The sequence below is a fragment of the Gopherus flavomarginatus genome, chromosome 2 (genome assembly GCF_025201925.1).
Source record: "Gopherus flavomarginatus isolate rGopFla2 chromosome 2, rGopFla2.mat.asm, whole genome shotgun sequence".
NCBI lineage: Eukaryota > Metazoa > Chordata > Testudines > Testudinidae > Gopherus > Gopherus flavomarginatus.
In genome coordinates, this window is record NC_066618.1 from 257487537 (window position 1) to 257557736 (window position 70200).

Consider the following 70200-nt stretch of genomic DNA (forward strand, 5'->3'; position numbering starts at 1 on the left):
AAGAGGCAACCAGCCTAGATAATGTTTTGTGAATGTGTGGACTGATCCCAAAGTAGCTGCTCTACAAATTTCGGTAATGGGAACACTTCTGAAAGAAGTTGCATGAGCTGCCTGAGTTTGAATGGAATGAGCCCTGACTCGACCTAGATGATCTAAAGTAGCTAACTGAGAGCATAGCTAAATGCAATCTCACTTAGATCAGGACTGGCTCCAGTGTTTTTGCCACCCCAAGCGGCCAAAAAAAAAAAGCCTCGATCGGCGGCAGCTCTATAGCCACTGCTTCATTCTTCAGCAGCAATTTGGTGGCTGCTGAAGAGCCAGATGTGCCATCACTTTCCGTTGGTCGCCTCAAGTACCTGCTTGCTGCGCTGGTGCCTGGAGCCAGCCCTGACTTAGATAGCCTTTGAGATTAAAAGGTCTGGGTTTTCATTCTTTTTGCTGAGGCAACAAACAATGTGAGAGTGATCCTAAGTTACTTTGTTCTATCTAGGTAAAATGAGTGGATCCTATGTACATCTAAAGAAAGCAGTTTCACCTGCCATTGGTTGGAAGGGGGTTTGAGAAAGAACATTGTTAGATGAATCATCTGATTTAGGTGAATGTCTGACACCAATTCAGGAATAAATTCTGGATGGGTTGGACATGGGGGTGGGGGTGGAGGTGGGGTGGCTCTAAAGGAACCTAATGTTTGTGATAAAGAGTGTATGGAGGACCTAGCATGAGTGCTTGCAATTTCCCAATGCTACTGGCTGAAGTAACCATGACTAAGCAGGTGGTCTTCATGGACAGATCTAGGAAAAACTTCCTAACTGTAAGAACAGTAGGACAATGAAACAGACTGCTTAGGGAGGTCATGGAAGCTTCTTCACTGGAGGTTTTCCAAAGGAGGCTGGATAGCCATCTGTCTTGGATGGTTTAGAGACAACAAATCCTGCATCTTGGCAGGGGATTAGACTAGATGATTCTTGCGGTCCCTTCTAACTTTATGGTTCTATGTTAGGTACAGTCTGCAATCATAGAGTCTGCCCTTGTGTACAACATAGGCCATAAGACTTTCCTGAATTAATTCCTGTTTGAACTGCAACATATCTCTTAGAAAAACATCCAATCTTGATTTTAGAAGTGCCAGGGATGGAGAATCTGCTACAATCCTTGGTCATATGCTTCATTGGTTAATTACTCTCACTTTTTAAAATGTGCACCTATTTCTGATACCAGCGACTCAAAAGGAGGATCCGTCAACCCAGGTAAAACCACCCTGAGATTCCAGGAGGAAAGGGGTTTCCACAATGATGAGAATAAATACACTAGGCCTTTAATGAATCTAGCCGCTATAGGATGTGAAAGCACTGTGTGATCCTCCACTAAAGTTGATGCACTGATATATAGCCACCAAGTGCACCCTTATTGAACTGATAATGTTCTGATCCTTTTAATAACACTAAGTAGTCCACAATATTTGGAATGTCCAATTCTGTTGAAGAAATATTGTGTTGGTGTGCCCAAACGGAGAACCTTTTCACATTGCTACGTAAGTGATACTTGTAGAGCCTTTCCTCTGTATATGAGAATGTTTTGGACATCCTTAGAACAAGTTATCTCCATGGAAGTCAGCCAGACAACATCTGTGCTGCGAGATGCAGAGAGGCTGCCTTCTGATGTAAGATGGTCCCATTGCCCAAAAACACTATGTCTGGACACATTGATAATGTTATTGAAGATTGAATTGAGCGTCTCATGAGGTGTAGATACCAGAATTGTTTGAACCAAGCTGGTGTTATCAGGATCATTATTTCAGACTCTTGTTTGAGGTATTTTTTTTAATACTCTCAGTAGAAAAGGTGTTACCAATTTGTTACCAAACAAGGGGTTTTACAAAGGTTTTAATTGATTTAGTAATTAAAGAAACCTCAGGATAAGTAAGCTTGATTGGGTTTATTAAGAATTATTAGACAGTATATAACAGAAAGAGACAATAATTACCACTATTTGTAAGTACCCATTCCTGTAGACTAGTCAGTTAACATTCACGATATGTCTAGTCCTGGTTTTGAGGTTACCTTACAGTTTGGTACAATTATAGCAGAGCTGCCTACAATTTTATATATATATGTGTGTGTGTGTGTGTGTGTGTGTGTATATATATATATATACACAAACAGACATTTTATTTTTACTCATAAATTTCCAGTATATTAATATCTGTTCTTTATCTGCTAGACTAAGTGTTTGTACTTGTACTCGCTAAAAATATTTATTCTTAAACTGATAATTTCCAGCAGGCTAGCATCTTCTCTTCTTAGCATTACTCCCAAAGCATCATGGGGAAGTCTGGCTCATAGACATGCTACATGCCTTACAAAAGTCTGCTTCATAGGTCAACAGGGTATCATGCATTAGACCTGAGGTCCAAGGAGTGAGGAGAGCATTTAGAGGTCCTGGACTCAGGCCTCCCCTGGAGCAAAAGATGGGACATTTGTTTATTTCCATATGAGAATGGCCCCACCTTTGAAAATCTCTCAGAATGATAGCGTCCTTTATAGTCCACTCCTGGTCATCTGAAAACTCCCTGCTCAAGTGATCTGCTAGAATGCTATGTAGTCCAAGTAAGTGCACATCTGTCAGGACAGTATGGTAATGGTTAGTCCAGTTCCACAGTCAGGCCGCTTCTTGACATAGAGGCGATGATCATGCTCTTCCTTGTCTCTTCATAAAGGACAACACAATGTCACCTGTGCTATCCTGGATTGAACCAAAGGTAGAAATGCTAAACAAGTGAAACAAATTGCCCTAAGATATTTATGTGAAGACAAATCTCCTCTTGAGACCACAGGCCGATGTTGGTCTAGATGTGCTCTCCCGCCAAGACTGTAGGAATTTGTAACTGTTGTCCTTGAGAGATGCAAAAGAGAAAATGATTGCACATTGCCTGATTGGGGCTTTTCCACCAATCTAGTGACTTCAGGACACCTGGTGGAATATGGACTGGCATATCTATGTGATGCCTGCTGGGATGGTGTATTGACTTCAGTCAACCTTGCATACAATGAGTGTGAAGTCTGGCTGTTTGAATTACAAATGTGCCCAAGGCCAGGTGACCTAACAACTTTACTGTTGTCTGAAGTTTTATCATACCTGCCATGGTTTTGAATCTGACCTGGGGTAGTAAATATGATCTTTCTATTTTGTACTTTATTTTCTGAGAAGGCACAGAGGATGGCTTCTCCACACTGATCTTAAGATTTAGAGTGGCAAAAAAGTTGTAGGATGTGTTGAACATTGTCTCATACTTGTTGAGGTGAACTGTCTCCAATAAGCCTGTTGTTGAAATAGAGGTAAACTTGTATTCCTTGCATCCTTAAATATGCTTAACTATAGTTCTAATACCACAAGGCATTTCATGGAAACCCTTTAAGCAGGTAGGACTCTGCATTTGAAATTAAATGTTCCTACTAGAAACCGTAGGTATTCCTTGTGGCTTGGGTGCCTGGAAATATGCATCTTGGAGGTCAGAGCTGCAAACTAATCCTGAGGATCTAGGAACAGGGTAATTGAGGTAAGGGTCATCACTTTGAACTCTATCAGCCAATAAGGCCGTTGAGTTCCCTTAAATCCAGAATAGGGCTCCATTCTCCTTTTTTCTTGGGAATTATAATGTAAAGGGAATAAAACCTTTCCCCTGTGTTGAAGAGGCACTTCTCCTATTGCAGGGAACAAGTTCAAATATACTGGGTATGGTTTCAAGCAGCTCTCTACTAAACTGTGAAACCAGCTGTTGAGGGTGACCATATTTCCCCCCCAGCTGTTTGCCTGAGCCCCAGCTCTTCCCCCTGCAGGGCTGGCCCCAGCTGCTCGCCCTTCCCTTCTCCACTGCTCAAGGTTGTTGCTGGTTGCTTGAACCCTGCCTGCACCCCTGCCCCCCACGCTGGAACTCTTCCTCCCTGCAACCCTGCTGGAGCCCAGTCTCTCCCCCTGCATGGGGCTGGCATCTCAACTTCTCCCCACCCCTGCACACTCCTCCACACTGCACCCTACTTTTTTGACAATTGTTGTCATTTGTCCCATTTGCTTTTGTCAACTGATCGAGTTGGCAAGAGCAAACAGCGAGCCCACTTTTGCCAAAAAAAATTGGGATAGCTGGGACAGGGCTTAAAAAAGGGACTGTACTGGCCAAAACGAGACATATGGTCACCCTAGACTGTCTGGATGTAAGTATTGATCTTGCTGTTGCTGAGAAAGGAAAAAGTCTTCTGTGGTATGGTTCTGAGACATGGACAATAGAAAAAGGCAGACAGAGACTGCATTGGATAGAGTTGTTTGTTCACCACCTTAGGAATCAATTTTGGAGGGGGCCCTAGGGTAACCTTATCTTTGTGGAAAGCAGTGTATGGAGGGTCACCCAGAGTGAAATGTTTCTATGGACAAACACTTGAAAAACTTCTGTTCTGCCTGACTCAATGCAAGAACAAGGAGACGTTAAATTGAATTAAAAGGTGGGAAATTCAAAAATGATAAGAGGAAATATCTTTTTCAGACAATGCATAATTAGATAATCGAACTCGCTGCTGTGACAAAGTGGGACTGTTCTTAATGTTTCCTCTGAATACTGTGTGGGTGCCTCAGTTTCTCCTATGCATTTCTTAAGTCTGTAGGTGGTGGGATAAAGGCCAGTGTGCATAAATCACCAACACTCTGTCTCCTAGCAACAAGTGGCTGGGGCCCTTCCCCCCCTGCAAGGGGATAGCTAAAGGTGAACAAAGAGATCAGGTGACCTCCTGGCCCAGGAAAGAGACAAAGGTCAGAAGGGAGGGGCTGGAGGGGGTTTCAGTTGGTATGGTTCTGACAGGAAGTGAGGGAAGACGGGGTTGTCTGGCTCACTGGGCCCCAGAATGGACTAGGGTGAGGGGTTCCGTTCTCTGTACTTACAAGCTGTTTTAGACTGTGTTCCTGTCATCTAATAAACCTCTGTTTTACTGGCTGGCTAAGAGTCATGTCTGACTGTGAAGTGGGGGTGCATGCAGGACCCTCTGGCTTCCCCAGGACCCCGTAAGCGCACGGAGGGGCAAAGGATGCTGGATGCTCCAAGGTCAGACCCAGGAAGGTGAAGCTATAATAACCTTAGTCCCAGATCTGGACCTTAGCGTCCAAAATATGGGGGTTAGCATGAAAACCTCCAAGCTTAGTTACCAGCTTGGACCTGGTACTTGCTGCCACCACCCAAAAAATTAGAGTGTTTTGGGGCACTCTGGTCCCTCTGAAAAACCTTCTCTGGGGACCCCAAGACCCAAATCCCTTGAGTCTCACAACAAAGGGAAATAATCCTTTTTCCCTTCCCCCCTCCAGGTGCTCCTGGAGAGATACACAGACACAAGCTCTGTGAATCCAAACAGAGGGACTCCCCCTCTCCGTTCCCAATCCTGGAAACCAAAGTACTTTCCTCTTCCCCCAGAGGGAATGCAAAAATCAGGCTAGCAATCCAACACACAGATCTCCCCGATTCCTTCCTCCCACCAATTCCCTGGTGAGTACAGACTCAATTTCCCTGAAGTAAAGAAAAACTCCAACAGGTCTTAAAAGAAAGCTTTATATAAAAAGAAAGAAAAATAAGTACAAATGTTCTCTCTGTATTAAGATGATACAACACAGGGTCAATTGCTTAAAAGAATATTGAATAAACAGCCTTATTCAAAAAGAATACAAATCAAAGCACTCCAGCACTTATATTCATGCAAATACCAAAGAAAAGAAACCATATAACTTACTATCTGATCTCTTTGTCCTTACACTTGGAAACAGAAGACTAGAAAATAGAAACTACTTCTCCAAAGCTCAGAGAAAGCAGGCAGCCAGAAAACAAAGACCCAGACACTCAAATCCCTCCACCCAAAGTTGAAAAATCCGGTTTCCTGATTGGTCCTCTGGTCAGGTGCTTCAGGTGAAAGAGACATTAACCCTTAGCTATCTGTTTATGACAGAAGCCATGTGAGCTTCTTGCCCTGAAGACAGTCTGCTCCAAGGGAGAGGAAGCTCCCCAAAGTCCTGACTGGTTTTGTGGGGAGCAGTTCCAGAGCATCACCCGGGGACTCCGAGACAGCTGCCATAGGAAGCTGTTGAGGCCAAGAACTCAAGTTTCATAAAGGCACTAGATAATTATATGAAGATTAAAAATATCCAGTTATTGTAATTAATGATTATTTTTTGGAACAGATATTAAACCTCATGCTTTAAGGTTTAGGCCAATTTCTAGCTGTTAGAGATCACTTTTATCTGGGGAACAGACTATCCAACATCTTCCTTCTGTAGGGCTCTTAAAGGTTCCTCTGAAGCTTCTGGTACTGGCCACTGTCTAGGTGGACCTTGGTTCTGATCCAGAATGGCAATAACTGTGTTTCTAAAGTTTTAATTAAATGGAGTTGTCTTCTCAGAATGGATCACCTTTAGTGTTAATCCATTAATCTTCCCTGCTTAGTTATACAAGAGCAACAGAATTGGAGCACAGTGTCACGGAGTGTGGGGGAGACAAAGCTCTGCACCTCGGCTTCCTGTGATTCACCATGACTGTCAGCCAGCCAGTAAAACAGAAGGTTTATTTAGATGAGAAGAACACAGTCCAAAACAAGTCTTGCCGGTACAGACAATACTTTAGTTAGGTCCATCTGCGGGCCCCAGGGAGGCCACAGCCCCGTTGGGAAGTCCAAGCCCCATGGAAGCACCCTTCTCCATTTCCCAGCCAGCTCCAAACTGAAAATCTCTCCAGTTGTCTCACTCAGTCTCCGCCCGTCTCCTCCCCTAGCCTGTGTGTCCTTTGTCCAGTTTCCCGGGCAGAGGTGATACCTGGCCTCCAAACCTCCTCCTGGGTTCTCATGTTACATGCTCAGCTATCTCATCAAAGAAAGTCTCCCTTCCCCAATGCAGACAGTCCCAGCAAAACTCCCCTGAAACATTCCCGGGTCAATACTCCCCACTCAGCATTCAAAGAACACATCAAGAACATTCCCAGTTCATCACACACTACTTATAAAGTTGAAATAGTCTCCTAAAATAATTTAACTTTTATTAATGAGTTTTAACATCTAGATTAAACCTCCAGAATTAAACTTCCCATAACAAAAATAAACTGTTTTATCCAGGAAATGCCAGTATTCTAGCTGATTGTGCATATTACATGTAGAACTGCAAACCAGTTTGTAATATAACCTCACCACAGACACATTTTCCTGTGTCCCACATTTTCAAACCATGCATCCTCTGGGCTGAAACCTTCTATGCTTTGTCTCTTGCAAACAGTGAACTTTTCTGTGTGGAAAATCTATAAAGAATCTCTGCAGCCATTTTTATGAAAGTGTGCTTGTGTCGGGGGGAGATTACCTTTCCCTTTGAAGAAAACTAATTGCAACCACAGATTTTTAAGAAACAATTCAAGAGTAAACAAGAGCTAAGATTTTAATTAATAGATATAAAGCCAGAAGGGACCATTATGATGGCCTAGAGACTGAACTCCCATAACAGGCCATAGAACTTCACCCAGTAATTCTTGGCATAGATACAGTCCTTACTGACGATGACGGTTTTTGCTTTGTTTAGGGGGAAAATAAAATTAAAATGTTATAAGTGGCTGAAATCTTATTTCCTAGCACACTGAGTGCATTTGCTAAACTTTTCAAAGAGCCAAATAAAGCCTCGTTCTTTGTAACATCACTGCCAGGAGCTGGCCTTGGGACAATATGCCCTGCATGCAAAAGTGCTGTTGCGCTGAGAAAACAAAATCTGTAAATAAAGTAACCTGCCTAACATGAATAAGATTAAAACGTTATAGTTGCTCCATAATTTTTGCTGCATAACAAAATATTTTGCATAGCTGTGAAATCTTTCATCCAAATATTTCAAAACACCTCACAAATATTCATCACAAGACCCTTGAAAGTATTATCATCTCCCCCATTTTAAACACAGGTAAAGGAGGCACGAAAACAGAACTGAAAACCGCTCTCTCCATCTGATGCTGTTAGCACTGAGCCGCATTCCACCCTAGATAGAACAATTGCTACGTAAAACAAGCCTTCCTTGTCCCAGGCCATGGCCTTATCAGAAAGGATATGGGAATTGTCTAGGAACCATCCACAGCTGAAAATAAGGAGGGAGATGCACTGTGGAAAGGAGTGTGAATTCAGGACAAGACTAGTGAGAGAAGCTGCCACAAGGAGCAGAGGGGAAGCTGTTAGGAAAGAAAGACTGTAACAGTGAGGTGAGCAGACAGCCGATGGTATATTTTCTTGTATCTGTGTACCAAGGATTTTAGACAAGGTATCAGATTAGAAGGGGATAATCATGCACACCCAAGCTATCTTAGATGTTTTTAAATGCCTACTATTAATAATACTTAGCTTTAACAGTAGAGGGGTTAAACACCTTTTTTATTATTTTACCCTTTTTGGAGAAAACAGCTGTACTATTTGTGTATGTATACATGCACACACCTTCCTCTGCAGTCATTTGGCTGACAATATGGGGAAAAAACCACTTATGTAAAGGTAAAAAGGCATGAGAATGTGAATTCAAGAAGGTCAAAGTTTGGGTTATTTTCTTTAATTTCAAATCCTTGCTTTTAGAGGTTTAATATTTTAAATTAGAACAATCACATTGATACAGGTAGAACAAGCATCTGCCTATAGCAGTAAAACGCTTAGCGCAGCAAAATATTTAGTATCAAGCCAGCCAGAATCCAGTTCCTATAATTAAAACATGTTTCTGCTGCTCTCTCTTTTTCTCTGAGTGCTCCCTCACTCAGGGGCGGCTCCAGGCCCCAGCAAGCCAAGCGCGTGCTTGGGGCAGCATGCCATGGGGGGTGCTTTGCCGGTCGCTGGTTGGTGGAGCCGCAGGACCAGCGAACCCTCAGCAGACATGCCTGCAGGAGGTCCACCGGAGCCACGGGACCCACGGCATGCCGCTGTGCTTGAGGCGGTGAAATGTTTAGAGCAGCCCCTGCCCTCACTACATAACACAGAATGTGCAATGAACGGCTTCTTTTCTTTTTAAGGTATTACTGCTGCTAAGAATAATCACACTGAGCTGTGACATGGCAGCCTTGCTGGATTGTTAAATCAATCAAAGGCCACCTGCTAACTGGCAACTGATGGAACAGCTTCAGAACACTGGGGGTGGGGCGAATAAAGTTTCTTTGAAGGCACTAAAGGTGAACCTTCAAGACTGTTTCTACAGAAAAACCTCTATCTGAGGCTGGAATTGAACATATTTCTAACCTTTATATACCTCAGGAAGCACCCTTGCTTTAGCATCTTTTAGTTACAGATTTGTCAGTTTTAATGACTACTCTGTGTATGGGGGCGGGGGAGGAGTTGTTTGTTTTTTCCACAATTGCTTTTGATCATTATACTCCTTGTGCAATCGTATTTGCCTTGCATTTTAAAGAATTTAATAGTACCCTTGGCTAAATGTAGCAGACCACCAGAATACCCCAGCAGAGCAGCTCATGTACAGAAATAATGCAATTTATATACAGATTATTCCATACAAAGAGTTGTTTTAGTTTCTTGTAACTGCAAATATATTTATTACTAACATTTAAATATCATAAAACTTTTCATGGTGCTTTACAGGGACTTTAATACATGGGGTGAAATCCCCACAGAAATCAATGGGAGTCTTGCTTTAGACTTAAGTGGGACCCAGATTTCACCTCTGGTTCCTGAGGCTCAATTTAAAGTTCCTTTCATTTCTGCTGAATTTAGAGAGGACAGAAGAATTAAAAATAAAACAATGTGAATCACATAGCAAGCAAATGAGATTTCTGATACCAAGCAGAGATGGCATAACTAGGTTGGTTCCAGAATGAGACAAGGTGAGTGAGAAAACATCTTCTATTAGTGGAAGAGACAGAGACCAGATTTTGTCAAGAAGTTGTTCCAATAAGAGATATTATCTCACCCACCTTGTCTCTGTCAAGCAAAGACTGAGCCAAAGCAAAACTGGAAGTCAACAAGGAAAAGCAAGGTAAAAAAATGAGGAGTCCTTGTGGCACCTTAGAGACTAACACATTAATTTGCACATAAGATTTCGTGGGCTAAAACTCAAATAAATGTGTTAGTCTCCAAGGTGCCACAAGGACTCCTCATTGTTTTTGCTGACAGAGACTAACACAGCTACCATTCTGAAACAAGGTAAAATAAGTGCACTCAAAGAGGGATTTGGGAGAACAAAGATGTTTAGAACTGAGGATAAGAGATGTCATTCATGTCATTGAGACCAGCATAACAGGCACACAACTGAGAGTTGGAGATGTTAACAAAGGAAGCCTCAAAATGATGTGTAGAGCAGAGAGCAATGGGGAGGACATGATACAGATGAGGTAGGAGACGGAATGAAGAATATGAGCTTCCTATGGAAACAGACCATATGGAAGCAGTGATGGTGTTTTGAATAGGATTCAAATTGTGCATTAACCAGCCCATGTTCTTCCTCTCCCTTCTATTGTTTGTCAGACACACTTAAGTCTTGTCATAACATGACACTGTAAGCACTCAGGACAGTGACCATATCTTTCTGTATACACCTACTATGCCTGGCACAACAGAGACCTACTCCTGATTGAAAGCTCCAGGCACTACTGCAAACTAATCTGAAGGAATGAGAAATGTGGCCAGAGTGGCAGGCAGGGAAGATTATTCCAGCTGCTGAATGGTACTGTCACCTTCTGTCAATCAAGGAGAAAGGTACAATAGAATAAGCAAGATAAAACAGTGGTGTGAAGCAGAGTTTTGTCCAGAGAGTCATGAAAACATTTCTCTGCTCCTACAGAGAATACAGGAGGTAAAAAAACATTGTTTATATTATTAATGTGCAACTTTGTGCCATACTAAGCCAACAACACTTAAGTGCACAATAAGGTAGAATAACTCCTTTTCATATTTTTACAAAAATTAAGATAAAGATTCACCAGAAATACAGAACCCCAGAAATGCATAAAAGATTGAACGAGCTCCAAAAAGTATTACTATAACAGTTATTAATTACAAATTTGTAGATCTTTAATTTGGACCCTGGGGATCATAACTCATTTGCAGAAAGAACCTGCTTTTCTACCCAGTTTTCCTGCTGATCTGACCAGGAAAAGGAGATGAACCCATTAAAATACATCAAAACACAGCAACTATGAAAATTGTAGATGCGCTAGTAGGACTTGTTGGGTACAGTAACAATTCAAAAACATCTAAAGTTGAGAGACAACTGATTTTATCTTTCAAAATTGAACAAGCTAAGTGTGCTGTGAAGGGCAAAGGCAGTATGGAATAAATCAAGTTAAATTTTGTTTAAAGTGTACCTTAGTTGAGCAAAGCGTATTTAAAGAAATGTAGGAAACAGTTTATTTCACTGTTTCTACTTTCACCTTTGCACTACTGAGTCATTACACTACTTGAATCTATTTCCTTATGATAACTATCCTTACACCTCTTGTCATCTGTAAGTGACCATCTTGATATCACTACAGAAGTTTTTTTCCTGCTGATAACAGGTCATCGTAATTAATTAGCCTCTTAGAGCTGGTATGGCATCTTCTCTGTATGTATATATATACTCTTCTTATATGTTCCAGTCTATGCATCTGATGAAGTGGGTGGTAGCCCACAAAACCTTATGGTCAAATAAATGTTAGTCTCTAAGGTGTCACAAGTACTCCTGTTCTTTTTAGCAGACAATGAAATTGTTCTTGAATAAATATTTATTAAAATAAACTAGGAAGAGTATAAAAATGTGTCAATTGGTCTTACACTACTTAAGTCTTGTTTTCCAGAACCAAAATGATAAACCTCAAATTTGGTCTATTTGTGAAAATCATGATGCAAGCTCTATTTTGAATAAGAATTTTCCTAAGACATGTATGGAGGGGAGTGCTAAAAGGTTATTGGCATGAGTTTATTAGGTTCATGTTACAAGTGGTAGAAGCATTGGAGAGTTTTGAAAATCCTCCAAAATGAATGCCAAGATCCCTTTACACAACACCATCACACACAGTGTACACAATGCTTAACTCACTGGAGCCCTTTCCTATCCACAGATCTCCCAGTCCTGCAGGAGGAAAGAGTAAAGGTTATTTGAAAAGCCATTTAGAAAGTTAAAAACCAGCTAGTCAATGAAATTGACTAGTGTCTTTTCTAGGACTCATTTCATTTGCAAGTTTATTGAAACATATTATTCTAGTAAAACCCTTAGAATGAATGTCTTATTTCTTTCACTGACTACAAAGACCACTTGTAAAGTTAACTGTTCTCATTAATATAGACAGATTTATATTTGGGTTTTGGAGGGGAAATGTAGAATCTCTGTGCATAAACTGAAGTAATGGAAAATCATAGGTAAAATCAGTATGGGAATATTTTAGTTGGCCTTCATTTTATACATACACATATTTAACCAACGTTGCATAAATACTGACACTACGTCAGCCAAGTTAGGTAGTGTAACAGAGTTACTAAATAGGCCCAGGTAATTAAACTGTTCATCCCAGGATTTAAGTTAACCATTGGCACAGTGGGTGCAACTCTGGTCCTGGAACTATTGGACAAAAATATGAAAATGAATAGATGTAAAGGCACAACGGCAGGTAGTTACATTTGAAACTCAGATTGTTTTACATCTTAGACTTTAGGGAGTTAAAGAATGAAAAAGAAACAATTTTAAAATAACTCTTCCGCAGTATTTATAACCTAAATATTGCAACATTCTGATAAAGCACAAGAACAAAGGTAATAGCAAGTCTGTTTATTCCTAGCTGTGTAAAATGTAAAAGAGTAAACAACATAAATTATGAAACTTTGGTTTTAAAATTGTTTCAGATATTTGGAATTAGATATCACAATGTTTTTGAAGTCTGCTCTTACCATGTTCCTTTAAGTTATGTGCTTTGTTATGAAAGATCACATTACATGTCCATAAGACTGCTTACAAATTAGAAAAAAAAAAGAAAAAGCTGGTGAAAAGCACAGTACGTACTGCTTATTTACTACCACCTTAGGGGGGAAAAAAACCAAAACCTGAAATCAATACTTCAACTGAACATTAAACACAATGACGTACTAAAGATTACGTATATCACTCAATGCTAGCACAAGAAAAATATGTCCTGACATAAGTAGTTTATGGATCAAATTTGACCTTCAAAAAGAGTGAACTGTTCAAGTAACTAACTGATCAGACACAGGTAAACATCTTCCATTTTCTTCCAAATGGGATCACACCGTCAAAGGGGCTGCTTTCACCCCAATGTGCGTAGGGGAGGGGGAAAAGGGGAAACTGTTTTCTAGTGTGTGTACAAACCTAATCTTAAAACTCATTGGTTGACTATTTTAAAATGGAATGAGATTACCTACTAACCTAAAACATTCAGAATGGTGTTTTAAAAACTTAATTAGCACCATCATTTTTGAATAAACGTGCATAAGTCTGTTCCTACTGAGATGTAGGAGCCTACTACACCCTTTCCCTCTCCATATCTCAGGTTAGTTGTATGTTCTCCTTCCCCAGGAAACAAAGAACATGAATAAATAACCAACTTCATCTTCTTTCCTCCCTCTAGTGTGATATACCAGATTGTTAATTTTGTTGTCAAATGTGATTTGATTTATGAATTCCTGTGGCAACGTTGAGTCTGCAGGAAAGGATGTCCCTTGGCTTAAGAAAGAATGCTGCTGGCAAACAAAGGGGCTCAACTGCATCTCAGTGCATTAATAACGGGTGTCCCACTGCATCAGACTATGCGGATTATTGTTTTGTCTGCAAAATGGAGATCTCTTAACTGAAAGGGAAATATGACAGGTTATGTATGTTTGTATGACTGTTGCCACTGATTAGTTCATATAAAGAGGTTTACTTTCCTCCATGTCAATAAGACACAGACCCAAGCTAAAAACAAGACTACATTTATTCAGTACAGACATGTTAATTAAGACAAGTCCTGTAAACCAGGAACACAATTCAAACACTCCGATACGAAGTGTATATATTTTAACAACAGCCAGCATCTTTTCAATCCAGCCATTGAGGTTTTGTTTTGTTTTTGGGGGGCGGAGGAAGTTGTTTAGCTACCATATGTGAACAATGTATCTCAGTCTTCATTCGCTCACACTTCACAATGATCAGTTCAGCGGCTTTCCAACTCTGAGATTCACGTTTAATAACGCTCTGTAGTCACAAAGGGAAAAGTGTAAAAAACAAACCCAGGAGGGGAAAGGAAACAGGCACCTCCCGAGAAGATACTTTAGACTTATTGCAAATGGCTCCTGTGAGACCACCAGAGACGGACAAATCTACTCTCTTGTACCGAGAAAGACCCCCAGCCTGGAGCACGCTGGCAGTGGGAATAGCAGGGCAGGGGTGTGAAGAGACAAACAGCCTTCTCTCTTGTCCATCCTCCTAGCAAGAGCCCCGAGCGCGGAGCAGTGGCAGCGGTATTAGCAGGAAGGGCGGGGGCTAGTGGGGTTCTTAGAGAGCTTGCTGTAACATGACCCTGTTTCTGAGAATCCCACTGGTAGGAGGAGCTCTTGGAAAGGGGGAGGGAGGGAAGCACAACAACTCGGATCGGGCAACGTGCACGTCCTCAGGAGACTCCCAGCGGTTGCAAAACACAGGGCTCGCCCACAGTACAGTCAAAACAAGCTAAGATAGGGTTACTATCTCCAACCGGCTGGTGAAAGCACCACCACCGTGCGTGCGCTGGGTGGATGCGCCTTTCGGGGACTGCAAGCGGTGACCTTGGAGCAGAAGAATAGGACCCAGGAAATTTTAAAGCCGCTCCACCCAAACCTACCTCCCCACCGCTCCACACGCGTACCCCTCCCCCTGCCGGGTGCCGCATCTGCCGCTCCCCTCCATAAGACTGGGGACCCCTTCCTCCAAACCAACGGCAGGTCTGAGGTCTGGACTGGCCCAGCGTGGTGGTCCCTTCCCCCGCCCCGACACACAGCAGCGAGTTGAGAGGGTCTGCACCTACGCAGAGCGGGGCAGGCTCCATTAAAGTGTGGGGGGGGCTCCCTGCTTCCCCCACCCCCATTAGCGACCAATACAGAGACTTACAGCGCCTCGGGACTAGCACCACGTTTTATACAGAATAGCCAGACCCCGGCCACGGGGTCTCATTGTCGATAAACAGTCTGTTTCAAGTACGGGAGATGCCCCCTAGATAGATCCGCCGATAGCTGGCCCCTCCCACATGCGATGTCCTGATCCCGGCGCGGAGGTCGGTGCCACTGGATCTCCGCAACCCGCGGGGCTATTGCAGAGGCTGCAGGGCTGCTGCTTCCCCCTCCCCGCTGCCGCCGGTGGTTGCTGTGGCCACAGCCGCCGCCGCCAGCTGCAGGCGCCTGACTGCCTCCTTGATGAGGTTCCCGGAGAGGATGAGCTGCTGCAGGAGCCGGTGCGGATCCTCCTCTTCACCAGGCGCTTCCCCGGGGTCCGGCCGCTTCCTCCTGTGGGCGGCGCTCCGCAGCCAGCCCCGGCCGCACAGCTGCTTAGCCGCTCGCTGGCTATTCTTGCCCGGCCGCTGGGGCTCCACGGGCTGATGCGGCTGCAGGGGGGCCGGGACCAGGAGGCCGCTGCCGCGGGGGGAATAGGGCGCGGCGCGGCCCCGGGCGGTGGTGGGCGGCGGATGCTTGGGGCCGCGGGGGGCCGGTGCCCGCTGGGCGCTTAGCTGCAGCACCTCGCCTAGCTTGGCCACCAGCGCGTCCACCTCCTTGGAGCCCGCCTGCCCCACGGCGACCGAGCGCTCCAGCAGCAGAAAGCGCTCCCCGGGCAGGCAGGGCATCTCGGCCGGCTCCACGCGCCGCGCCGGTGCACACCAGACTCGCAGCAGCCCGCTGCTGGGCTTGGTTTGTAAACAATGGGTGACGCGAACTCCCGGGCACGTCCCACTGCGCTGAGCGGGGGGAGCGGGCGAGACCACACCGGGACACAGGGGCGAGCGCGCGCTCACAGAGCCACCGCGGACGAGCCCCTGCGCCCTCTTTGGGGCCCCCCAGCAGTCGCCTGTCCAGAGGGTGGCCAGAGGGGGTGGGCGAGGGTGAGCGCGCCCTCCTCTCCCGGTCTGCCTCCCCCCGCTTCGCCGTACATGGGCTCGTCCGCTTTCAAACCCCGCACCCAGAGGGATGGGGACGAGCTCTCTGACCGGTAGGAGGAGCGCGATTGGAGGGGGAGGGGGCATGAAAGGGGAGCTGGGACGGCCTGGCTGAGCGGTGGGGGCAGAGCTGGCGAGGGTACCCCTGGCTAGGGGAAGGGCTGGCATAGCTGGCGCGAGACGCCCCTGGCTGTGGGGGTGGGGCAGAGCTTGCACGAGATGCCCTTGTCTGCGGAGCTGGCGCGGGATGCGGCGGGGGGCAGGGGGCAGAGCTGGCGCGGGGTTACCCCTGGCTGCGGGAGGGGGCAGAGCTGGAGCGAGGTACCGCTGGCTGCGGGGGGGGGGCAGAGCTGGCGCGGGATTACCCCTGGCTGCGGGGGGGGGGGGGCAGAGCTGGCGCGGAGTTACCCCTGGCTGCGGGGGGGGGGGGCAGAGCTGGCGCGGAGTTACCCCTGGCTGCGGGGGGGGGGGGGCAGAGCTGGCGCGGAGTTACCCCTGGCTGCGGGGGGGGGGGGGCAGAGCTGGCGCGGAGTTACCCCTGGCTGCGGGGGGGGGGGCAGAGCTGGCGCGGAGTTACCCCTGGCTGCGGGGGGGGGGGCAGAGCTGGCGCGGAGTTACCCCTGGCTGCGGGGGGGGGGGGCAGAGCTGGCGCGGAGTTACCCCTGGCTGCGGGGGGGGGGGCAGAGCTGGCGCGGAGTTACCCCTGGCTGCGGGGGGGGGGGCAGAGCTGGCGCGGAGTTACCCCTGGCTGCGGGGGGGGGGGGCAGAGCTGGCGCGGAGTTACCCCTGGCTGCGGGGTGAGGGCAGAGCTGGAGCGGGGTACCCCTGGCTGCGGGGTGAGGGCAGAGCTGGAGCGGGGTACCCCTGGCTGCGGGGTGGGGGCAGAGCTGGAGCGGGATACCCCTGGCTGCGGGGGGGAGCAGAGCTGCCGCGGAGTTATCCCTGGCTGTGGGGGGAGGCAGAGCTGGCGCGGGATTACCCCTGGCTGCGGGGGGGGGGGGGAGAGCTGGAGCGGGGTACCCCTGGCTGTGCGGGGAGGCAGAGCTGGCGCGGGATTACCCCTGGCTGCGGGGGGGGCAGAGCTGGAGCGGGGTACCCCTGGCTGTATTGGGGGGTTGCAGGGGTGCCCATGGCTGCGGGAGGGGGCGCAGCGCGGACGGGAACTGTTTCTTTAGGTATGTTTGCGTGGTGCCTGCTGGCGCAAGGTTTCAGTTGAGGTCTGTAGGCTTGTCGGTAATACAGCGTGTGTACAAGGAATGTAATTCTGGCCCCTGCTTTCATTGTAGCTGCTGGAGATTAGCAGTAATGGGGAGTGGTAGAAGAACAGGGTGCATGAAGGCATCTAGAAATTGAGATTATTTTTTTAATCGCCAGTCTCATTGAAACATGTGACTGGATTAAAAATAGTTATGCCTTGGAAATTTTAAACTCTATTACTTATGGTGCTGGGAGTGTTTTTAAACCCAATAACCTTGTACATTATTGTTGCCTTCCTTTCCTTTATCCAGTCTACACCAGGTAGAACTACATTAACCATGCTCATCTGACACGTTACAGCTAACACATATCAGCATATCCATACAGCAGTGTATTTTCTAGCATAATTATATCAGCCATGTTGGCTGTCCACACCAGTCACATTGACAACTGTGTTTGAATCAGTGCATTCTGGGGAAAGCTGGGCAGCTCTCCCTTAATGCCACAGCTACTAATGCCAAGGGAAAAAGAGATGATTTTCATTTAGTGCTGTGCACTTTAGGATCTCCAAAGACTTGGGAAAGGGGAAGCAGACAGTCCAGCTATGGTTAGATGGTACCACCTACCAACAAAATTATGTTAGAAGCTGGTTACAGATCATATTATGTTGCAGCCTTGCTGTGAGAGGTATTGAGAGCCATTTATGTAAACCTGATGTGTATAGACACAAACTATGTCTGTGGCTAAGAGTTTGTCTTTATCCAGATTTTTTTTACAGCTATACCTATATTGGCTTAAAACTAAAGCAATACAACTCCTAGTATTAGGGTTGACAGCTTTCTAATTGCAGAAAACTGAACACTCTTGCCTGCCCTTTCCCCAAGGCCCTGCCCCTGTCATTCCCTTTTTCTGAAGCCCCGCCCCCCACTCACTCCATCTCCCCCACCCTCATTCACTCATTTTCACTGGGCTAGGGGTGAGGGCTCTGGGGTGGGACTGGGGATGAAGGGTGTGGGATGCAAGAGGGGACTCCGGGCTTTGGGTGGGGCTGAGGGGTTTGGAGTGTGGTAGGAGCTCTGGGCTCAGGCAAGGGGTTGGGGTGTGGGAGGGGGTATGGTCTCTGGGCTGGGGGTTCAGGCTTCATGGTGGGGTCGTGGAGGAGGAATGTGAAGTGCAGGAGGGGGCTCTAGGCTGGGGCCGAGGGTTATGGAGTACAGGAGGGGCCTCAGGGCTGGAGCAGGGGTTTGGGGTGTGGGAGAGGGTGAGGGCTCCGGCTGGGGATGTGGGCTCTGGGGCGGGGCTAGGGATGAGGGGTTTAGGGCTTGGGGGCGGTGAGGTGGGCTCTGGGCTGGGGGATGGGGCCGAGGGGTTCGGAATATGGGAGAAGGCTGGGCTGAGGCAGACAGTCGGGGTACAGGAGGCGGTCAGGCTCTGGGAGGAAGATTGGGTGTGGGAGGGGGCTCAGAGCTGGGGCAGAGGGATGGGGTGCAGGAGAGGGTGATCCAGGCAGTGCTGATCTCAGGTGGCTCCTGGGAAGCAGCAATATGTCCCTCCGGCACCTAGGTGCTGCCCCTTGCCCACAGGTACCACCCTCGCAGCTCCCATTGGCTTCAGTTCCACCTCCACCCCATCTTATTCTGATCTTCTTTCTTCTATTGCATCTGTCACCGTCATATCTCAGCACCTATGAGGTTCTTGGGATCTACATTTAAAAATTTACTTTCTGGACTTCAAAAAAATTCATATTAGGGGCCTGATCTTGCATATGCTTACTTACATAAGTGACTTCATTTATGGTAGTAGTTCAGTTGAAGCCAATGGGGCTACTTGCACACAGGGGCGGCTCCAGACCCCAGCATGCAAGCACGTGCTTGGGGCGGCACGCCTGTGGGAGGTCCACCAGAGCCGTGGGACCGGCGACTGGCGGAGTGCCCCCTGTGGCATGCCGCCGTGCTTGGGGTGGTGAAATGTCTAGAGCCACCCCTGCTTGCACAAGTATAGTCACTTGCATAACTGTTGTTAGGATCTAGTCCTAGGTTAAAAGTAAATATCTGGGCATAAGGGAGAGAATATCCGTGAATGCTTATGAGCTACTTTCACTTACTTAAACTGAAAGTGTGCCTATGTGTCTCTCTCAAATGTGGAGTTTATGGCAGAGACATGATTTATATCAAGTTCTCAAATATAACTTTAACATTTAGAATTTTGTGAGGTGAATCTTAAATGCTTGTGAAAAATTCCACATTGACAGCCATTTATCCACAGAACACCAGCAAAATGCCTCACCAATGTGCCTCAACCTTTGCCTGGAGAAACTGTCTCCTCACCCCACCCCCGCAAGTTCAGTCTCCATGCCCATTCTAATCCTTTGCTTCTCTGCGCAGATTGGCAACAAAGAGTAGTCAGTCATGATGCTGTGTGTATGTGTGTCTGTGTGTGTGTGTGAGTGAGACAGAGAGAGAGAGAGAGAGAGATGTGGGTTGCTGTCATATGATAACTTCACTGAGCGATCCAAGTCATTTATCAAAAGCCATTGGCAAAAATATGTCTCTATTGAGCCAGGCTAGGTTAGGTGAACTAGAAGTGAAAGATACTGTATCTAGTTACACTATTTATTAATATATTATGTATTAATGCTTTATTATCACCACCACAGTAATATCTACAGGCTCCAATCAAGATGGGGACCTCAGTGTGCAAGGTATTGTACAAACATGTAAGGGACATGCTCTTCCCTGCCCCCAAAATCTGACAAACTAAAAAAGACTTCTAGTATTAATAATTATGCACCATTGTTTCAAATGAAAAGAGTGTAAGGCATCCATATATGCAGTACCTGATATTCTGGTTTAGGTCTCTAATAGGAACACTTTTCTCCTAGTATAGGCCCCTTAGCTCTGTAGCTATGCTGACAACCCACTTGTGTAGATGCAGCTAAGTTGACAGAAGAATTCTTCAGTCGACCTAGCTATCACTGCTCAGGGAGATTGATTACCTATAGTAGTGGAAAAACCTCTTCATTTGCTGTAGTAAGCATCTATGCTACAACTTTACCATGGCACGGCTGTAGCTCCATAATATAGACATGGCCTGAGTTTATGTTGTGTGCTAGTGAGGTCCATATACCTCATCCATTACCTTAGTATTCTGACCTCTGTCTTCACAAAAAAAAAAATAGCAAAAATTTAAAAAATGAAAGTCTTAGTTCTGGGATAGAGAGTTAAACCCATATCACATCTCCAGATGCACTCTGTGTCAGGGGTGGGCAAACTTATTGGCCGGAGGGCCACATCTGGGAATAGAAATTGTATGGTGGGCCATGAACGTTCACAAAATTGAGATTGGAGGGCAGGCTCCCAGGTTGGGCTGAGGATGAGGAGTTTGTGGTGTAGGAGGGTGCTCTGGCCTGGGACCAAGGGGTTCAGAGGGCAGGAGGGGGATCAGGGCTGGGGCAGGAGGTTTTGGTGCAGGAAGGGGTACAGGCTTCGGCTGGGGGTGTGGGCTCTGGGGTGGGGCTGGGGAGTTTGGGGTGCAGGAGCGTGTTCTGGATGGAGATTGAGGTGTTTGAAGGGTGGGAGGGAGATCTGGGCTGGGGCAAGGAGTTGGGGCATGGGGAGAGGCTCAGGGATGCAGGCTCTGGGCGGTGCTTATCTCAAGTGGTTCCCAGAAGCAGTGGCATGTACCTTCTCTGGCTCCTACGCGGAGGCACAGCCAAGTGCTTCTGCATGCTGCCCCGTCCGCAGTCACCGCCCCTGCAGCTCCCATTGGAGTGGGACCATTGGAGCATGTAGGAGGCAGAGGGGGGCCATGCGACTGCTTCCGGGAGCTGTGTGGAGTGGCCCTGATCCTGCTCCCTGGCTGGAGCACTGGACTGGGGCAAGCCCCAGATCCTGCTCCCCAGCGGGAGCTCAAGGACCAGCTTAAAACGGCTAGTTTGCCCAACCCAGCTCTATATCGTTACAATATGTGGATTTTCCATGCACATAGATTCTTATTGTTCTTGGTCATAAGGAAAAGTTTCATTATGTTTTAAATTTCACTTTGCTCATGCTGGCAGATTAGCTGTCTGTCACTTAGACCTTAGAATGCCAAGGAGAGCAATACCTAAATACCTTTAAAAATCTGTGGCTTTTATTCCAAATTAAAGTGGTCTTAATTTGGATTAGTTTAATTTACTTTGAAAGTGAATTGGCTAAATCAAATTAAGGATACTTCAGTTCTGAATGAGAGCATCTACAAGGGGGTTTAATGCAATTTAACTAATCCACTTCAAATTCACACCCAATTCGATTTAAACATTCCTGAGGGTCCCCATGAGGACACACTCTTAGTGACTTGCCCAACATCATGTAAAATATCTATACAGCACCTGGGTGCCTGCCTTCCAGCCCGGATCCACAGATTCATGTCAGTGGGGCTTGCAGTAGTGCTCTAAAAATAGCTGCATAGACTTGTGGCTCAGGCTCTGAAGCCTACTCCCACCCCCTAGGCTTCAGAGCCCAAGCTGCAACATCTGTACAGCTATTTTTAGATCACTAGTACAAGACCCATTAACACAAGTCTGTGGAGCCAGACTGGGAGGCTCACTCTCATATACAGTGTAGACCTACCCAGAGGAAGTCTGTAGCTCAGCTGGGAATTGAACCTACATTTCCAGAGGCCGAGAATAGTGTCTCAACCACAACACTGTCTCTCCCTGGCACAGATGAAGTACAGGTTTTTTTTAAACAAGGCCTGATTTTGGTAAGAACATCTGCACCCTGTGTACACTATAGCATCCACCATTGTCATCAGTGGAAATGAATTTTGAGACATTGTTTTCTCTTGTAGATAAGGCTTTATTGGGTTCCCATAATAATGTTAAGCAAATTAACATAAAGAATACGCAAGATGGGGGGAGTATCTTCCAAAAATAAACATAAGGGCTAAGGGTGAACAGAGAGCTATCAGTAACACAGCTGTGTGCACAAAATCTTTGACAAGTTACAACATGGTAGTTAAAAAGATTTTCCTAACAGGTAAGTTGACAGTGGACTTGGCTGATGGTTGGATGCTTTTTTTGCCCTGACACTGACAAATTTCTCTGTCCCAGTTCAGAGGTTATCAGAAATTACCACTACTAGTGGTCATCCAAGACATTCTATTAAAAAGATGCCTTAACTGCAAACAGCAGTTGCCTCATGGCTTTATATTTATTACTATTCCTAATCTCTTCTTTTTAGAACTGGACAGTTTATTTATGTATATCTGTTTAAATTTTGAAAGAACAGCTTTTTCTTATATTTTAATTTGTTTCTATTATTTAACTTAATTTCCAGAGCCCTCTGGTTGGGGATGAAGTATGAGTGTTTTATGTGTAAATAATAATTTTATTAATTATGTGGCAAGCTCTAAATTTTGCCTTTTAATCTATCATAATTATGTAGGATAATGATCTGTCAGTTCTCAGGGACACATGTCATGTCAGCGTATAAAGGCCAATCACATGTCTAAAGAAGCAAGCATAAGTTGTGATTTCTGAGCTTTACAACAAACAACAACAAGTGCAAACAACAAAAAGTAAAAGTCACTTTGAAGCCCTTGTAAACCTATGCAAACTCAGGTATACAAGTGGGAGCCCTTTTATCACACATGTGGACATACATGCTTGTGTGTACAAACACACAAAACTATCATGTGAAAATAATAACTCATCATAAGGAACTGAGTAATTATACTTGACATTTCCAATGCCATAGATCATCTAGTTACAATAATTGTACGCAGCTTTGAAAATGTAGAGAGCCATTTAATTTCTTAGTTGGATTAAAAATAAATTGACCCATCTTTTCATGACCATTTACTCATGTTTGAGAAGCTTTGTCATATGTACTGCACTTAGATATTATATATAATGCTCTTTTTTTTAACAATAGATGTCAAATAATCGTGCTTGTGTAAACTAAGCTCATCTCCTACACATGCTTTATGTTGTGCATTTCAGAATGGGTAGAGGCCGGAATGCCAGAACAAGAATAAGGTGCTTTTAGATTTTCTAACACTTACTTGTTTTACTAACCTGCACCTATAATAGAATTCTAAAAACAAAAATCTTTGCTTTAAAAAACAACTAAGGTTACTAAATGACATCCATGTGTTTGCCTATCACAAAACTTTCAAAATCCAAGCACATTAAAGCAAAGAAATGAATAATTAAGGACATCACAGGTTTTACACAGCTCAAAAATACAAGTATAAATACATTGTCTAAAACTTTAAACAGTGATTTTGGGGATGCCCAGCTTGAGACACCTTAAAGGGACCTGATTCGGCACAGAAATTGAGGTACTCAAAAACATTATGTTTGAAAATTTAGGCTTTTATTCTTAAATACAAAAGCATATTTCATCACAACATCAGAATCTGCTCATATCCAGGGATTTTGTTTCTTTAAAGTATTGTTTTGTTAACTTGATTTTGGTATTTAAGGGATTGTAACAGGGTCAGCTGTCTCCTGAGCAGACCCTCATGACCAAAGATCACTCTGTAGCAACCTGCCTCTATTTCCTCCTCTTCGGGACTCCTTAGACTCCACACATTTTTGTCTGTGGTCAAAGTAACCCTCCTTGGGGTCATGGTTTATTCACAGAAAATAAAATTCAAAATCCCAAATGAAGGTCTAACAAACATCTCTTTTCTTACTCCCAGTCCTTTCTGCCTGGAGAGTTCTGCAGTCTTTCCTCTGCTTGCTCAGGGTCTCTCCTGCTCTAGTAAGCTATTCCCTGCCTTTCTTAGATCTAGTCTTAGGCCAGGTCTACACTAAAAAGTTTCTTCGACTCAACTGCGTTGCTCTGGGGTGTGAAAAATCCATCCTCTGAGTGACATAGTTAAGATGACTAGCCCCCATCAACCTAGCTATGCCTCTTGGAGGGCGAGGGGATGGATTAACTACAGTGATAGTAGAACCCATCTTGTCGCTATAGTGAACATCTGCACTGATGCACTACAGTGGTGCAACTGTAGTGGTTTAAGTAGAGACCTCGCATTTGTTCCAAATCCCAGGACTCTGCTGGAGTCTGCTCTCACTGAGCATCATCCCATGGCAGCTTCCAGGTGCTCTTTATGGGAGAAAGCACTGATCCCACTCAGCTGTGCCTTTTTTAGTAGTCAGGGTTGGATAGCCCCAGGCCCTCCAGCTCTTCAAGGGCAAGCCACCCTTTTACAGGGATACAGTACTGTTAATTGGAAGGGCAATCAGTTATCAATTTATGAATTGACAGTAGATTTTTTTTTTATTTTTGGTAAAAATATTTTAACTGCTAGTTGCTGATAATATGTTGTATGTGTAAGCCCCAATTTCCAAGTCTCTTTGATTCTGTTTCTAGCATCCACCAGGTCAAGACTCCTTGCATTTTGGCCATTTGGGCCTACCATACTCCCAAGGACAAGCCTCTCCTCTCCCTCTCTGGGGACTCAGCTATCAGAATCTTCCCTCACCTGCTAAGACAAACCCCCCAAATGGATCCCTTACTGCCAAAACTCCTTCCATCTGCCCTTAACTCGTCTACTCTCCCACAATCAAAATTCTCCCTGTAACAAACAAATGGTTGGATAGGTTTCCTTTTACAGCTCATCAGCCCTAACCTTACTCAGCTACAGGGATTGCTTCAGATCAGCTTGTGAAACTTCCTGTTTAGCAAGGATTGTCAAGGTGCTTTGCACAACATTCCCAGCGCCTATGAACCTAGGAGAGAAACCAGGACTGGAAACAGAACTTTCAGATCTCTCAGTGATGGACTAAACCACAAGTCAGCTAGGTTTCCTACATGTCTTTTGTTTACTCAAATAATTGAGTCACTTGCAGCTGTCCTTAAAAGTCAGGATAAAAACTGTTTACAGTGATATCATATAAAAAATGATGGGCTGTTGTGGTGCATCTTGTGTGATTTTGTAGGTTTTCCATAAAACTTTATTAATGTTCTCTTTAGGTCCTGGCTTGCCATGTATTGAAATATAGAAATAGGACCAAGTAGAGATTAAAACTAAATATTGCAGGACACAAATCTCACAGATTTTTCTGAAATCTCTGATAAAATACTACAGATTTAAGAGAAAATTCCATTTACATTTTGTCAGAATTTCCTGACAAGTTACCCACACTTACAATTGTACCTTTACTTAATAATTGTTAAGCAGACATTTCCTCTGTTAAATCAAGCCTATCTAATCATAAATACATTAGGACCACCACAATCAATAAACAGATATGTAGTGATGATGAGCAACATGTCTTTCTCAGCATTTAGGTTAAAAATCTTTTAATTGTAATGAAAAAAGACTTGTTTCAAGTTGTATACCAAGGATCTGATCCAACTCCCCTTAATCAATGGGATTTGGATAAGGCTGCAAGCTTTCTCCATTTAAATCCCTCCTCAAAACACACTTTCAGCATAATCCACAATACAAAGAAGAATGTTATTAAAAAAAAATTACACCACTTGAGATCTGATTATCATCAGGTACATCCTGTTGCTGAACTGTGTTTTCTAATTTAGGGTATGAACCTGCTCCCGCTGGAACCTACAGAAGCAGTAGCAGGCCATTGGATTGTAAGCTCCTTGGAGTTGCTGTTACAGTTACAGGGCTAGCTGCACCTCTGTCCCCTTTGGGTCTCTCTGAGTGCATCACCTCAGGTGTCAGGCCTTGGGTCTTCATCTCTCCTGGGGTGAATTCTGTAGTCCTCCCTTTTTAGACCAGGCCCTGGGCTACTGTACCATGTATGTCAGCCATTCTTATTCAGCAGGTCCAAGTGGGTTTGGCACCTGTGGCTCTTCCCTTCAGGAGTGTTTGACCTGTGGTATCCATTGACAAAACAGCCTTCTTCAAACCAAAGTATTTTCTATTTAAAAGTAGGAATAAAATAGTAGAGAAGAAAAAGACAGACACCTGCTTATCTTACCTAAAGTCTTACTACCCACTTACCTAGGCCGGCTTAGCTTCTTCAGACACCTCCAGCTTGTGTGTCAGTTGGTTTCCCCACAAAACTACCCCCCTTTGACAAAGAGTCCCTTTTTAAACTGCTATAGTTCTTTTGATCTTCTTGTGTTTCCAGGTCTTTTCCTGTCCTGGCATTGTCTCTTAACAATCCTTAAATGTTCACAGAGAAGTGGCTTATCTTGAGCAATTCTTTGCCCTTTCTGCTTATTTTTCCTTACAGCCCTCTAATAAACCAAACCACTATACTCATATATTAAAAAGCCCAATAACCAGCTCAACATACAGTATTAATAAATTACAGAGCTGTTCCATTTCCACCACTGCAACCAAGTCTTTCTCTATGTTTTGAGTAGAGCTCATCTCACTGTTAGAATAATAATTCTTTTAACTTCTGAGGAATTGTCTTTTCTATGCTTTTACAGCACCCCACACTGAATGGGGTCGTTGGACGCTATCATAATAGAAATATTTATGACTAATAGCAAGTAGATCATAGTACTTATCCTCTTCAGGGATGCATAATCTCTGGACTGTTGGCAACTGAGCTTCTGCAGAATACTGACTGAAACACTGCTCAGCTATGTCCTAGGTAGAGATCTGAAGTGCTATGGGAACCAGAATCAGGTTCCAGTTCTTCCTATTGCGCTTTCACTATGGCTATAAATAAATGTACTCTCTCTTGGAGAGATTAATTCTTTTGGAATAATCCTGTATCCTGTTCCTTCTTGTTAGTGTCATTAAAATTAAGAACAACAAAATAAAAAACCCCATCACTGCTGATAAAACTGTCTCACTATTTTATAACTGAACAGCATCTTTTCTGTTCCTCCAAAGGATCCACTCAGTAACCTCTCTTCCCATCAGGAAGGAGCAGTCAACTGCTGTTCCCAACTGCCACAGAACACTGATGCCAACACTTCATCCTTTTTTGCTCCTAAAAGGACATGATTATTGCAATGGAAGTGGTTCCACAATTAAGGCTCAGTTGAGTTTTTCATTCAAAGCAGAGATTCAATGTCTTTGTTTTGTTAAAACAAGACAAAAACACAGCACATCTTCCCCAAACTTACAGCACTTACTCTTTGAGGACAAAATTAGTTTTCTGAGACTTTACAAGTAATCCATTAATTTATGTATTTATTTTGTGGTAGCTTCAATCCAGGCCCTTGCTAATTGTTGTACAAGCACATACAGTTCCTGCCTCCACTATCTGTCTTCACTGCAGAAGTAACTGGATTGAGCCTAATCTCAAAGAAGAGATGCCACTCTGCAAAATAACACTCAGCTTGCTGCCTACACATTGGTGCTGTACTCACTTGCACATGCTGCTAAGACTTCTGGGGGCCTATTCCAGGGTTCTTAGTGCTGCAATAAATCGAGCCACTCTGATTTATTTCCCACTGAACTGTGGGGGAATTCTGTAATACATTGGAGGACTAATAGCATTCAAGTGTTTCTACCTGAGTGCACACTACAGAGTGGTTTTGTGAGCAGGTGATGTATTTTGCTCACTCAAGTTTTAGCCTATAATCCCTCTTCGGCCAACTAATAAGAATTAAAAGTACCATCACACTCTAGTTAAGAGTTTTTGTATATGGACTGGACTCAAGTTAGGGACAACACTTGAATTATAACTCAAGTTAACTTTGCAGTGGAGACAAGCCCAACGAGTTGACAATTTAAGGCCATGTTTACAAAATGTAGTGAAAACGTATTAAAAAATGGGTCTGTTAACACAGTTCTGTATCCACAATATATAGGACGCTAAAGGTTAATGCATCTGAGACAATTTGTCCAACAAAAAAACTCCTAGCTTCAGTTAATGAACCAATTAATTGAACATTCAATATTACTAGTCTTCATTATAATCTTACTCTGAAAGCATGTACTAGATCACATCTTCAGTGGTTAAAAGTCATCACTTAAGTTATGTATGATCAGCAGCACGAGTCCACATATTTCAGAAGTTTTTCTTATTTGCAGTTCTCACAAATTTACCTTCACAATCAATGCTAAAACAGGTCTTTTTAAAGTTAGGTTTTAACTGAATGCTGCACTTTGGAAGGAAAATTCCTCCACCGATTTAGCCAGTATTTTACTGTTGTCCCACTATGGTGGTATTTATAACTTCCACTTACCATGTAATTTATTATAAGAACATAAGAACGGCCATACCGGGTCAGACCAAAGGTCCATCTAGCCCAGTATCTGTCTACCGACAGTGGCCAATGCCAGGTGCCCCAGAGGGAGTGAACCTAACAGGCAATGAGCAAGTGATCTCTCTCCTGCCATCCACCTCCATACTCTGACCAACAGAGGCTAGGGGCACTATTCTTTACCCATCCTGGCTAATAACCGTTTATGGACTTCACCACCATGAATTTATTCAGTTCTCTTTTAAACACTGTTATAGTCCTAGCCTTCACAACTTCCTCAGGCAAGGAGTTCCACAAGTTGAGTGTGTGCAGCATGAAAAAGAAATTCCTTTTATTTGTTTTAAACCTGCTGCCTATTAATTTCATTTGGTGACCCCTAGTTCTTGTATTATGGGAATAAGTAAATAACTTTTCCTTATCCACTTTCTCAACATCACTCATGATTTTATATACCTCTATCATATCCCCCCTTAGTCTCCTCTTTTCCAAGCTGAAGAGACCTAGCCTCTTTAATCTTTCCTTATATGGGACCCTCTCCAAACCCCTAATCATTTTAGTTGCCCTTTTCTGAACCTTTTCTAGTGCTAGAATATCTTTTTTGAGGTGAGGAGACCACATCTGTACACAGTATTCAAGATGTAGGTGTACCATGGATTTATATAAGGGCAATAATATATTCTCAGTCTTATTCTCTATCCCCTTTTTAATGATTCCTAACATTCTGTTTGCTTTTTTGACCACCTCTGCACACTGCGTGGACATCTTCAGAGAATTATCCACGATGACTCCAAGATCTTTTTCCTGACTCGTTGTAGCTAAATTAGCCACCATCATATTGTATGTATAGCTGGGGTTATTTTTTCCAATGTGCATTACTTTACATTTATCCACATTAAATTTCATTTGCCATTTTGTTGCCCAATCACTTAGTTTTGTGAGATCTTTTTGAAGTTCTTCACAATCTGCTTTGGTCTTAACTATCTTGAGTAGTTTAGTATCATCTGCAAACTTTGCCACCTCACTGTTTACCCCTTTCTCCAGATCATTTGTGAATAAATTGAATAGGATTGGTCCTGGGACTGACCCTTTGTGAACACCACTAGTTATCCCTCTCCATTCTGAGAATTTACCATTAATTCCTACCCTTTGTTCCCTGTCTTTTAACCAGTTCTCAGTCCATGAAAGGAACTTCCCTTTTATCCCATGACAGCTTAATTTACGTAAGAGCCTTTAGTGAGGGACCTTGTCAAAGTCTTTCTGGAAATCTAAGTACGCTATGTCCACTGGATCCCCTTTGTCCACATGTTTGTTGACCCCTTCAAAGAACTCTAATAAGACACAATGTCCCTTTACATAAACCATGTTGACTATTGCCCAACAGTTTATGTTTTTCTGTGTGTCTGACAATTTTATTCTTAACTATTGTTTTGACTAATTTGCCCGGTACCAACATTAGACTTACCAGTCTGTAATTGCCTGGATCACCTCTATTGGCATTACATTAGCTAACTTCCAGTCATTGGGTACCAAAGCGAATTTAAAGGACAGGTTACAAACCTTAGTTAATAGTTCGACAACTTCACATTTGAGTTCTTTTAGAACTCTTGAGTGAATGCCATCGGGTCCTGGTGACTTGTTAATGTTGAGTTTATCAATTAATTCCCAAACCTCCTCTAGTGACACTTCAATCTATGACAGTTCCTCAGATTTGTCACCTACAAAAGCCAGCTTAGGTTTGGGAATCTCCCTAACATCCTCAGCCGTGAAGACTGAAGCAAAGAATCCATTTAGTTTCTCCGCAATGACTTAATCATCTTTATGCACTCCTTTTGTATTTCGATCGTCAAGGGGCCCCACTGGTTGTTTAGCAGGCTTCCTGCTTCTGATATACTTAAAAAACATTTTATTACCACCTTTGGAGTTTTTGGCTAGCCGTTCTTCAAACTCCTCTTTGGCTTTTCTTATTACACTCTTGCACTTAATTTGGCACTGTTTATGCTCCTTTCTAATTGCCTCACTAGGATTTGACTTCCACTTTTTAAAGGAAGTCTTTTTATCTCTCGCTGCTTCTTTTACATGGTTGTTAAGCCACAGTGGCTCTTTTTTAGTTCTTTTACTGTGTTTCTTAATTTGGGGTATACATTGAAGTTGGGCCTCTATTATGGTGTCTTTAAAAAGTGCCCATGCAGCTTGCAGGGATTGCACTTTAGTAACTGTACCTTTTAACTTTTGTTTAACTAACCTCCTCATTTTTATATAGTTCCCCCTTTTGAAATTAAATGCCACAGTGTTGGGCTGTTGAGATGTTCTTCCCACCACAGGGATGTTAAATGTTGTTATATTGTGGTCACTATTTGCAAGTAGTCCTGCTATAGTGACCTCTTGGACCAGCTCCTGCACTCCACTCAGAATTAAATCTAGAGTTGCTTCTCCTCTTGTGGGTTCCCGTACCAGCTGCTCCATGAAGCAGTCATTTAAAGTATCGAGAAATTTTATCTCTGCATTTCGTCCTGAAGTGAAATGTTCCCAGTCAATATGGGGATAATTGAAATCTCCCACTATTAATGGGTTCTTAATTTTGATAGCCTCTCTAATTTCCCTTAGCATTTCATCATCACTATTACTGTCCGGGTCAGGTGGTCGATAATAGATCCCTAATGTTATATTTTTATTATAGCATGACATTTCTATCCATAGAGATTCTATGGAACATGTGGATTTGCTGAAGATTTTTACTTCATTTGAATCTACATTTTCCTTCACATATAGTGCCACTCCTCCCCCTGCATGACCTGTTCTGTCCTTCCGATATATTTTGTACCCCGGAATGATTGTGTCCCATTGATTGCTTTCAGTCCACCAGGTTTCTATGATGCCTATCATATCAATATCCTCCTTTATCACAAGGCACTCTAGTTCACCCATCTTATTATTTAGACTTCTAGCATTTGTGTACAAGCACTTTAAAAAACTTGTCCCTGTTTATTTGTCTGCCCTTTTCTGATGTGCCAGATTCTATTTTATGTGACTGTTTATCATCTGATCTGGCCCTTACATTATCCTCTTCCGTCCTCGGCTCCTGACTATAACCTGGAGATTCTCTATCATCAGACTCTCCCCTAAGAGAAGTCTGTGTCCGATCCACATGCTCCTCTGCAGCAGTTGGCTTTCCCCCATCTCCTAGTTTAAAAACTTCTCTACAACCTTTTTAATGTTTAGTGCCAGCAGTCTGGTTCCACTTTGGTTTAGGTGGAGCCCATTTCTCCTGTATAGGCTCCCCTCATCCCAAAAGTTTCCCCAGTTCCTAATGAATGTAAACCCCTCCTCTCTACACTATCGTCTCATCCACGCATTGAGACTCTGAAGCTCTGCCTGCCTACCTGGCCCTGCGCGTGGAACTGGGAGCATTTCTGAGAATGCCACCATAGAGGTCCTGGATTTCAGTCTCTTCCCTAGCAGCCTAAATTTGGCTTCCAGGACATCTCTCCTACCCTTCCCTATGTCATTGGTACCTACATGTACCACAACCACCGGCTCCTCCCCAGCACTACACATAAGTCTGTCTAGATGCCTCGAGAGATCTGCAACCTTCGCACCAGGCAGGCAAGTCACCATACGGTTCTCCTGGTAATCACAAACCCAGCTATCTACATTTCTAATGATCGAATCTCTCATTACTAACACCTGCCTTTTCCTAGCAACTGGAGTTCTCTCCCCTGGGAGGTAACCTCAGTGCGAGAGGCAACCCCAGCACCATCTGGAAGGAGGGTCCCAACCATGGGAAGGTTTCCCTCTGCTCCCATTGACTGCTCTGCTTCCCTGGGCCTTTCTTCCTCCTCAACAGTGCAGGGGCTGTCTGACCGGACGTGGGACAATTCTACAGTATCCCAGAAAGCCTCATCAACATACCTCTCCGCCTCTCTTAGCTCCTCCAGTTCCGCCACCTTGGCCTCCGAAGTCTGTACGTGCTCTCTGAGGGCCAGGAGTTCCTTGCACCGACTGCACACATACGCCACCTGCCCACAGGGCAGGTAATCATACATGCTACACTCAGTGCAATAAACTGGATAGCCCTCACTCTGCTGCTGAGCTTCTGCCTGCATTGTCTCCTAGTTAATAAAAGTGATTTAAAAAAAGATTATATTCTCAAGTGGGGCTCAGTTGTGGTAGTACGTACCAGACCCTGCAGATAAACTTCCTGTAAACAAACACAATGCCTTTGGGAGTGGAGGGGGCCAGAAGTGGAGTCCCAGAAAGACTGGCAGAGAGTTTGACCTTTGTGTGACCTGCACTCATCCTTGACATTAAAACCTAAGTGTAGTGCAAAGCAAACATTTAAGAAACAATAGGAACAATCCCTACAGCAATTCCACATTTGTGATTATTCTCCCCTTCCCAGCCATCCCTCCCTCTGTTCATATTTATGCAGATTTTTATTGCACGTGGGTGTTGCTCAGTCTGGCACAGCAATTGGTGGTACACTTGAAAAGGAATTTCATTATGAAAAATAAAATGTTAATGATGATGACGATGAAGGTTTGCTTGCTATGGGGATTCCAATATGCACTCTTATTATCACATCATTCAACTACTGAAGTCTCCGTTCTGTGCTCATTGATGTAGCTGCAACTGAACGAGGGGAAATATTAAATTGAAGACTGCTTTTCTTGAAGTGAACCTAAACTGCTCTTCTTACATAAAATCATCCTAGTATGAAAGAACCATGTGACCACAAAAACCCTGAGGGAAAACTCTTCTAAGGCATCAAAAATAGAAGACAACTGATAATTCCATCTCCCTTAACAGAAAAACCTTTAACAATAGTAAACTGAAGTGAGTGATCACATGAATATTTTCTATTCCAAAATACCTCAACTCTGAGAGAGTTGCAAGGTAGTTTTTATTCCTCATGAATAATTCTTATTGGAAGAAGTTGGTCAGTATTAGAAGAACCTGCCGCTAGCATACCAGCCAGGCTCTGATTGGGTCATACTCCTGGAATCATCTAGGAACCAACTAATGCCTGAAATTCCCCTGTGGTTATTCATTTTGACAAAGACATGACGATGGCAGCTAAAACAGTAGCTTCTGTTTTTACTGTAGGAAATATTGTGATAGGGACCCAATTAATACACAATAACCCTGGCATGGCTAAACATGACTATCTCTGTGATTACCCCCGGAGCTTCCTCTGCTCCCCTTTTTACCCACATAAACCTGCTCAGGGCTTGTTTGGGATGGACTCCCATCACAATGACCCAGTTAGGTTCCGTCCATGTTACAGATTTTAACTGTCTGGTAGGCCTAGTTGTATTTGTTGTGTAGATGAATCTTAGAAGAAAGCAGGTTTATTTAATCCAAAATAAGTGTCCACATACAGATTTACACCAGAACAACTACAGATTATTACAGCTAATTTAGTTATTTTGGCTCCTATCTGTAGATACACTCATTAAAAAAAAAAAAGAAAAAAGCTGGGCTTCCGATGTAATGACAGGACTTGAGGAGTTGATAGTGAAGGTGTGGGTCTCTCCTGGCCAACAGATCTCTGTTACGATCACTATTAGGGAATAGCAGTTATGTTGGCTTTCTCGTGGTGGAGAACTTGACCAAATATTTTGAAATGCAAACTAGGATGTGGGAAGGTTCAGATAAATTCTTACTTTTTAATTAATGAGTTCTCCTAGCCTTAGCAGTTTGGAATTGCATGGCTCATGCTGCATGTATTGAGAGACCACTGGTTACCAGGACTGTGAAATATGGGTAACACCAAAACTGTTATATGAAGGACACCAAAAAGACTATTAGAAAAACTACAAAGAGGAAGAAAAAGTTTCCCATATACAGTGTATGTATTTCCTAGTTGCTATAATGTGATAAAAAACCAGAAATGATGCTGTTTGCCCTCTGAACTGATTTTATATGTATATTGCTGCCTGCAGCTGCTGTTGAGAGCAATAAAAAAGGCTACTGTAATGTGAGGCTGTCTGTCTTCAACTAAAATCAGGAGTTGCAATTATATAATTATCTGAAATGAGATGCTGAAAAACTGCAGCTGTCTCATACATACTCAGCAATATTACTGAGTCTCAAGCACACTTTCACAGCCATGCATACATACACAGGTTTCCAATACATCATTTAAGACACACTGCATTTTATAGCATGGGTTGTGTAATTGTATCACTTTGCTTTATTGTATAATTTCATATCTAACAATCCATAAATAAATAACATTTTGTGGGTAGGTGAATAATCTAATACAGCTCACCACCTACAGTATGTCAGTCAGATCTACTCTTCCAGTGCTAACAGGACAGATAAAATAAATTTTACTCTATCATTGAAAATTCATCTAATTCTGTATTCAGCTTTGAAAAATGTTTCCCATGTGTCTTTGAGTGACAGTCCATCTTTTGATGTTTATATTTACCATCTGGATACATTAGCTTTGTTCCATAGTAGAATTATAAGAAGGTGCAAATAAACCCACAGGATTGAAATAATTTTTAAAAAATGATCCCAAGCAAATGTAATTGTAAATGGTATATAATAATGCAATTTTTATTTACATCTAATGGCATAGATATCCATTTTTTAAATAAGACAGGTGATTTTCAAAGGAACACTCTCAACTTAAAAATCACACTAATTGTTGAATTTTTTTTGCTACTGTTGCTACAAGTAAAACTATTATTATAGCTGAAGGAAATTAGAGAAAATATTTTCTCTATTTTTTTAGTTTGTTTACTTTATGCATGTAATAGCATATTACGTATAATCGGTTTCACCATTTATCCAGCACTGTTAGTAGTCAGTTCTCCCTGTTTGCATGGGTCTTCCACAGAGCAACAGAGGAGAAAAATATTTGAACAAAATAGGAAAATGTGCTTGTAAACTTTCAGCAAGGCAGAGAGTATTAGAGGAGGAGTGGTACCAATACTACTTTAACTATTTTTTTTAATTGACTGGATCTCAAATTGCTGGATCCCCTTTAAGTTTTTAATTTAAAGTTGAACTGAAAAGATTTTATAACACTACTAAATAAAAATATTTAAGATCCTAAATCAGTAACCAAATATATGAATAGACATGTGTATTTATGTATATAACCAGACAATGTTTTGACTTCATTTGTTAATGTGTAAAACAGTCTGAGATCCTTAGATGAAAATGTGCAATTATTAATTACTATTGTTATTTTATTTATTTATTATACCTACCTGCTAATATTTGAGTTCAGGGTTCTGTGTTTCCCTATGCCCAGCTATAGGTAATAGATAGCATCACAAGCAAGTGTAACAATGTAAAGGATGTAGCTTCTTGCTGCTCTGCACTAAGTGTTGGTTATGCCATCAGCTATTGCAGGGTAAACACTAAATATGAAACACAGATCTTGGCAGGTAAAAAGCATTCTAATTAAAGTGTAAAGCATCAGATCATTAAAACTTCATAATTCCCATACTGTAAAACACTTGATATATAATCATGTAAAACAGAACCAGAGCCAAACATTGATTTAAACTTGGAAAACAATTAATAATCATTCCTCAGAAATGTATGAATGTTCTTTCCAGTTATTTATGTTGCTGTGAGTTAGGCAAGGACATACACAGTAGTCAGAGACGGTTTGCATTCATCTGCTGTTATGTCACTGGGAGAGGTGCTGTCTTCTGCTTTTAGCATTTCTCTGCATACTCATTGCCCTTTGTAAGATGATCTCAGCTTCACTGGGTCATATTATAATTTATTACTAACAATCCCTCTGTGAGTTCTTTTCTGGTAGTCAGTAGTCAGTCTGGAATCCATTTTCTGCATGCTGATGACGTGTGCTGTTTTCTTGTTTGTCAGTGAGATCATACAGTGAGGACTTTTATCTTTTCAGTGTTTTGTTATTTTAGAAAATCATTTTCTCAGCAAATCAGGTGCCATTTGCTTTCGTATAAATCAGTAAATTCTCCTTAGAAGATACTCAGAAATCTTGCATGTAAGGAAGATGGATTTGATGAACTTCCATGAAAGTTTAATACCTAGGGCTTAGTTCTCTGCTGCATGCACCTTATACCTTCATTTATACCCCTCCTACGTGAATGGAAAACAGTACTAAATCAGAATGTGCAGGCAGCTTTAATTCTGTCACTTCCTAACTTTTGAGTACTGCTTAACTTTCCAACCTTAAAATTCTTTTAAGGTTGGTTGGTTTTGTTTTTTTTCATGTATCTTCAAATTCATCTCCCTTAATTATCTAAAATTGTAGACATGCTTTAAGGGCGTCTCTGTGTATACATTTTAACTAGGGTGGAGGTCAGCTGAGTTGCAGCCAGGTTCTGTGGGCTTGTCTTCACTATGGGCTAAACTGGTGCTGCTGCAAATCAATTTAGTGGGTCTGGTGAAGACACGATAAGTTGATGGGAGAGCGCTCTCCCGTTGACATAGCGCGGTGTAGACACCGCATTAAGTTGATGTAAACTACGTTGATTTAAGTTATGTAAGTTATGTAACTTACTTACATGGACTTAACCCTCTAGTGTAAACAAGGCCTGTGTGACTCAATTGGAGGGAGGAGAGACCCAAAGTAAGATATAATCAGAGACAATGGAAAGTTGGAAGGTGTAAATAAATAAATCCAGGATACCAATATTTAGGTTTTTTCTGCACATTTTTGTTATTCTTTGCTCTCAAGGCTAGCTTTCATGTATTAATCTAATGTAATTGACAGGTTACAAGTAGCCTTCCCCATATGTTTAAATGGAAGTGAGTTCCACCATGGAAAGGTTGAGAACAATTAATTTAAATTTAATTGATCTAGGCATTTTTACTATTCTCCACACCATAGTATCTGCTCACCTAACTAACGACTCAAACCAATTCATACTGGAGTCAGTGGGAGAGTTTTATTTGAGTATAATGGAAACGGGGTCAGGAACTAGGAAATTAAGGACCAACATTTCAAAAGTGGCCACTAGTTTTGGGTACCTCAGTTGTTGGCTGTCCTTTGAGACACATTTTCTGTGGTTTTCAGAGGTGCTGAAGACCCACAAAACCAACTGAAGTCAGTTGGAATGGAGCGTGCTGGGCATTTTTGAAAAATCAGGTCCAAGATGTAGCATGTAAAAATTGGGGTACACAAAATTAGGGTCCCCTTTGAAAAAATTGGCCAAAATTTCTGACTTTTTCCAGCCATGAAGGTAGTTTCTGTAATGTATCAGATTACCAGTAATCCATGCTTAGAGAGAAATAGCTAAATCATTTATTCCTGGGGGAATTCTGCACCACTGCACATGTGCAGAATTCCTGTCTTCTGCAGATTTCTTTTCTTCCACGCAGAAAAATGACTTTCTGATAGGGAAGCAAATGGAAGCTGCAAGAGCAGTCACGCAGCACTCCCTAGCAGCACAGGCAGATCATTTCGGCACCCAGAGCAGTTGGCAGAGGGGTAAATCACCACGGGGCTGGGTACACCCCAGCCAGTGGCTCCTGTCCTGAGCCACTGTTAGTCCTGGCAGGGCTGAAGGCAGGAGAGGATGGGACTTCCTCTTCCCCGGCAACGAGTGGTGGGGGCTATGTCAGATCCGCCCCCAGAAACCTTCCCCAGCCGCAGGAAGCTCAGCATCCTCCTGTGATGTTGCACTCTATATGATTTTATGAAAGTATGCAGATGAGGATGAATATAATGTAACTGGAATATGCTTCATGCAAAAGGTCTCTTGTAAGGTATCATTACAAAGCTTATATTCTACTGAGTATGGTCATTCTATTTGTATAAATATATCACTCTTGTATCTGAAACTAGAAATATGAAATATAAGTCTGAGGGCCTATTGTAATTATGCAAAGTGTGGGCCATTAATGATGGTTTGGAATCTTGATGGCTCTCAGCAACCAGGACAATTGACTGTGGGTGGCTCTGTCTGCAGGCTGGCCTCTCTGTGAGTCAGACTGGGAGGAATGAAGGCTTGGGGTCTTACAGTGGCATGTGATCATGTCACCTGAGCTGGAATTCATCTTTAACCTGGTGTTTTTCCATTGAGAAAGAGGGGTGGGAACGCAGAGTGACGAAAGATTCCTGCTTTATGCAAAAGATATATAAGTAGGTGGAACAGAACAAAGGCGGCAGCTATCATGAGAAATCCTCTACCTACCACCTGAGCTGGAACAAGGGCTGTACCGGGGAAAAGATTGTGCCCAGACTAGGAGGGCGTCCAGTCTGTGAAAGAAACTTATTGAAGCATCTCTGAGGGTGAGATTTTATCTGTATTCAGTTTTATTACTGTATAAAGCTTAGATTTGCATGTTTTATTTTATTTTACTTGGTAATTCACTTAGTTCTGTCTGTTACTACTTGAAACGACTTAAATCCTACTTTCTTTGTATTTAATAAAATCACTTTTTACTTATTAATTAACCCAGAGTATGTATTAATACCTGAGGAGGGAGAGGAAAGAGTTGTGCTTATCTCTCTATCAGTGTTACAGAGGGCGAACAATTTATGAGTTTACCCTGTATAAGCTTTATACAGGGTAAAACGGATTTATTTGGGGTTTGGACCCCACTGGGAGTTGGGCATCTGAGTGTTAAAGACAGGAACACTTCTTAAGTTGCTTTCAGTTATGTCTGCAGCTTTGGGGCACATGGTTTAGACCCTGGGTTTGTGATGGAGAAGACTGGTGTGTCTGGCTCAACAAGACAGGGTGCTGAAGTCCCAAGCTGGCAGGGAAAGCAGAGGCAGAAGTAGTCTTGGCACGTTAGTTGGCAGTTCCCAAGGAGGTTTCAGTGAACCAACCCGTCACACCTCCCCTGTTTTCTCAACCCATCACTCCTCATTTGTGGGGGGAGGGGTCACGATATGGGTAGCTGCTCCCCCATCCATCCAACCCCCATGCATTGGGGGACCTCCCATACCCAGTCACCTCAAGCCTCTTAAGCCTCAATCCCACCCCACTGAACTTCAATCCATGCATCTGGAGCCCCTCCTTCACTCAGACCCCCTGTCCCTGGATCCCCAACCTGCACCCAGACCACCCCTGACTCAGCTGCCTGCACTCAAACCCTGATGCCCCCACTCCCTGCACCACCTTGAGCCCCCACATCCAGACCCCTGTGCCACTGACCTACAACTAGCTGCACCCAGACCACCACCCCACCAAGCCCCACTCTCCCAGCACCCGGACCCCCCCCCCCGCTGAGACTCCTACACCCAGACCCCTCTGCTGAGCCCCAGCCACCTTCACCTGGAAGCCCCTGCAGAGGCCCTGCATCTGAAACTCTGCCCCTAACAAGCCTCTGTGCATCCAGATCCCCCCACACCTAGGCCTCCCACTTGCTGCCTGCACCCAGATTGTCCCATACAGAATCCTTTCACCCGACACCTGGATCCCTCCAGACTGAGCTCCTCCACACTTGCTTGGATCCTGCCTGGTTGAGCCTGCTTGCCCCACACCACAGAGAGGCAAGGCCTCACGGTGTTTCTGGGGCAGGCCCAGACCTTGTGCTTTGTCAGGGTTGGGTGCAGCCTCAGCACTAAGTCTGTGCCCTGGGGGTGGGAGGGCTGCAGGGTGATCTCCCACCTTTGTGCAGCCAGTGGTCTGTGCTCCCCATTGCCATGCTGGAACCTCTGCATTTATTGATTGACAAATAAAAATTGCAGAATTTTAAAGTATTGTGCACAGAATTTTTAATTTTTTGGTGCAGCATGCCTTCAGGAGTAACCATTGTAGCAGCAAAGTTGTGAACTCTCTCTCCACACTTAGGCCAATCCATGTAAATGTTAATATTAGTAAGCACAGCAATGTATTAACAAAACTGACAATCAAAACTGGAATTGGAGCATTTATTTTCTTTTTTTCTTTAAAAACATTGGGTGAAATCCTGGCCCCACTGAAATCAATGGCAAAAGGCCAAATGACATCAGTGGGACCAGGATTTTACCCATTGCCTTTTGTAACCTTCTCCTTCTTTTCTCACTTTCCGAGGATGGGCTCTGCCCCTCTTTCCCAAAGCAGCACTTTCTTGTCATTCTGGAGGAGACTGGGAGAAGATTAGCATTTCCCTTGTCCTTTGTTATTTACATTTTATTTTAATTAAAACGCTTTATTTATTTCAATCTCCCTGCTCTGTAGCGATAGCAATGGGAAAATTCATTTCCCATTGGGATGATGAATAGCTCTCTCTCTTATTATTCTGTATTATTTGTTAGGCTCTGATTGTGTCCCCTTTATTTAAGTGCTGCACAAATTACCTACCAGAGGATTATGTAGCGTTATCAAGGCCTATATCTTAGACCAATTTTTCACTTCCTTGACTGTGGTGTAGCTATTTACATGGGTGCAAAGTAGGTGCAAAATGTTACTACCAGTATCAGTGAGTAGAGACTTCTCATTTGGTAGCGTATTATATTATATTCACTTTGTCCAAGAGTAAATGATAGGATTGCCACCCATACCCAGTCAGTCCAGTTTTGGCATCTGTGTCCAAGTGCCATTTAGGGTTGCCAACTGCATGGTTTTCAACCAGAAAGTCCAGTCAAAAAGTGGACCTGGCAGGGTCCTGTCAGATGTACTGAGCAGGCACAAAAAGCCTGGTTAACCTTGGGTAGAGGGAGATGCTGGGTCATTAACCCATGCCAGCCCCTGCTCAGCTAGGATCTCCTTCTACCTGCAGGCAGGCTCCTTATCAGGCTGCAACAGCTCCCATCCCAGCCATGGAGAAGAGGGAGCTCAGTTTTTTTGGGGGGAGGAGGGGGGGCATGGGGAAGGAAAGTAGAAATGATCCAGTGAGCGATGAGGGGAGGGAGGCCGATGAGTGAGCAACAGGGGCGGGCCTTGGGGTACAAGGTGGAGAAGAGAATGGGGCCTGGAGAAGAGGCAGATAAGGGTCAGGGCCTTGAATGAAGAGGTGGAGCAGGGGCGGGGCCTTGGGAGGAGAGACAGGGTAAGGGACAGGGCCTCAGGGGTCCGGTTACTAGCAATTAGAAAAGTCACAACCCTAGTAAATGAGTATGCAATGGACGAGATAGTGGAGAAACAAACCCTTTGTCACTAGAGACTAAGGCCAGATCTACACTCAAAAGTTAAGTCAATCCAGCTACATTAACCAAGCTATGTTTACACTCCTGGGCAATGTAGTTAAGCCAACCCAGCCCCTAGTGTAGAAAGCAGTAGGTCGATGGAAGAATTCTTCCATTCACCTAGCTACTACCTCTTGTGGAAGTGGATTAAGTGTAGTGAGTGTCTACACTGATGCGCTGCAGCTATGTTGCTGTAGCGCTGCATCTGTCAGTGTAGCATTTCAAGCCCTAAGGCCACATCTACACTATGGTGCTACAGCGGGAAAGCGACAGCACTGCAATTATGCTGCTGTAACTCCATGATGGAGATGCTTTCTACAGCAACAGAAGTGATTTTCCTGTCACTGTAGACAATCCACCTCTCTGAGCAGTGGTACCTAGGTTAACAGAAGAATTCTTCCATTAACTTAGGGGATGTCTACACTACGAAATTAGGTCGAATTTATAGAAGTTGATTTTTTTAGAAATTGATTTTATACCGTCGATTGTGTGTGTCCCCAACTTAAGACCATTAAGTCGGCGGAGTGCGTCCACAGTACTGAGGCTAGCGTTGACTTTTGGAGTATTGCACTGTGGGTAGCTATCCCACAGTTCCTGCAGTCTCCGCCACCCATTGGAATGTTGGGTTGAGCTCCCAATTCCTGACGGGGTAAAAACATTGTCGTGGGTGGTTCTGGATAAATATTGTCAGCCCCCGCCCCATGAAAGCAATAGCAATAAATCGTTTCTTGCCTTTTTCCCTAGGTTACCCATGCAGATGCCATACCACGGCAAGCAGGGAGCCTGCTCAGCTCACCGTCACTATATGTCTCCTGGGTGCTGGCAGACGTGGTACTGCATTACTACACAGCAGCAGCTCCTTGCCTTTTGGCATCAGATGGTGCATTATGACTGGTAGCCATCGATGTCATCTCCTGGATTCTCTTTTAGCTGACCTCGGTGAGGTCGGTCAGGGGTGCCTGGACATAAATGGGAGACGACGATGGCCAGCAGTTGTAGTGCATTGTCTTTTGGTGAGCAGCCCAGAGATGACAATGGCAGCCAGCAGTCATACTGTACCGTCTGCTGCCAGCCTAAGATGTATAAGAGAGATGGGGTAGATCAAAACACTAAAGAGACCAGATTTGTTTTGTATTCATTTGTATTCATTTGCTCCCGCTCCTCCCTCTCTCCGTCCCTCCGTGAATAGTAGAGAGAGGGCTAGTTCAGTGGTTTGACCACTGGCCTGCTAAACCCAGGGTTTTGAGTTCAGTCCTTGAGGGGGCCATTCTGTGTGACAACCCTGTAACCTATGTCGTCAGTCACCCCTCCTTCCATCAGAGCAACATCAGACAATCGTTTTGCGCCTTTTTTCAGCGCAGAAGCCATAGCACGGCAAGCATGGAGCCCGTTCAAATCACCGCCGCAATTATGAACACTGTAAACACCACGCACATTATCCTGCAGTATATGCAGAACCAGAACCTGCAAAAGCAAAACTAGGCGAGGAGGCGACGGCAGCGTGGTGACGAGAGTGATGAGGACATGGACACAGACTTATCTCAAAGCACGGGCCCTGGCGATTTGGACATCATGGTGGTAATGGGCAGGTTCATGCCATGGAACACTGATTCTAGGCCCAGGAAACAAGCACAGACTGGTGAGACCGCATAGTGTTGCATGTCTCGGACTATTCCCAATGGCTGCAAAACTTTTGCATGTGTAAGGGCACTTTCATGGAACTTTGTGACTTGCTTTCCTCTGCCCTGAAGCGCAAGAATACCAAGATGAGCGCAGCCCTCACAATTCACAAGCGAGTGGCGATAGCCCTGTGGAAGCTTGCAACACCAGACAGCTACTGGTCAGTTGGGCATCAATTTGGAGTGGGCAAATCTACTGTGGAGGCTGCTGTGATCCAAGTAGCCAATGCAATCAAAGAGCTGCTGATATCAAGGGTAGTGACTCTGGGAAATGTGCAGGTCATATTGGATGGCTTTGCTGCAATGGGATTCCCTAACTGTGGTGGGGCGATAGACGGAACCCATATCCCTATCTTGGGACCAGAGCACCAAGCCAGCGAGTACATAAACCAAAAGGGGTACTTTTCAATGGTGCTGCAAGCACTGGCGAATCACAAGGGAAAGACAAAGCCACACTGCAATTTAAAACTTATTGAATGCCGGCTTTCTACTGCTTGGGCAGTCCTCTAGGGTAGAGTGGTTGGGTGCCCAGAGGCCCTCCTACCACGTTCTTGGGCGTGTAGGTGAGGAGGCTATGGAACTTGGAGAGGAGGGCAATTGGTTACACAGGGGCTGTAGCGGTGGTCTGTGCTCAAGCTGCCTTTCCTGAACCTCAGCCATACGCCGGAGCATATCAGTTTGTTCCTCCAGTAGCCTCAGCATTGCCCCTTGCCTTCTGTCACCAAGCTGACTCCACCTATCATCTTCAGCCCACCATGTATTATCGTCAGCCTGCCACCTGTCCTCACGTTCATATTGTGCTTTCCTGGACTCTGACATTATCTGCCTCCATGAATTCTGCTGGGCTCTTTCAGTGTGGGAGGACTGCATGAGCTCAGAGAACATTTCATTGCAAGTGCAATTTTTTTGCCTGCTAATCTTCGCTAGCCTCTGGGAAAGAAGATAGTGTGAGCGTTGAAACATTTGCAGCTGGTGGAGTTAAAAAAGGGAGAGTGGTAGTTAAAAAGACACATTTTAGAGAACAATAGGTAGACTCTTTCATGGTAAACCTTGCTGTTAACATTACATAGCACTTGTGCTTTCAGTACAAGGTCTCATTTTGCCTCTTATTGAAGGTATGCCGGTTTGGTGTGAGAGATCTTTCATGCAGGGCTGGGCAACAGAATTTGGCTTGCAGACAGCAATGGTAAGACACAGTCTTTTGGCTTCCTTAACCTTCATAACATGTGGGAATGGTTTAAACCAGCAGCAGCGCCCTCATTTCCCATACCAAGCAGCCATTGGGTTGGCCATTTAAAATGGGTTGACCATTTAAAAGGAGGAGAGGCTGCGGTTTTCAGTTTAACGTGCAGCACAAACCCAACTAACCCCTCCAACACACAATTATCTGGGATGACTGCTTCACCCCTTCCCCCTCCATGTAGCTAACAGCGGGGAACATTTTTGTTCAGCCACAGGCAAACAGCTCAGCGGGAACGGACACCTCTGAATGTTCCCTTAATAAAATCACCCTATTTCAACAAGGTGACCAGGAATGATATCACTCTCTTGAGGATAACACAGAGAGATAAAGAACGGATGTTGTTTGAATGCTAGCAAACGTCGGGACCATACACTGCCATGCTTTGCTATGCAATGATTCCCGACTATGTGCTACTGGCCTGATGTGGTAAAGTGTCCTACCATGGAGGACAGAATAAGGCTGCCTTCCCCAGAAACCTTTTGCAAAGGCTTTGGGAGTACATCCAGGAGAGCTTTATGGAAATGTCCCTGGAGGATTTCTGCTCCATCCCCAGACACATTAGCAGACTTTTCCAGTGGCTGTACTGGCCACGAATGCCAGGGCAAATTAATCATTAAACACGCTTGCTTTTAAACCATGTATAATATTTACAAAGGTACACTCACCAGAGGTCCCTTCTCCGCCTGGCGGGTCCGGGAGGCAGTTTGGTTGGGTTCGGGGGGTATTGACTCTAGGTCCAGGGTGAGAAACAGTTCCTGGCTGTCGGGGAAAATGGTTTCTCTGCTTCCTTGCTGTGAGCTATCTTCAACCTCCTCCTCAGCATCTTTCTCATTCCCAAAACCCGCATCTCTGTTGTGTGCTACTCCATTGATGGAGTCAAAGCACGGGGGTGGGGTAGTCATGGCTGCACCACCTAGAATGGCGTACAGCTCATCATAGAACGGGGAGGCTCTGACCCGGAGCAGCCATTTGCCTCTCTGTTTTTTTGGTAGGCTTGCCTCAGCTCCTTAAGTTTCATGCGGCACTGCTGCGAGTCCCTGTTATAGCCTCTGTCCTTCATGCCCTTTGAGATTTTTTCAAATATTTGAGCATTTCGTCTTTTTGAACGGAGTTCTGATAGCACAGATTCATCTCCCCATACAGCGATCAGATCCCATGCCTCTCGTTTGGTCCATGCTGGGGCTCTTTTGTGATTCTGAGACTCCATCATGGTCACCTCTGCTAATGAGATCTGCACTCACCTGCAGATTGCCACGCTGGCCAAACAGGAAATGAGATTCAAAAGTTCACGGGCCTTTCCTATCTACCTGGCCAGTGCATCTGAGTTGAGAGCGCTGTCCACAGTAGTCACAACGGAGCACTCTGGGATAGCTCCCGCAAGCCAATACCGTTGAATTGCGACACTACCCCAAATTCGACCCGGCAAGATCGATTTCAGCACTAATCCCCTCGTCAGGGAAGGAGTACAGAAATCGATTTTAACAGCCCTTTAAGTAAAAAATAATGGCTTCGTCGTGTGGACGGGTGCAGGGTTAAATCGATCTAACACTGCTAAATTCAACCTAAACTCGTAGTGTAGCCCAGGGCTTAGATGCATCTACACAAGGGGTTAGTCAGTTTAATTATGGTGTTCCGCGTGTGGAAGTACAGATAAGGAAAAGAGGATTGATACCTTCACCTAATACGCCATGCACATACATGGGGTATTAGGTGTAGTCAGAATTACAATATAAAAGAGGATTCCCTGGTTGGGTAAAAGTGGGAATGCCTATGGGAAAACTCCCAGCAGGAACTATCCCTCTGCTGATGATCAATTGGTGAGGACTCCAACAGATCCTAAGAATATCTTTAAGGATATGAGTGTGACTATATTTATATTATATGTGCATGGTTATTCATAAGATTTATATATGTTTGGGTAATCATAACCTTGCTTGTTACGCTAATAAAATTTGTAAAATAGATTAGGCTTTGTACTTGTGAATGTATGTATGACCACTATCTTTGGTCTTCATGTGTTCCTAGAGTCTTAAGGCCATGTCTACATCTAAAGTTTTGCAGCGCTGGTTGTTACAGCTGTATTAGTACAGCTGTATAGGGCCAGCGCTGCAGAGTGGCCACACTTATAGCAACCAGCGCTGCAAGTGGTGTTAGATGTGGCCACACTGCAGCGCTGTTGGGCGGCTTCAAGGGGGGTTCCGGGAACGCGAGAGCAAACCGGGAAAGGAGACCCGCTTCGCCGCGGTTTGCTCTCTCGTTCCCGGAGCCACCCAGCAAACCGCAGGGAAGGAGACCTGCTTGCTCTGGGCTCTGGGAACGAGAGAGCAAACCGGGAAAGGAGACCCGCTTCGCCGCGGTTTGCTCTCTCGTTCCCGGAGCCACCCAGCAAACCGCAGGGAAGGAGACCTGCTTGCTCTGGGCTCTGGGAACGAGAGAGCAAACCGGGAAAGGAGACCCGCTTCGCCGCGGTTTGCTCTCTCGTTCCCGGAGCCACCCAGCAAACCGCAGGGAAGGAGACCTGCTTGCTCTGGGCTCTGGGAACGAGAGAGCAAACCGGGAAAGGAGACCCGCTTCGCCGCGGTTTGCTCTCTCGTTCCCGGAGCCACCCAGCAAACCGCAGGGAAGGAGACCTGCTTGCTCTGGGCTCTGGGAACGAGAGAGCAAACCGGGAAAGGAGACCCGCTTCGCCGCGGTTTGCTCTCTCGTTCCCGGAGCCACCCAGCAAACCGCAGGGAAGGAGACCTGCTTGCTCTGGGCTCTGGGAACGAGAGAGCAAACCGGGAAAGGAGACCCGCTTCGCCGCGGTTTGCTCTCTCGTTCCCGGAGCCACCCAGCAAACCGCAGGGAAGGAGACCTGCTTGCTCTGGGCTCTGGGAACGAGAGAGCAAACCGGGAAAGGAGACCCGCTTCGCCGCGGTTTGCTCTCTCGTTCCCGGAGCCACCCAGCAAACCGCAGGGAAGGAGACCTGCTTGCTCTGGGCTCCGGGAACGAGAGAGCAAACCGGGAAAGGAGACCCGCTTCGCCGCGGTTTGCTCTCTCGTTCCCGGAGCCACCCAGCAAACCGCAGGGAAGGAGACCTGCTTGCTCTGGGCTCCGGGAACGAGAGAGCAAACCGGGAAAGGAGACCAGCTTGATTACCAGAGGCTTCCTCCTTCCACGGAGGTCAAGAAAAGCGCTGGTAAGTGTCTACATTGGATTACCAGCGCTGGATCACCAGCGCTGGATCCTCTACACCCGAGACAAAACGGGAGTACGGCCAGCGCTGCAAACAGGGAGTTGCAGCGCTGGTGGTGCCCTGCAGATGTGTACACCTTCAAAGTTGCAGCGCTGTAACTCCCTCACCAGCGCTGCAACTTTCTGATGTAGACAAGCCCTAAATCTGACACAAGCAGCAGAGGTGATTTTTCACTCTATTGAACTTTAAACTGTAGCAACCAGAGCCAAACCCATGATGGTGAAAGATAACATCATTAAATCTATTCTAAATAAAATAGAAGGCAACAATGAGAGAAAGCAAAGAGGAACAGATTTTTAAGGATATACAGGCACCTAAGAATGCAGATAGGCATCTAGTGGGATTTTCAAAAGTGCCAGGTGCCTAACTTCCACTAATTTTCTGGCTTTCTGGGGGGAGATGGGGGTGGGGGTATAGTCAGGCCCAACATTCCCTTGATGTTCCAACTTTCTATGCTATATTCACTTTCTTTTGTGTGTTTTTGACGAGAGCTTATTAAAGGCTGCCACATTCTACCCTGGCTATATACACTGTAATCAGCACATAGCGGTTGTTAAGTGTTTGGAGATTTTTGGATGAAAGGTGCTAATATAAATGTTAGTAAATGAAAACCACTAGTCTCAGACATGACTGAAGTAGTTGTGTACATACTTTTGAATGTTAGTGAGAAATCATAGTGAAAACAATAAACAGAATTATCAATAATCCTTAATTAGCAAATGAAACTACAAGCCAACAATTCAAATGATATATATAATACTCCACCACACAGTGCAGCAATTTATGTTTATTACATTTCTGAAATTATTGCTATACATGGAAGGGTAGTAAATAATTAATAGAACATTGGTTGGTAATTACTTAGGCCACAATCTTAACCATGTTTATAGTCCACCATGCCAGTAAGGCCTTATCTACACTTACACTTTTCCTGCCATTGGTCTAGCACAGCAGTTCTCAAACTGTGGGTCGGGACCCCAAAGTGAGTCTCAACCCCGTTTTAACGGGGCCGTAAGGGCTGGCTTAGACTTGCTGGGACCTGGGGCCAAAGCTGGAGCCCGAGGGCTTCAGCCCTTGATGATGGGGCTCAGGTAGCAGGCCCCAGCCTGGTGCTGAAATCCCTGGGCTTTGGCTTTGGCCCCTCACCCAAGGTGGAGGGAATTGGGCTTTGGCCCTCCCACCCTGGGGCAGCAAGGATTGGGGGGGGCTCAGACTTCGGTCCCCCCTCATAGGGCCACATAGTAATTTTTGGGAGTTGCAGTGCAATGAAATCTAGCAATAATACAGCTCCACTGATAGTAGCAGTGGTGGAAACACTAAGACTAGGCATAGGTATTATTACTACTATGTAGTCTAAACCCAGTGTGGGGTATTGTGCTGCTCTCTTGAATAGTGTAGAATCTGGATGTATTTTTTACAACCTTCCTTTAGAGATCGTTTTAATGCACACATCAACAAGCAGCATATAAAGTTACTGTCCACCAAGGGCTTTCAGCAAATAGTAAGGCAGAGATAGCTAAATTACAGTACATCTCTTGTTGTTATGTTACGGTGATAGGCGTTAAAAAGGAAACATTTTTCTTATTATATCTCATCACAACATTGCAGTCAGCTTCTTATATTACAATAATATGTCTTTTTCTTTTAGTGGTGACCTACAAAGTGGAAAAAAACATGTGTGTGCCCAAAGGTTTGGAATTTTAAAAAATCTGCTTGTTGTTTACATTAGAGATCCAGGTCTTATCTACCGTGAGCTTTGTGCTGCACTGTTACAGAAATCTAGATAGTTTCTGCCCCCAGAGAACTTACTCTTCACTGAAATTCTCCAAGATTACCTTTTCAAAAGTGCCCACTGAAAGTCTCAGTTTTTGGTACTCAACTCGAAGCACATAAATGGTCCCAAAATCACTTACCACTTTTGAAACGTTTCTAACAGAAGGTCATTAAACAGTAAACCAATAACACGGAGCCTATTTATTGCAGTGTCCCTAGTTTCAGTGCTGCTACAGATAAAGTTTTGCCAGCACTTTCACTTTAATCTCTGTTTGTCATTAGTTTATATAACACAGCTGTAAATATTTTCTCTGGTTGAAATTTGACATTTCAGGGAAAAAATGGTAAAAGAGTAGCTTGGCTATTTTTGAACAATATAAGACTAATGAAGCTGGGAATTTTGCATGTAAAATGTTTGCTTAACTCAGTGATGGTTTTTATTTAAATAGAGAAAAAAAATCACAAAGCACACTGGACAGGAGTCTGCAATTAAACAAAATACCATTTTAATTAAATTGAAAGAGGATAATTAGTAGAGTCACGATTTTGCTGACATGTTCTCTGTGGTTTTTACGTTGTAAATATGGATCAGATCCATTAACAATGGGAACATCCACTGACATGAATCTGTGTCCTTGTGGATCAAAGGCCTTATCCAAAGCCCATTGTGGTTAATGAAGTGCTTTCCATTGATTTCAGTGGGCCCTGGATCAGGCTGCAAATCTTGGTCTGATTGAAATCAATGGGAGTTTTTCCATTGATTTCTGTGGACTCCAGATTTGACTCCGTATCTTTAATGCCTTTTGTCCCACTTTTGAGGCAGCTGTTCAGAGCCCCTTTCTGAAGGCAGCTGGAGTTGGGACTGAGAGAACATCTGTGCAGCAGCTCAGAGAGCGTCTCCATGGCCTGGATGGTTTACCAGTGTTTGTTTGTTTTTGAACCCAAGTTATTAATCTTTCTGTTAATCTGAGCTGTCTGTTCTACCACAGTATCCCTGTTTCTGCTGAGACTGCAGATGCCACACTATGACACAAAAGCACTGTACTCATCAGCTGATCTACTGCAGAAAAATCTTCTGTTGCTGACAACGGATGTCAGCACAAGGCTCAGTGCTGCTTCAGCTGCACACAGTTCACTTGAGAATGTAGTCCAAGAGGAAGGGGCTGGACATGGCTTGTTCCAGTTTCCACTTGCATTTAAACCATGTACATCTGACTCAATGCCAAACCTGTTGCTGATACCCTTTCTAGTGTAAACCAGGACACAAATAATGTCTGTGAATTAACATAGCCTGCCTTTTAGGCATTTGGAGCCATATTCAGGCGCCAGAAACTCTCATTTACTTGGTGTCAAGTATCAGAGGGGTAGCCGTGTTAGTCTGGATCTGTAAAAGCAGCAAAGAATCCTGTGGCACCTTATAGACTAACAGACGTTTTGGAGCATGAGCTTTCATTGCATCTGACGAAGTGGGTATTCACCCATGAAAGCTCATGCTCCAAAACGTCTGTTAGTCTATAAGGTGCCACAGGATTCTTTGCTGCTTTCTCATTTACTTATGTCCCTAAATTGGGATCTAGGTGCCAAATATCAAATGCATTCAAAAATGTTGGCCTCGAACTGTATGGGGTAAGTCTTGCGAAACGATGATTCCTACTTTAGTCAGTGGAGACTGAGGGCTCTCAGCACTTTTAATGGGAGTTAGGCATCTACATACCTTTCAGGATCTCAGCCATTCTCAATATAGGCTAAATGGTGGTCATATTTATGTCAAGGGGAGTTTTGACACTGACTTCAGTGGAACCAGTATTGGGTCATATGTGTGTTTCCATCTGTAACGTGCATAATAATATTTACTTATTTCCCAGGGATGTTGTGAAGATTAATTAATTAATGTTTGTAAAGTGCTATAGACTTTAAGTGTTTAGAATTATTACATTGGCTAGGGGAATGGACTAGATGTCCTAACCGGTATCGTATGAGTCAATGAAGTTATATAATTACATGGTACTTCTGTGCAAGTGCATCATACTTGCTATACACACAGGGACGGCTTTAGGAAATGCGGGGCCCAATTCAAACATTTTTGGCTGGGCCCTGGCAGGGATGACTAAAAAAAAAAAAAAAAGTGTAAAAAAAAAGCCTTTCATTTCTTCCATGTATTATTTACTTTCCATAACTAAATAAATAATACAATTATATATTATGTACATTGCATCATATATGCTGTTGATTGGTTATTAATGACCGTCGTTTCACATGTGTAGGTCCCTGCCACTCCCTGAGTCTGTGCACATGTGTGGCTCCCAGCTGCTCCCTGCCCCCATCATTGAATCAGGTGTGCAGGGTTACTGCCCTGGGAACTGCAGGGCAGCAGTGGACATGGGGCTGGCTGGAGGCAGGGCAGGTGCTGACTGGAGGTAGGGTCTGGCTGCAGGCAGGGCAAGGGGTGCGGGGCTGGCTGGAGACAGGGGGCTGTGGGGTGGGCTGGCTTCAAGCAGTGCCGCAGGGGGGTGCAGCAGGGGTTGAGAGGGCTGGAGACAGAGGAGTGCGGGACTGGCTGGCTTCAGGCAGGGGGTGCAGGAGGGGTTGGCTGGAGACAGGGCAGGGGGTGCGGGGCTGGATGTGGGCAGGGTGTGCAGGGCTGGTGAGGGCAGGGTGTGTGGGGGGCTGGCTGGCTTTGGGCAGGGCCACAGGAGTGTGTGGCAGGGGTTGGCTGGAGACAGGGCAGGGGGTTTGGCAGGGGCTGGCTGTAGGCATGGGGTGCAGAGCTGGCTGCAGGCAGCAGGGGCGGGGCTGGTGCGGGCAGGGCAGGGGGTGCAACAGAGGCAGCTGGAGCCCCGGCCCTTTAAATAGCCCCCAAGCCTCCCGTTATCCCGAGGCTCTAGGGGCTATTTAAAGGGCTTGGGATCCTCTGCTTCTACCCCGCCCTGGACCTTTTAAATAGCCGCGGGAGCCCTGGGGAATGCATGGGGGCGGCGGAGCTCCAGCAGCTATTTAAAGGTCGGGGTGGCAGAGGCAGCTGGAGCCCTGGCCCTTTAAATAGCCCCCAGAGCCCCCCACTATCCCAGAGCTCTGGGGGCTATTTAAAGGGCCCAGAGCTCCAGCCAGGAGAGCGAGGCTGCAGGGTAGGGCTTGCCGCGCTCCGGTCGGAGCTCCAGCTGGGGCCACGGGGCAGCTTGCCACACTCCGGCCGGAGCTCCAGCTGGGAAAGCAGGGCTGTGGGGCTGCCGCGCTCCCACCGGCGCTTTGGTCAGGGGAGCAAGGCCATGGAAGACCCCAGAGCAGACCTCAGCTGGGGTAAGTAAAAAAAATTAAAAAGGTGCCTAAGGCGCAGGGCCCTCTTAGGCGCGGGGCCCGATTCCCGGGAATTGACTGAATCAGCCTAAAGCTGGCCCTGTGTACACAAACTACATTCTCACATATTTACTAGGGATGGGTGAACTGGCTCAACTAAAGTAAGAAGAGGCACAAACCTTTGGCTATCACTCAAGTCTAACAGCACCTAAATCTTACAGCTGTCTGTGCTCTAGCACTTCCTGGCATAGGTTATTCTGGAAATATTAATTAATGAATTGGCCCAATTGAGGAAATATTGAAAATCACTGAAAGAAACATTTTTTGTGAGATTTTCAACCCAATTTCTAGGCTACAGTGGCTGCAATGCTTCCCTTCCTGCATAAAACCACATGGGGAGTGTCTGATTCCTTCCAGAATTGTACAGCCTTTTGAGATTTGCTGGCACAGAGCATAATTTTCAAAATAACTAGAAATATTAGCATAAATAGCTATACTCTCAATTCTGTTCTCATTTACACCCGTGTAATCCACTGACTCCATTGAGATTCCATGAATTCACAGAACTGGGTCCAACGTTTACATTTTGGGTTCCAATCTGCTCTGAAATCCTGTGTAGGTTCACATTTACTATCACTGCTGAAAAGTGTTTTAAAGACAACTGTAGACGAGTAAGGTTGAGTCGTTAGAATGAAGGACTACAAGTCTGGAGATATTGGTTCTCTTCCCCATTCTGCTACTGACACACTGTGTGACTTTAGGTAAGTCACTTTGCCTCTCTGTGACTCAGTTTCCTCATCTCTAAATTGAGGATAATAATACTTGCCCATAGTTGTAAAGTGATTTAAGATCCTTGGATGAAAGTGGAAGATTATTATAAATCCCTTTAGTGGCACAATAGCAAATGCTTCTAGATCCCTGGTTATATATGCTTTGTGTATACTTATTATTTAGTGTTTATATTGCAGTAGTGTTCAAAATGTGTTAAACATTGTATGAACATATAAGAAGATATAGTCCCTGCCCCAAATATAATCTAAAAACACACAGAAGGAAATGAAGGGCAGGAGGAATTGCTTGGATATGGTACCCAAGCAAAGTGTTCATGCTAATGGCAATCGTGTGTGTGTGTGTATGTGTATACATAAACATACACACATCCATTTTTATATATTTGTTAGTCCTGACTTTAATTAATTTCACTATTTCTTTTGAACTGGGTTTAAGAGGTTAGGAGGCTCCCTGGGGTGGAAATGAGGGAGAGTAAGAGATTGTGGGACTAACAAAGGGGAGTGAGCAAAGAGAGGAAAACAGAGGGAGAGGGAGGTAAAAAGGAGCAAGAGGATGTGAGAGAGAAAGAAAGAGAAACATGTATAGATGGAGGGTGTGAGGTGGAGAAACTGAAAGGTTGCCATGTTAAGAGAAGAGCAGGATATAGCAGGACCAACAACCAGTGACAATAAAGGAATAGATTAAAAAATACCTAGAGTCCATGTCTCATACCAGGCTGCATGTGAAAGTCAGGAGGCTGTGAAGACTCCTTCCAGCTGTTGCTTGTGCTCCCAATATGCAACAGAAGTCCACTAGGTCCGATGTGGGAAGTCAGGGGTCTGGAAGGTCCTCGTTTATCCCCTGTGCCCTCAACTGTAGTTCAGATTAGACTCAAACTTTCATTCACTGTTGGTTTTACTTCTTCACAGTGGCGTTAGTTAAGGAGGGAGCATCTACTTTAACTTGGAATTCCTTGGATTCTGCCCATTTGTATCACAGCTGTAATGCTCTTTAAACACATTACTGTGTGTGTTTTGTATTAGTTTGTTTTAGTGTTGTTTATACCCAGTTGTGCTGCACTACATTGGCCCATGATGTACTGTTTGCCAGTGTTGTCAACTCTCAAAATTTCATCACAAGTCTCATGATATTTGGTGTTTTTCTTAAAGCCCTGGCTCTCTGGGAATCATGTGATTACATGAGAATATCAACTTTAAAAAAAAAAGTATAAGTTTCTAGCCCTAGTGGCAAAGAGAAGCTTGAAAATCTGACTGGTGTGCACCTAAAGGCTCAAATACTGGAAAGCAAATAAAAATAACTCAAAATTAATTATTTTTGTAAAATCCCATGGCTTTTTGAGCCTTACTCATGATATTTGAATGTTTGGGGTTGGCAAGGCTCATAATATTAGAGTTTTTTCCTCCTTCTTTTGTATGGAAACTTGAAAAAGAAACATTAAAAGTCAATGTCCACGTTTGTTATCTCCTCTATGGCTTCTGGTGACATAGAATGAATCAAGGCTGTCTCTCTGGAAAAGCAGCAAAGAATCCTGTGGCACCTTGTAGACTAACAGACGTTTTGGAGCATGAGCTTTCGTGGGTGAATCCTGTGGCACCTTACAGACTAACAGACGTTTTGGAGCATGAGCTTTCATGAGTGAATATTCATCCACGAAAGCTCATGCTCCAAAATGTCTGTTAGTCTGTAAGGTGCCACAGGATTCTTTGCTGCTTTTACAGATCCAGACTAACATGGCTACCCCTCTGATCTCTGGAGAAGGATCTTAGAGGGCAGCAGATCACTAGATGTTCCATGGTTTGGATGTCTTCTCCACAGTCACATATCAGGCTGTCCTTCATTTGCCATTGTGAGTAGGTAACTGCAATGCCTATGTGAGATTCTCATGCAATTTGCTGTGATTCTTATCTTACATGATGTGGGAAAGTCAGCTGGTTAGACTGTAGGATCCATAATCAGGTCCTGATTCTTGACCCCTCTGTTTTCCCACAGAATCCACCACTTGTCTTTTGATGACAGCTGCTGACCAGAAAGAGTTCCTGGACTTAAGGTGGCATCTTGGAGGTGACTGGAGATCTGCATAGATGGGCAAATCTGGGTTCATTATCATGCAATCCTATTCTAATATTATTACTGCTTCTCTTCAGAGGAATAGATAAAAGAGTTATGAAAACTACATAAGTAAAAATGCACAAAACTTTCCCACCATACACCGGCTACTCTGAATTTATTGCAGCATCCCTAAGCAGATTGAATGGCAAAATGGTACTATTACTTCTGATTATAAACTGACTGCATAAGATCTGTTATAAATACCCCATTATATAACACGCTGTACAGTACAACACCTACTATCTTAATATCATTCAATTCTTTGGTTTTAAAAATAGTGCTCTCAGCAGAAAAAAAAATCCAGTCTGACATCTGGAAGGAAATGTAGGAAGAAAATAACTTCAAGAGGCTCAACTAGTAATGGTTTATGGTGTTACACTTCAGAGAATCATTAGGAGTCATCCTGAAGTTTAGATTAAAATTACCCTGATCTATTAAAATATTGGATTAGGTTCTGGTCCCTGTTCCAGGTCCTTTGCATGACTTTGGAGGAATAAAGAGGCCAGAAAGTTGCCCCAATAGCCTAGGCAAGGGAATCAGGGTCAGCAGTCATCTCTGTGCTACCACCTCCTAGACCCCTTAGTGCAAGGGATGTATCAGGGATGGGAGGAGTATGACCAGAGCATGTTGCACTCCAGTGATACCTGCCCAGTGTAAAGGACTTTAGGGGGCTTTACCAGCTAGCATAATTTAGGGCTTGAATTGAAGTTGAATTGATTTAATTTAAATCAGTTACAGTGATGCAAACGCTATGTGTGGATACACTTAAATCCATTTAAACCTGCCTTACATCATTTTAGCTTGATAGATTAGAAACTCTACAATGGACAGTTCTGGATAGGAATGTCCAAACACACAGTTGTACCACTTCAACTCAATTGGCTTAAAATGACTTTGGTTAAATTTGTGCAAGTTTATGTATAGAGCAGTTTGGGAGCTGCTCTAAGTTACACTGGGGGTCCAGTCCCCACCAGCCTTGAGAATCAGTGAAGTGCAAACGAGGCTTAAAGCTACTCTTGCCTCCCTCTTCCCCCAGCTGCACTGAGTGGAACACTGGCCCAGCTAAGTCTCTGGCCCATTTAAATGCTAAAAAGTAGGTCAAATTAATCATCATCCTCAATTAAACTGAACAAAGAAAAACTTCTTTTAACTAAGTATGAAAGTCTACTATCCCCATATTCTGTGCTGTGACAGAAATTCTGGACTCTGCCACGTGAGAGTACACTGCTGTGACATTTACTAAATGGGGTAAATGAAACAAAATCAGAAATAACTTATTCACACCATTTCAACAGAGACAAACTAGTTCAGTACACTGTGTGTCTGCGAACCAGTACAAACAAGGATTTCCTCACAAGTGGAAACAATGAATCAGCTCTGCAAAGGTAAGTTTAAATTATGGTATAAACAACTGGGTATGCATATGTGTAAACACAGCCAACTCAGAATACCATACATGTGATTATAGAGAATAAAATGTGCGCATTTCAAGGCATAAGTTATTTAATCAGCTCTAACAATTACTTGAGACTGTAAATTGATGAGTGTCTATACAGCTCTTCACTGGTCTGAGTGGCTTATACATTTTTAGCTGAAAGCAAAACCTTTCCCTAGTTACCTGATGAGTTAATTTATAATTAGTCTCTTTGATCAGTTTGTCAATTTTTTTGTAGCTGGCAGTTGCTCTAATATCAGGCGTATCATGTATGGTGGCCAATAATATCCTGTGGGTCCTCTGTCCTTCATATCTTGGTCTTATCTAACCTTGTTTTGGTCAGGTCTTACTTACTTTACTTCTCCATGTCAGATTGGTCTAGCCAGGGGAACTTCTCAGGCCTATCGAATCAAGGCAGTATGGACTTAAGAGTCCTTTGGAATGATCAAGTACACCCCTTGAGTGGTGGAGGGTCTATAAAGCTTGTTAACTCAAGAATACGATCCTTCATATGGTTTCGATAGTCAGTCACTATCTTTTACTGGAATGCTAACATAGGAATTGCCATATTGGTTCAAACCAGTGGTTTATCTAATCTGGTATCCTGTCCAGGACAATGGCCAATACCACATACTTCACAGGGAGGTGCAAGTAACCCTGTGATGGACAATTATGGAATTACCTTTTTGTAGTAGTTGGCTTATACCCTGAAGCATGAACATTTATATTCCTTACCAATTTCTGTTCTGTATAACTACACGTCCCCTTATCTGTATAGCTGTTAAACTAGTAATCATATGTTTTCTGCCTTTTTATGTATATACTGTAGCAAAGTCATGAAGCCAAGGGTGGAGGGGAAGGGAAACCTCTGTACTCTTCTGTATTTAGTTAATCTTCTGATCACCTGTTACATTTTGTATCTGACTAATATTGACTATAAGACCCTCAAGAAAGGGACTGTCTTTCTCTCTGTCTGTATAACACTGAGTACACTATTGGTTTTAAACACTGACATCTCATTAATACCTGCTCGCTTTCCATTAAGTATGTGTTCACAGCTCATATTCTCCATATATTTTAACATTGTTTTCAGACAGGCTAATCTTCAGGCCTGGCTCTAGCTTACCTGTTACAGAGTCTCTGCCTCTCCCCTCTGATGACGTCCCTTGCCTTACTAGCCCTTAACTCATAAACATTCCCTCTCCTCTTGCCTTTAGACTTCTAGGATCCCCGCATAGCCCTTATCTTTTTCTTTACAGATCCTTATTAATTTTCTAATAAATGGCACCTCCTAAGGGCTAGAGATGAAGGATGGGCCCAGGATGAGGGTACTACCCTACAATTTAGGAGACAGTAGGTCAGATCCATATTCTATTGCAGACTTCCTCTGTGACCGTCCGTAAGACAGTTGAGCTTTGCTGTGGACTAAAAGTTATAGGCTGGGTGCCAGTGGCTCCTCTTCTGGCCAGATTCTGAATGGGAATCATTCTGGTAAGTGGCCTCTGAGCATGCCTATTGAATCAGACACCACTGGTGAAACAGGAGTTCCCTTGCTTTATGCATCGCACTGGGGCTTGGGCATCTGGATGCCTAACGTGCGGCAGCAGTGCACATGTCCAGGAGCAGAAACATAGGTGCTTAGGGAACTTTTATAGTGACAATGTAGGTGTGGAGTGAATTTAGGCACCTATAGGGTTAGGCAGCAGCTAAGCAGGGGGGTTGTGAATACTAGTGGTGTCTAAATGTTGGACTCAGGTGCCTAAAGTGACAGTTAGGTACCTAAATCCCTTTATGATTCTAGACCTAATTCTAGTAATATGAATAATGATAACTTCTTTCTTTCTGGACTTAGGTCAAGTGTTCCTACAAATGGGTCTAATGGACAAATTCACCACTTCCATAAGTAGATATAGCCTCAGTGACTTCAGTGGAATTGGGCTTTCTTTCATGAGAAGGAAATTTGGTCCATTGTGTTTACTTATGGTTATTTATTTTGACTTACTAAGTGCCTCTCACAGCCGCTAAGCACTGTACACTATTAGAACTAGCCAGTACAAAATGAAACATTCACAACATAGGTAGCAGGTGACCCATGCAATGTATTTTATTTGCTTGTCTGAATAATAAAAATCCCCTCCACATTTACACACAGTAGCTCTTAAATCACTCAACTCCTAAATGCCTAGGAAAATAGATTAGCTTTGCAGACAAATCTGGGTTCTGGCAGACCAGTAATGTAGAGGGACAAATTGCAGAGGCAAGGACCACACTTACAAAATGCACCCCCTGCAGCCCCTTTCTTTTAAAATGGGGGCTCACGCATTTCTGCTGACTGCTGTGGGGATGATATCACTGGCAGGAGAGTTCTCTTAGGGATAACGCACACACACACACACACACACGGAAAAATGAAATGTGTAAAAACAGTAGGTTGGCTAATCCTTGTGCCACAGGATCAGCTGAAGCTGAAATTTCACCAGTACTCGTTCTCCTGAGCCGCAAAGAAACACCATGCTACCGTTTGTAATTTTGTAAACAGGAATATTAAAAGCCTTTCAGCCTTGCTTCCTGCAGGTGATTCTACCCAGATAAATATCACTGCCTGTTGGAGCAGCAGTGGAAAGAAAAAATGAAAGGGAATTTCTTTTTTCCATGAGATACTGAGCCTTGAAATGTAGTCAAGTTCAAAATGTGCAACAGGAGCAGCACATTTTCCCTAAAGCTGCTTCTTTCATGAGTGCCTCCCACTGGCACTGTGACAAGCCAGATCAGCAGTGCGGGGAGAAACACTGCATAGGATTTCCTTTTCGGAACAGAGGCAGGAGGCAAAAAATGAAAGAACTGTGGGCACTTGCTCTGGGGCAAGGAAAATTAACACTGGAAGAATCAGACTGATGCCCCAAATGTGCCAGGTGACAGATGCTGAAAATGGGATATTTTCTACATTACAATATATAGCAGGGGTGGGCAAACTTTCTGGCCCGAGGGGTCGCATTGGGGTTGCACACCTGTATGGAGGGCCGGGTGGGGAAGGCTGTGCCTCCCCAAACAGCCTGGCCCCTGCCTCCATCTGCCCCTCCCATTTCCTGCCCCCCTTCAGAGTCCCCAACCCATCCAATGCCCACTGCTCCTTGTCCCCTGACCACTCCCGCCCAGGACCCCCACCCCCTATCCAACTCCCCTGCTCCCTGTCCCCTGACTGCCCTGACCCCTATTCACACCCCCACCACCTGACAGCCCCCCCTGGGACTTCCACCCCCATCCAACTGCCCTCTGCTCCTCGTCCCCTGACCACTCCCAGACCCCCCCCACCCCTAACTGCCCCCTGGGATCCCACCCCCTTTTCCAACCTACCCTGCTCCCTGTCCCCTGACTGCCCTCCCGACCTCTATTCACATCCCCGCCCCCTAACAGGCCCCCCAGGACTCCCACTCCCAACCCTCCCTGTTCCCCATCCCCTGATCGCCCCCCCCGGAACTTCCACCCCATCCAACTGCCCCCTCCTCTCTGGCTGCTCCCTTAACCAATCCCTCCCCGTTTCCTGCCCCCTTACCAGCAGCAGGAGCTCGCAGCCGCAACACCTGGTCAGAGCCAGCTGCACTCCCCTTGCTGCCCAGTGGGAGCAGCGGGCCAGAGTGCGGCCTGCACAGCGGCATGGCTGCAGGGAAGGGGGGAGAATGGGGGAGGGGCCGGGGACTAGGTTCCCCAGATGGGAGCTTGGGGGCCGGGCAGGATGGGCCCGAGGGCCCAATGTGGCCTCTGGACTGTATGTTGCCGCCATCTGATATATAGGCTAGATCTGCAGCCCTCCTTATCCCCATTAGTCAGGGCTGCAGGAGCCAAACCTCTGTTACAGATAAAGCTCCTAGCAGACATTGGTGTGGTATTTCATTTTAGAGGTTACAGATCACATGATAGCTTTTCTGTATGTCTTACCATGACTTCGTAAAGCAATCAGGAGTATTGTGCTGCGAATTAAAATGGAACTGCTGAATTTATAATTAACCTTGACATTTGACAGAACAAGCAGAATATATAATCATTATCTCTGGGACATGGACTTAATCCCAGTCCCCTTTAGGAGAATCACCTTCATAGCTCATTACTGCAGAATCAGTGCCTCACTCCTGGAATCAATTCCTTACTCTGAGACATAGCTTGACAGTTGGCAGAAGAGACTATTCAAGAGAATCCCTCTGGGATCTTTGGCTCTCCACACTAGCCTGAAGGTGACAACACTATGCCTAAACTGAATTTGGCTTGAAAATAAAGATTACAAATTGTCATTTGAGAGTTTGGCTCTGACAGTAGCCATCTTGCCAATATCATTTTTGTGACACCAGCAGCCTGGGCGGTGAGTGTCAGAGACTGCAAACCAGGTTGCATCCTGTTGTAATACGTATTTAACAATCCAGAGAAGAACATTGCTGTTTAAAGATGAAATAGTTTGTTGACGTATGAAACATGAATATTCCTCTTGATCTCATTAAACCAGTTTTACAACAGCATAGTAATTGATGAGCAGATTCTACCATGGTGGATGCTTGTGCTCTGTCTTCTGTAGAACACTCATCATGAGATCTAACCCTCTTCATTCTTCAACTTTTGCTAGTGTTAAGCAGGAATTAATCCATGTAAATCAGGGGAGTTACAGTGTAAAACTGGTATAAATGGGAGGAGAAGCAGGTATTAGATATTGCAAAAGTTGTTAGCCATGTAACTCCCATGCTGAGAAACCACAATGACAGGCTCACGATAAACATCTAGATAGGTGACAGAGAGACAAGGTGGGTGAGGTGATATCTTTTATTGGACCAACTCCTGTTGGTGGAAGAGACGAGCTTTTGAGCTACACAGATCTCTTCTTCAGCTCTCATCTATCACCTAGCTTGTCTCTGTAATATCCTGGGACCAACACAGCTACAAGAAGACTGCAAGCAATAATGATAGAAAAGTGATAGTCAAACTATGTAAGGCTTTGTAAGTATTTCCCCTCTATTGTATGTTTATGACTATGATGCCTCCTGGATCAGCTTTTGTTTCAACTAAACTCTCAGGAAATATTCTTTACTTAAGAAAGACTCTGGATTCTGTTTTGCAATGTAACTTTTGACTAACTGAACAGATAGACCCTCCTGGTCTACGCTACGACTTTTGGTCAAATTTAGCAGCGTTACCTCAATTTAATCCTGGACCCGTCCACACAACAAAGCCCTTTTTTCTGACTTAAAGGGCTATTTAAATCGATTTCTTTACTCCACCTCCAACCAGGGGATTAGCCCTGAAATTGGCCTTGTCGGGTCGAATTTGGGATAGTGTGGATGCAATTCGATGGTTCTGGCCTCCAGGAACTATCCCAGAGTGCTCCATTGTGACCACTCTGGACAGCGCTCTCAATTCAGATGCATTGGCCAGGTAGACAGGAAAAGGCCCGCAAACTTTAGAATTTCATTTCCTGTTTGGCCAGCATGTTTGCAGAGCTCATGCAGAGCTCATCAGCATGATATGCACATTACCAGGGCACATTGCCCAGCCTGTACTTTGTGAGAAGTCTATGACTATGTCCCTCTCGTCACCGCGCTGCCGTCACCTCCTCGCCTGGTTTTGCACAAAACAATTGTCTGCCATTGCTCTGATGGAGGGAGAGGTGACTAATGACATGACAATGACTAATCAACAAAAGGGGTGGCTTTGCTTCAAGGAGAAACACAAACAACTGTCACACAGAATGGCCCCCTCAAAGATTGAACTCAAAACCCTGGGTTTAGCAGGCCGTTGATTTCATAAAACAAATTGGGTCAATTTCTTGTTTTGATCCATCTATCTTTTACATCTTAGGCTGGCAGCAGACGCAGTATGACTGCAAGCCATCCTCATCTCCCGGGTGCTCGGCAGAAGATGCTGCATTACAATTGTTAGCCATCATCATTTCCTGGCTGCTTGCCAGAAGATGGTACAGTAGGACTGCTAGCCATCGTCATCTCCTGGGTGCTCGGCAGAAGTTAGAAATGATCTGGCTGAGTCACTCCCAGGCGCCCCTGACCAATCTCACTGAGTTCAGCTAAAAGGGCACCCAGGAACATGACGACGATGGCTACCAATCATAATGCACCATCTGCTGCCAAAAGGCAATGAGCTGCTGCTGTGTAAGCAATGCAGTCCCACATCTGCCAGCACCCAGGAGACGTACAGTGACAGTGAGCTGAGCGGGCTTCATGCTTGCCGTGGTATGACTTCTGCTCAGGTAACCCAGAAAAAAAGGTGTGAAACGATTGTCTGCCGTTGCTTTCATGGACGGAGGGAGGAAGGGAGAGAGGGAGAAGGGGGCCTGACGACATGTACCCAGAACCACCCACGACACTGTTTTTGCCCCATCAGGCATTGGGATCTCAACCCAGAATTCCAATGGGCAGCGGAGACTGCAGGAACTGTAGGATAGCTACTCACAGCTACCCACAGTGCAATGCTCCGGAAGTCGACGCTCGCCTCGGTACTGTGGATGCAGTCCACCGACTTAATGCACTTAGAGCATTTTGTGTGCGGACACACACAATCGACTGTATAAAAATAATTTCTAAAAAACTGACTTCTATAAATTTGACTTAATTTCGTAGTGTAGACATACCAGAGTCTGATGTTCTCTATCTATGCTAAGAACAAGCAGTCTTATGCAAGCTGTCCTGTGCTGCCTCTCCAGTTTTCCTCAGCCCTTTTCTTGAGGGACCACTTCTAATAATTATGAGGACAGTCTCCATGCTCATTCAAATCCTTATCTTCTCTGCTGAAGCTCCTAGAAAGGCTCTCAATTAGAGTTCATTATTATAGGGATTTTGCTGAAGTACACATGTATGCAACAGGGCACTGATCCACCACTCGCTGAAGTCAATGGAAAGTCTCCTACTGATGTCAATCACCATTGGATCAGGTCCTAGATACTGGGCTGAGACTACCAGTAAAGTGACACAGAAATAACTTTGGTTCACTGGTGTCAGATTTAAATGAGTGCCAATTAAGTGGTGAAGGGCTGCACATCCCTTCAGAAATCCCCTGAAACAGTCAGTGCCCTGCAAAACATAGTCTTTCATAATGCTTGAATCCATTCACAGCTCTTGCTCCCTCTCTCTGCAGGTCTTGTAAGACTCCTCCTTGAATCATTTTTTTGCAGATAGTTCCCTCAACGATTAGGCCATGGATTTCCATATTTAGCATTCTGTTCTTTGCTTATTGCACACACATGGCACCCACTAATATTAAAGGGAGTTAGACACATCCACTGGTAGCAGAATAGATACCTTAAACTAGGTGCATTATCTTATGGGAAGGGTCTTCAGAAAGATGCAAGTGTTGAAGACATCCTTGGGAAGATTTGTTTTATTTAAAATGAGCAATGGGTTCCTTCCATGGACTGTTTCTGCTACACAGAATCTCAGCAAAGAGTTGACAGTGACTGAAAAAACAGGGATGGTTTGGAAATGGGTCCCATTTCATCAGAATCTTCAAGGGAGTTTTAGTTAAGTTGGTCTGGTTTTAGCCTGTATCTCTATTTCAAAAAGACAATGCAAAAATGAGGATGGCTGGTACAAGAAATATTGTCAGATGGGGTTGCCAAACCATAAACGGGGGAGGGGAGGGTGTTGGATCTTGCTTATTTATTGAAATCCCTGAATCCCTGCAATAGATTTCCAAAGAATGTTGTGGAATCCCCATCACTGGAAGAGTTTAAGAACAGGTTAGACAAATCCCTGTCAGGGGTGATCTAGATATATGTGGCCTACCTCAGTGTGGGGAGTGGGGGTGGACTAGATGACCTCTTGAGGTCCCTTCCAGCCCTACATTTCTATGCCTATATCTACTCCACAACTGCTACAGCAGCACAGCTATGGCATTGCAGCTGTACTGTTGTTGCACCATAGCGTACACAGTTCCTACATTGACAGCAGGTGTTTTTCCATCTACATAGTTAATCCATCTCTCTGAGAGGCGATAGCTAAGAATTCTTCTGTCAACCTAGCCACATCTACACTGGGGGTTAGGTCAACCTAACTACAGCACTCAGGGTGCAAACTTTTTCACAGCTCTGAGCAATACAGCTAGGTTGATCTAATGTTTAAGCGTAGACCACGCCTCTGATTCTCCTGTTGGGAGCTTCAGATTAGTGGCTGTAGTTTAGACACATCTCTACAGAGCATCATTACTATATTAATCTTACCAAAATCAGTGAGGTTTTGAGAAGTATCCACATGATGGATTTGGGGCCAAATACTGCATCTCTTTCCCACTGAATGCAGCTCACCCATGGATACTTAAGTATGAATCCAATGCATACTAAAAACAATAGGCCAGAATCTTTGGTTTGATAAGTCTAGTTTATGCTGCTTAGGTACAAACACAAAGAAGGGTGAAAGCATCCAGAGTTTGCCAGTGGAGCATTCTTTCCAGGCAGGTGCTGCTCTGTCATCTCCTGCATGAGCTGTACCCCCTGCCTCCATGCAGGGGACAAGGAGAGGAGTTCCACTATGCTTGTTCCTCCACTGGCATGCAGTGCATGAGGGATCCAGGTTTAAACTTGCCCTGAGGCTAGATGGTTCAGGATCAGGAAGCCACAACTGGCTACCAGTGACCTCTTGGCTCATGTGGGCATGGTGACAGCAGCACCCATCAACATATCCAAGCTAGCCTTGATCTACCTAGCTCAAATAACTACAGTAGTGAAGCTGTGGCAGCACAGGATAGCTGCTGGAGTGCATACCCAGGGTGCTGGGTGAGGTTGTACAGCTCATACTGCCACAGTATCACTGCTATTATTATTCAAGTTAGCTAGAGCAACGCTACTTTGGTATGTCTACACGTGCTTCAGTCACACCTCTGATGGCAATAAAGGCATATCCTGTGTCTAAGCGGGCACAGGAGGGGTAGAGAATCTGCCCCAATATGAAAAGTGTATGCACCATTGGGTTCAATCTTGTTTGCCTCATTGGGACCGAGAGTCACATTGGATTCAAAGGGGCTCACACAGGAGCAAGGGGAGCAGCATCAGGCTCTTCTACAGTCTTGCTGATTTACTCCTCCCACCCCAAATTCCTAATGTGACTTAGGAAATGTTTTTATTTTCAAACCATAGCCATTTTTGTTCCAGGGCTGCCCCAAAAGCAGAAAGTATCTGGAAGTACACTCCACGCTTCCCAGCTTTTCATTTCTCTCTTAGATACAGCTGAACTAATTTTAACACACTTTAGTTATAAATGCAAATAATGCTCAGGAGCATGAGGGCTGCCTAGTCGTGCGACTTGAAGGAGCTGAGTTCTGAACCACTGAGAAATGGAATTTTTAATGGCAAGGCTGATAGATCCTTAGCTACTGAGGCACTACTGGGCACTACAATAATAATACTGATAATACTGTCCTAATCAAGGGCTGCGAAGTCTCAGCCTCACTGGCATTAAAGAAAAAAAGCAGCACTAATGGAATCTCATCATAACAAGAGATTGTAAAGCATTCCACAATATATTATATCTTGGCTTCTATAGAGGTTGCTGTTTTACTCATGGTGAGCACATCATCATAAGTGAAACTTGGGATCAGTGCCAGGCTGACATATTTTAGAGCAAATGTAAGAAGGGGAGGCATAATTTTTTCCAATACCTTTTGACCCCCTCCTCTTCCAGGAGCTCCCATCACTCATTCTCTCTCCATGAGGCCCCCACACTCAACCTCCCCTCCCCATTATGCTCCCACCGTTCTCACCCCTTTTAGCTTCCAATTTATGAACTTATTTTATTGATTCCTCTTCCAACTCTAGAATTATGGCTGCTGAAGGGGCGTCATGGGATGGGAATGGTGCTGTGTGTGTAGTGTGCACATCTCTAGGATAAGCTGTGTTTAAGATGAACCAATTAGATAAATTAGTAAACAAACAAGTGGGTAAGAAACTATGCCAATGGCAGTGTGGCAAAGGCATTTGTGAGTGACACAAAGAACTAATCAAGGATTATAATTCTCACACTTCCCATCTCAAGCACAAAACCTCCACGAGCTCCTGGCTTCCTTAAAGACACAATTGAGCCCTATGTATGTGAAACACACCACGTGGTTCTGCTTGTGGGGAGGAACCCAAAGCCTGTGATTCAACATCCCCCCTCAAAGAAACCCCAGTTCTGTTTATGAGTGGTCTGACTGCTGTCTGTACCTGAGCTGATCACTCCTCCCTGTCCGCATGCAGCATCAGATACCCCATGAAAAATTATATCTGAGTAATTCTTAGCAAGTAAGGGCTAGAAGGAACAAATTCAGGCGTGCTAAAAAAAAGGAAGGGTGTGAAGGGATAAGGGATAGTATTCCTCTGGGGTCAGAGGCTTTCATCTGGCTGGCTGACAATACCAGCAACTTAATTGTCTGATCCTCATAAAAGGAGGAACAGGAAACCAGGGAAGGGGGACTGCAATACCTGCCAGAGGTGGATCATCTCCAAAAAACAGAGAGGAGAGTGGGGAAAGTCCTGTTATCACAAAGGGCTCTGAGGTCAGAGCCAGGAACTTTTGGGTTGATGAACTCTTGGGATGTGGGACAGACTTGGGGGAAAGGAACTAAACTGTATAGCCTTTCTGGGGAAAGGATGAGAAGTTTTGATCCTGTTTTTGTTAAGAAGGCTTGAAATAAAACCCACAGCAATTAATTGGACTGGAGACTTCCGTGTCTGGATTCTGTGACAGAGCCTCAGACAAGATTTCCCCAGTGGGGGAGCTGGCTCTGCAGGCACTAGCCTGCATGCAGCTGGAAGAGGATGTTATAAGGTAGGCCAAATCCTTCACCAGGGAACATCTCTCTGTCAGAAACGGCCTGCGGTCATTAGGAGGATGCATATTATAATATGTCACCAGTTTGATACAGACACCCAAATCTCAGGATGCGAATGCCAAATGCCCTTTCTGTCACCATACTGCTGGGCCTAATGCTGTTATGCCAAGGGTGTGCCCTTGTTTGAGGAATCATTAGGAAGGTCAAGAGCCAGGTTCTAATGGAGCACTCTTGGCTCTCCTGGAAGAAGGAAGGAGATGTGCTACTAAAATGAGGATTACACCACTGTCCTGTAGGTAAATGTTCTTGTCTGGATTTGGATGGAGTTTATAGCATTTGTTTTTTCAGCTCACCCAGGATGAATCCAAATCAATGACTATTCTCAAAACAGCACAGGCAAGCATGTCCTGTCTAGTACACAGATGTCTTTGTAAGGTCAAGGAAATCTGGCTATTGCATATGTAAATTGTAGCTGATTGGGTGTGTGTGTGAGAGAGAGACCATTTAGAAAAGCTGGATGAGCACAGGTCCATGGGGCTGGATGCACTGCACTGCTTCTGAGGGTGCTAAAGAAGTCGGCGGATGTGATTGCAGAGCCATTGGTCATTATCTTTGAAAACTCATGGTGCACGGGGGAGGTCCCAGATGATTGGAAAAAGGCAAATGTAGTGCCCATCTTTAAAAAAAGGAAGGAGGAGGATCTGGGGAGCTATAGGCCAGTCAGCCTCACCTCAGTCCTTGGAAAAATCATGGAGCAGGTCCTCAAGGAATTGATTCTGAGGCACTTAGAGGAGAGGAAAGTGATCAGGAACAGTCAGCATGGATTCACCAAAGGCAAGTCATGCCTGACTAAACTAATTTCCTTCTATGACGAGATAACTGGCTCTGTGGATAAGGGGAAAGCAGTGGACATGTTATTCCTTGACTTTAGCAAAGCTTTTGATACAGTCTCCCACAGTATTCTTGCTAGCAAGTTAAAGAAGTATGGGCTGGGTGAATGGACTATAAGGTGGATAGAAAGCTAACTCGATCATCGGGCTCAATGGGTAGTGATCAATGGCTCCATGTCTAGTTGGCAACCGGTATCAAGCGGAGTGCCCCAAGGGTTGGTCCTGGGACCTGTTTTGTTCAGTATCTTCATTAACGATCTGGAGGATGGCGTGGATTACACCCTCAGCACATTTGCAGATGACACTAAACTGGGAGGAGTGGTAGATACTCTGGAGGGTAGGGACAGGATACAGAGGGACCTAGACAAATTAGAGGATTGGACCAAAAGAAATCTGATGAGGTTCAACAAGGACAAGTGCAGAGTCCTGCACTTAGGACGGAAGAATCCCATGCACTGCTACAGACTAGGGACTGAGTGGCTATGCAGCAGTTCTGCAGAAAAGGACATAGGGGTTACAGTGGACGAGCAGCTGGATATGAGTCAACAGTGTGCCTTTGTTGCCAAGAAGGCTAATGGCATTTTGGGCTGTATAAGTAAGAGAATTGCCAGCAGATTTAGGGACGTGATCATTCCCCTCTATTCGGCACTGGTGAGGCCTCATCTAGAGTACTGTATCCAGTTTTGGGCCCCACACTACAAGAAGGAAGTGGAAAAATTGGAGAGAGTGCAGTGGAGGGCAACAAAAATGATTAGGGGGCTGGGGCACATGATTTATGAGGAGAGGCTGAGGGAACTGGGATTATTTAGTCTGCAGAAGAGAAGAACAAGGGGGGATTTGATAGCTGCTTTCAACTACCTGAAAGAGGGTTCCAAAGAGGATGGATCTAGACTGTTCTCAGTGGTACCAGGTGACAGAACAAGGAGTAATAGTCTCAAGTTTCAGTGGGGGAGGCTTAGGTTGGATATTAGGAAAAACGTTTTCACTAGGAGGGTGGTGAAGCACTGGAATGGGTTACCTAGGGAGGTGGTGGAATCTCCTTCCTTAGAGGTCTTTAAGGTCAGGCTTGACATAGCCCTGGCTGGGATGATTTAGCTGGGGATTGGTCTTGCTTTGAGCAGGGGGTTGGACTAGATGAGCTCCTGAGGTCCCTTCCAACCCTGAGATTCTATGATTCTATGTTAATTGAGTCTGTGGAAGAACTGTCCTCAAAAGGTGTATAGGTGCCATTCATGCTGCCCAGCATGAATTGAAGTCATCTCTCTCACAAACTCTCTGCATGACTTCAAGCTGTGTCTTTCCCTCTCCATAGAAGAAGGTAGATATTATATATCCCTCCCCACCATGGAATTAAAGAAATCCTCCAAGCAGTATATAGTGGAAGGAAGCTTGGGTAATGCCATTGGGGTGCCATATAATCTTCTGAAGGACCCAGCA

General features: G+C 44.5%; 1 protein-coding gene and 1 long non-coding RNA gene across 2 annotated transcripts; one reads left to right on the forward strand and one right to left on the reverse strand.

The window, feature by feature from the left end:
• Positions 1-13918: 13918 nt before the first annotated feature.
• LOC127045363 (GSK-3-binding protein-like) lies at positions 13919-15968 on the reverse strand. The gene has a single exon (XM_050941415.1). The coding sequence runs from the start codon at positions 15812-15814 to the stop codon at positions 15284-15286; it is 531 nt and encodes a 176-aa protein (XP_050797372.1). The 5' UTR covers positions 15815-15968; the 3' UTR covers positions 13919-15283.
• A 3842-nt stretch (positions 15969-19810) lies between these two features.
• On the forward strand, positions 19811-55834 carry LOC127045438 (uncharacterized). Its single transcript, XR_007772711.1, has 2 exons — positions 19811-20021; positions 55525-55834. It is a non-coding gene; the product is annotated as an uncharacterized LOC127045438 (long non-coding RNA).
• The last annotated feature ends 14366 nt before the right edge of the window (positions 55835-70200 follow it).

Excerpts from the sequence above, each read along its gene's own strand:
- LOC127045363 (XM_050941415.1), bottom strand. The coding sequence starts at position 15,814 with ATGCCCTGCCTGCCCGGGGAGCGCTTTCTGCTGCTGGAGCGCTCGGTC.